The sequence below is a fragment of the Strongylocentrotus purpuratus genome, unplaced genomic scaffold (genome assembly GCF_000002235.5).
Source record: "Strongylocentrotus purpuratus isolate Spur 01 unplaced genomic scaffold, Spur_5.0 spur5_scaffold_14, whole genome shotgun sequence".
NCBI classification, from domain to species: domain Eukaryota; kingdom Metazoa; phylum Echinodermata; class Echinoidea; order Camarodonta; family Strongylocentrotidae; genus Strongylocentrotus; species Strongylocentrotus purpuratus.
Window position 1 is genome coordinate 36391214 of NW_022145599.1, and position 58551 is coordinate 36449764.

A 58551-nucleotide genomic window follows, 5' to 3' on the forward strand; every position below is an offset into this window, starting at 1 on the left:
CTGCAACAACCAGTTAATAATTATGTACCAAACGTTATTCAAAGAAGTTTTGGTGTGCTCGTGCTCGCCAAAACGGAATTAACATCACCTTAGACATGATTGTGTAAGCCCTGCCCTGCAACAAAAAAATCTGAAATTTATGAACCAATTATCATTACAAAAATTTTGCTCGCTCGCTACGCTCGCTCACCAAAATAGAAATAACACTGCTTTTAATAATCACGTCCCTGACATGGAACAATGAACCCAAGTTTATATATACCATATTTTCCCTATAAAAGAGAAGTGATTTTTTTTGCTCGCTCGCTACGCTCGCTCGCCAAAATAGAAATAACACCGCTTTTAATAATCACGTCCCTGACATGGAACAATGAACCCAAGTTTATATATACCATATTTTCCCTATAAAAGAGAAGTGATTTTTTTTGCTCGCTCGCTACGCTCGCTCGCCAAAATAGAAATAACACCGCTTTTAATAATCACGTCCCTGACATGGAACAATGAACCCAAGTTTTATGTACCATATTTTCCCTATAAAAGAGAAGTGATTTTTTTTTTCGCTCGGTACGCTCGCTAGCTCGTGGAATTATGTGCCCACCACTAACCTGCTACAATATCATTAAAAAGAGAAATGTAGGGGGTTGCCTGCCCGCCAAAATGGGATTGACATTGCCTTAAACACGATTGTGCCCGCCCCCTACCTGCAACAATGAAACAAATTTTATATAGCAATTCATTGAGAGAAAGATGTATTTTCGCTCGCTAGCTAAAATGGGTATAAAATCACCCTAAACACAATATTGTTCCCGCGCCCTGCATGGGACAATTGAACCAAGTTTAAGTGGCAATTCTTAAAAAAGAAGTGATTTTTTTTTCTTGCTCGCTACACTCGTTTGCAAAAAAATTAAATTAACGTCGCTAACAAGTGAATGTTCCCACCCCAACTTGCAACAATACCAGTTTATATACCAAACGTTACTGTGCGCTTAGAAACATCAGTATTAAGCGCCTAATAAATGTTATGTATTATTATTATTACTTAAAGATTTTGTTTTGCTCGCTCGCTCGCCAGAAGTGAAAATTAGCATCGCCTTTTTTGTTTGTTTCGGTCGCTTGCCCCCCCCCCCCCTGACGGAGTATCCCAGGTACGCCACTGCTAAGTCCCCTACATTGTACTTTTATGTCAGTCTCAAATTGGCAGATTAGCAGAAATGGTTCTAAAGGGCAGGCACGTAGCCAGAGTTTGATGTTTGGGGGGACACATACATGTAATCAATCGAGGTCAAAAAAAGAGGTCTAAAAAAAGTTCAACCGATCCTGGAATTTTTTTTTGGCCCCTCGCCGTGAGCTAATTTTTTTTCCCAAACAGGTTTGCCAATGCTAATATTTCCGGTCATCTGATTGGCTGATATGTTACGTCATTAGCAATGACGTAACCGTTAGGGCGAGTGATAGGGTTATATTAGAAATCATGCAGAATCACTTTTCATCAATCCATCGTTGGCTTAATCGGTAAGGTCAGCGTAATACAATCATAAAGTTGTGGGTTCAAGTTTTTAATTTATTCCGTTTTTTGCCTTTATTAATAGTGAGGCAAAGCAATAAAAAATCAAAGTCTAATTGTTTGTGACCTCTTTCCAAGCTGCTAATGACGTAGAAAATATCAGCCATTGAGGAAAACGGAATTATAAGAAATTGCAAACCTGTTTGGGAATAAAAATTTCGCCCCCCCCCCCCCCGTGAGCTTGGGGGACTAAAGCATCCCGGAAAACATCCCAGAGCTCCCCCCCTCAAAAAAAAATAATAATCAGAACAAAAATCGAGAAGCACCCCTCCCCCTCCCCCCCAACCTCCACACACTCAAAACCGTCCATGACTGCAGATAAGATCATTCGACTGTAAAAGAAAGTCTCAGATTTTCGTATTTCAATTAATGTCTCTTTTTTCCCTTCTATAGACTGCCGATCGAGTCCCGACACAAAATAGGTGTCAAGATAATTATATAGGCCTATATTAATTATATTGGTAATCGGCCTAGAACCTGTAAAAAATTGCGGCTTTTTAAAAGGAGCCAATAATAAAGGCTCATGTAGAAACATATTTTTCTACCTGTTTGACTATAGATGATGAGCTTGTCTGGTAAGATACGTGACTTCCCTGCTGTATACATATGCCTACCTATATTATTATAGCTGGTTTAGATTTGTTGTGCTTTGATCGTCAAATGTTTAATATTGTATAATCCTACGTACATTATTTTATTGGAAGGGTTAAAGATGTTGGCAACTTTGGGAGAAGTAGTTTAGCACTGATGAGAGCTACAGGTTCATCTTTCCAACCCTGAAACAAAATTCAGATTTGAAACTCCCAAATGACTGAGTGAAGGGGTGAGCATAATAAAGAATGAGAATATACTCCTCCCACCGCTCTGAGGAAATTTTTAAATTCCCCAAGGTGTGTTTTATGATGAAAATTAACCTCAAGTTGATACAATATGGTATATTTTTAATAAATATCCAAGGTTGGATTGTGATATTCAAAACTTAACTATAATCATAAACCCAAGAGCCGATGATGATGAAAGCCCTCTTCTCATCGTGATTTTATTTTATTATTTTCCTTTAGATTTGAAATTCCACATTCCATGTTTTGATTAGGCTATTTAAAACAGGAAGCCTTGAAATTAAAGGGAAATTTCAATTAAACACGTACTATATGATAATTTGAGGAAAAAAAGACCTACAATTTTGCACAATTCCTATCTTATCTGATTGCAACTTTTTTACGGAAGTCAAGTGATTAATAATTGAAGCCTTACAACACCATCGAAGTCACCATCTCTTTGCCTACTCCTATTTAAGGCCTATTTAGTATCCCCCCTCTCCGTTGATGAGAGACATCAAATCATGAATTATTCTGATATCGAGGTGATTCCATCGTAATCTATTTCATATAGTAAACAACAAAAAGTTCTGGAACTCTTTAAAAATGTCACCTCATGCATCATATTTATGCAATGGCGTTATAATGAGAAAAGTTATCGGGCAGCTAAAATTCTAGTGCAACTTTAATTTTCTAAATCCCAGAATCATTTGTTAATGCCAATTAGGCCTACTTATGCAAGGTGAGCAGAAATGACAAGTATTCTGAATACAATATATATTCAGATTTTTTAAATGATGAAAATGTAATTAAATATATATACTCGGAGTGATAGCTTAACATATTATTCAAGATGTGCCACAAAGCTTTTCCAATTAAATCTTACGTCCTTCAACAATGTGTAAATCAATCTGTTGATTTATTAATGGTCTTTTATTCTCCATTTAGGGCCTACACACACATGTTGGGTTGTATACAATGTAGGCCTATATAATTCAACTACATTTTTACCCAAATTAACTTTCAAATGGCAATTGGCATCGCTATGAAATTTTAGCCAATGTTCTTTTGCAATCCTTTCCTTCAGACATTTCCGGGAAAAAAAGAAATATTTCCGTTATCAATTCAATTATGATAAACTCTTTTGGCTCTCATGAAACTTTTTTTGAGATTCATTCCCCCCCCCCCCCCCCCCCCCCCCCCCACTTTCATCTTTACGGTCAGAGCCATCTATTCACAGAGTTTGGCCAACTTGCTTTCACTTGGTCACAACATGGCGTATATTCTTTTGTTTTGTGCTTGCCCGACAAATGACCAACTCGAACCGGGTTGGCCAAACTCTCTGTCCTAATCAATGGCACTGTTTTACGGTCTTCGCGCCACGCCCTCATCGACCATTCAACGTATATATTTTGAGCTGGCTGTGCTGGTCTGGGAATTTCTCGTCTGATATTCCTTAAAAAATCAAGCCAAAATGGGGAGGCGATCGATTAACACCACGAAGAGTGGGAAGTATATGAATCCTACTGATCAAGCAAGTAAGTAAATGCTATATAATTACTTTTGAGAAAGCATGGAGGTATGGATGAGAGCGTGTCATGAAAGACATGATTAATTTTGCATGATTATGGTCCCATACGATATTAAATGTGTAATGTAAATCAGTTTTTTTCTATCCACCTCGTCCTCGGCCGTCTCGCATCTCGACAGTACACTCCAGCAAAGCATAGTTGTCAATGCTAATGCGTATTGACCTCTAATGTGTGAATCAAACAATCATTCTTTTGAACTTTTATACCGGGAGTGACCTGTCTTAACTACCGATCACAATGATAAACACATTTATCTTAAAATGAAGGAAGACCTCAACGCAATGCCTGATTACCATGATTACATCGCATTTGGTTATTGTTGTGATCGGTTGTTAACACAGTTCACTGGACAGTGACACAGGTCAGCAGCAGACTATCTGCGCATGCGAGATAGCCACCCACCCGTCAGATATTGCGCAACTGCTTTAAATGATGTCACTGACACTGGTAGAGTGTCTGCAAAGCTCAAACCAAGCACACCTTTTGATTTTATCGATATCGTGAGCTAGGAGGAGGCACTCTAGCAAAGCATTAATCAATGCTAATGTGTATTGACCTCTAGCACTGTACAAAACAAATGGAAGAAAATAACAATTATTTTTGAAAAACTAAATTTTGAATGCTGCTCCAAATTGCCAATATCTTACTATAAATTAACGTAAATTACGGTAATAATTCAGTTCTGTAATTTCCAGCTGATTCGACGAAGTGATACTGAAGAATGTCATCTTAGGACATGTTGGAGTAATATTGACAAAGAAGAGGTATATTACTAGGTTATATGTTACCATGTGACTTAATACCCAATTTACCACTTTCATAAAAACATACAAAGGCAAAGAATACAATACTTTTTTTCAAACATAGAAAAACCACTAAAATGTAAAATACACTAAAGGAAATTACGAAGTGGTTGGATCATCAAAAAAGTTACAAAAACTTATAAGTAGATGATCCTAAAAAATTGTATGTGGGATTACAACTGTACTTGATCTCGAACAAAGTTTACAGACCTACAGTATATATTATGTTCAATGTTTCATTTGTCATGTATCTGATTTATATCATTCAAATCATTTGAGAACGATCAAGAATGTAGTTGAAAATTGTCCTTTTTACTTTTTACAGGAAAGGAAGCAAGAAAAAGAGAATTAAAAAAGGTAACTATTTAAAACACTAGTACTTCTGGGGGGTGTTTCACAAAGATCCTAAGTTGAACTTATCTCTAGGTTGGACTTAAAATTTATGGGAAGCCATTAGCATCCTTGAAAACATTTTTTTTTTTTTTTTTAGAAGGCATAAAATGTTGATTCAAATCATTCATATTTTCTATTATCATGGGAGATTTCATGTTCTTGATGTGGAATTGATGAAAAGTCTAAAATACTCCAATTTTTTGCTTTTGAATATATTTCATTTTAAGGCTCCAATGGCTGTCCATACTTTTTAAGTCCAACTTAGTGTTAAGTTCTACTTAGGATCTTTGTGAAACACTCCCCAGGTCTTCAGCAAAATTAGCAAATGTAACTTTTTTCTTCCATAATGTCAATGAATTCATGAATGATAGAATACTGTAAAACTAAAAAACATTAGTGGTTTACATTTGTGAGCATTTCATGCTGCAAAATATTGAAGTGAGATTGAATCACAACTTGAAACATTTACATTTAGAGTTTTTTTATTTTTTGTTGACTGCACCGTCACCTGCTGTCACAACACATCACATCCCAGTTTATTTAGGAAAAGCTGCTTCAGACTTTCACAGATTATCTTGTTAAGATTCAAGGTGCAAAGAGGAAAGGGCTGAGTTTTTTTAGTACAAGAGAATGTGAATAAGAGCAGGAAAAACAAACTACATCTAGAAGAAGACGAGAGCTTTAAAGCTTGTATTTTCATTTGTTATTCCTTTTGGAAAACGTAGGATAGCTCACTAGTCATTGTGTCAATAAGAAATCACATGAATGTAAAATCTCCCACTGTTGATAGTAATTGTATAACTAATACAAGAAATATATGAGTTATACAGTCAAACCTGCTTTAGTGAACACCTGTATAGAAATACAACCTGTCTATATATATTGTTAGTCTACCTTGATAATGGTTTCTCATTAAAACTTGTACTAAATGAACCTGTACATATGGACATCCTGCCTATAAATTCAGCTTTTCTTGTCTCCCTTGAGTGGTCCTTATATTCAAGTTCACTTTTTAAAAATTATCTTTATCCATATACCAAGAACAATATGCTGTGATTTATTTTCTTGTTATTATTTTCTTAGAACAAGAAGCAGCGTATGGCAGTGAGAGCTGCTGTACTAAAGAACAAAGATCCCTTGGGTTTACTGCAGGACTTAGAAGCCTTGGATGAACTAGGTAAGATAGATGAATGCCTTGGTGCCCAATTTCTGCTCTACTGAGTAAATTGTAGCAAGTTATTGGATGAAACAAGAGGAATTAGATAAATGATACAGTGACAGTTTGAAACATTCTGATAAATAATTAAAAAAAGTTATCAATGTTCGAAGTGATCCTACTCAGTTTTATGATTTTGGAAGTGATATATTTCAGTTGCGGCTTATATTTACTTATTTCAACTTTCAAAATCTCTAATAATTACATAAGTTCTATGTGTTACATGTTTTTTCTCAAGCTGTAATTGGTATTTGTCTGTTTCTCTCCTCAGTTATCTTCTTGTCTTTTAATAAATATAATTATGCTGATACATGTAGACAGTTACTTGAAGATGCCTACCTATTTAAACCAATGGCTTTGCAAATTTGATTCAAAAGTTCTGGTACTAGTCGAATGACTATTATACAATTAAAAGAGCATCTTTCTATTGAAATGTGCCAGTGAATCATTCTACCATGTGGAAACGTAGTTGAAGAACATCGGAACAATGATAATTAAGCCTTTTTATAACTAAACCACTTTTTAAAAGGCTTTTGTCCATTTTGCCCACCCTCCCTTCCAGAGTTGAATCCTGAGGTGACAACAGATCTGAATGAGAAGGTTATCAGAGATAAGAGAAAGAAGATCAAGGAAACACTTGACAGAGTTCTAAAGCTTTATGTGAGTAATTATTACTTTATATTTACAAAGAATGCTTATTGCATAATTTTAGAACTTATGGTGAAAAAAGTACTAATTTCTATTCTTTCTTATAGTTCACCTTTTCAATATTTGGTCATCCATTTTTGATTTACTTCAAAAGGACTGAAAGATTGTTATTGTTTTATGCTCCATCATCTGCTCATAACCAAAATGGAGTTAACTGCTGACATTTATAGAGCTTTCATGATCATCTGATGGTCATGCAACTATTGATTCCTGAATATTATCACCTTGGATGGGTACCATCTGCTCAGAGCATCTCATTCTCTCATTGAAACCAGCTCCAAGAAGATTATTAGAATATATGTACCTACTTAAATTAAGTATTTACATGTAAATATATGGTCACTTGTCAATATTCTAGGTAAAATAATTGATAAAATTCATTTTTGTAAGATGCATAATGCATGGCTATGAATGAACCATGTCTCTTTGTGTTTCTTGATCATCTGATGTTTTCATTCTGTTATCTACAGAGTCGTGAAGAACCAGAACGTTATGGTGACTTCAAGAAGGCAGAGAAGAAATATGAAAAACAGAGAACCTCAAAGGTCAAAGATTATGGTAAGAAAAATATTAGCAAAGTCATTTCTTTACTATCCGAACGGACCTTTTAAAAACTTGTCATGATGGTACCCCATTTTTATAATTAATTCTGTATGTGCCACATGCTTTCAAATTTCTTATTTGAGATTCCAGTTACTTTGTTTGTGTTTGTGCAAAGTTCTGCAGAACTGTATTACTCCTAGATTCATTATGCTACATTTGAGTACAACAGTGCCATGATTTTTATTGTATTAGCTTTAGAGTAGGACTATGTGAATAATTGCATTAAATTAGAAGGTATCATAGGCGTGTTGGTGTTGTCAGCTTAAGGATAAGATATATTACATTTTTGTGTGACAGAACTTCATAAATGTTTCTCTAATTACAGAGGCTATTAGAGATGCAAGACAGGTCACTGTGGAATCTATCCCACTACCAGATGCACCAAACGGTAAGAGTTAGATGAATCTATAGGTCAACACAGGTATTGTATTGTCTGTACCTGCTATCCCCTCCCTCCTTCCTGTGTCTCTCGCCCCTCCCTTCCTCTCTCTCTCTCTCTCTCTCTCTTTCATTCAGTCTATCTCTGTGCTTTTCTCTGTTCATCTCTCTTTCTTTATCACTCTCTCAGTCTTGCTCTTCCCTTTATTATTTCTTCTTGTCACTTCTATATTTTCCCTACTTTTCTTTTGTCCCCTTGTTTGTCAATTTTCCTACTTGTATCATTAATATATTTTCAGATACTACTTGCAAATCTAAAGCAATAATATCTAATTATATCATAGGATATTTGATTGTCTAATAATGATGATAATGCATCTGCTTTGTTGAAATAATTTTGCTGATATATTATATTTGTATAAAGTTAACTCACTGTCTACCGGAACTGGATGGTTTCTGTATTAAACCTATAGCAAAAAATGTTAATTCAGTAGTTTATGATTATGGACAAGATTGTGATTAATGGTTATAGTATACATTACCATTTATTTCTTTCTCCACCACCTGCAGCCATCTCTGCCATACCCCTCCCTCAGGACATACCCCTCCCAGGGGCACAGCCACTCTCCATCTTGAAGAAGAGCTCCTCATATGGGTAAGAACTTTGTTTCATAATTGATCGTTTATTCAATCTTAATTCTGAGGAGGCACATGTACTACATCAAGATTTAAGTTATATCTTAATGACTATATGATTAGAGGGCAAGTCCTTTCCAAAAATAACGTACTTTTTAAAGCCCCACTGCACTATTTATAGATACTTGCGACCTCTATATAGCAAACAATGCCTAATCTGTGACCATTGGTCCCCCATGGTCCCCTATTTCTTATGTTAATTGAGAGCTGATTTGATGAGATAACCCCCCCCCCCCCCCCTGTCAGTAACCATGCGGGAACGTTTAATCCCTCCTGGCCAAACTAGTGGAGAGGGGCTTTAATGACTATATGATTAAGAATGGATGCCTCACCAAAGCTGCTAAGTAATACTTTACTGTAAACTTTAGATGGTGACTAGATTTTCTGATTTTGGAATGAAAATGTTTCTATGTCTCTCAGTCTCTATTGAATGTATTTAAAATGCTGATTCTATTAGAATAACCAAATTTGTTGATGAGTTAGCACCTATGCCTATGATCTGCTAGGGCACAATTAGGGCTCTGACTTGGTCTTAAACTTAAGTTTATCTTTCTTATCTATTACTCTGTCCACTTTTACTGACAACACCTAGTAAAATCACATGTATAATTCTGTTTCTAGTGCTTTGGTGTGTTTGTTTATGACCACAGTTAAAAGTGTCTGCTATCAGTCATAATTCACACAATATACATAAAACAAAACAAAAATTACTCATAATACAAATTGAAATAACAAGAATAAAAAATGTGTAGATAACTCTTAATACCAATCGCACTTGGTATCTTTAACATCAGAGATTATGAAGGGAGGAAAATGAAAATGAAAATTAGGGAGTCCAATTTTTTTGTAGTTGAGAATCTAACACCATCATTGAATGTTTCCTACAGACCACCGATGATCCCGCCCCCCTTCATGGCAAACCTTCCCCCTTCTCTTCCCACTCTGACCTGGCCGTACTGCCTCCCTAACGGGAAGAAACCCCCAGGACCACCTCCTGGCTTACCTCCAGGGGTGTCTATGCCCCCTCCTGGACCCCCTTCTGGACTACCACCTCATCTCGCTGCTGCTCATCAAATGGAACAGTTACTCAGAGCCGAGAGAGGTCAGTGATAGACTCCTTCTTCTCCTTCTCTTCTTCCTCTTCCTCCTCCTCCTCCTCCTCCTCCTCCTCCTCCTCCTCCTTCTTCTTCTTCTTCTTCTTCTTCTTCTTCTTCTGCCCTTTATCTGGCATCTGTGTTGCAAGTATTCTGATTTTCAGTTGTATTTTCAAGAGATTTCCTTAGTAGGTTTGTTCATGGTGAGAGTATCACCCTGCTTCCAACACATGACCTTATACAAAGTTTTCATTTGTGAAAGTGATTCAATCTTTGTCAATATTCAGGTCATGTTGTATTACATCTTATTGTTTCACACGATGTGTTCTTTTTGATAGTTAGGTATGTATGTACTCACATCATAACACCCTTGTCTCTGAGGATGTAATCATATGTTCTTCTTCTTCTTAAGTATGTCGAGAACAAAAAACCACTGTGAAGCAGCCACTCCCTAGTGGTCTCATCCACTTCCATTGGCCCAGGGATGTCATCTGGTGGTTTAAATAGGGGGCAGGTTGTGATGATGTGTAAGATGTAATGTTGAGTTCTAGCAAGGGTAATGAATTTTTTTTTTAAAATGTTGTTATAATGGGTGTGTAAATCATTGAAACCGTTATTCTAGGGACTTGGATTTGAATTCTGATTGCTATAAATATGGAGGAGGGTTTGTGGCCTTGTTAGATGATATGAACGTTTTCTTAACCCTTAGATGAAGAGCTATCTTCTGATGAAGATGAAGATCAAGACATGGAAGAGGAGGCTAGAGAGCAAGAGAATGAATCCGACGAGATGGAGACAGACGATAGTGACAGCGAGGACGAGAGAGAGCGGGAGAGGAGGAGACCAGAGAGGAGTGATGACAGCGATACAGAGGACAGCATGGCTGATGAACGAGAGAGGGAGGAACGAGAAAGGGAAGAGAAGAGAGAGGAGATGGGTAGAAGGTTACGGCGGGATAGTGGTGATGATGAGGATGATGATGATGATTATCACAGAAGAAGACGGAGGAGGAGAAGGTCTAGCAGCGACGAGGAAGATTCATATCGAGAAAAGGGTAAGTTCATATTTTACATTTTCCTGATATAAAGGGACTAAAGTTAGTTCCCAAATCTTTGCCTTTTGAGTGAGTCTGTTGAAGCCTATCTGCACTACTTGTAGTTACTTGGGCCCTCTATGGAGCCAACAATGCCTAGGCGGTGACCATGGATCTCCCATGGTCCCTTTGTCTTATGTTAATTGAGAGCTGATTTGATGAGATAACCACCTGCCAGTGACCAGCAGGAAGGTCTAATCGCTTGTGGCCAAACTAGTGCAGACATGCTTTAAAAGAAAAATTAGGTCCAATTAATAAGTTTGCTACACATTGCAAGCAAATGATCTGATGTTCACTAATATACTCAATATCAATATTGATTTATACCTTTTGCAAGTTGATTTGAGGCGAGGGGTGGTGGGGGGGGGGGGGGGGGGTTCAGGAAAGGAGCCTGTCCTAGGCAAAGTAGATGAAATGCAGGGGAAGAAGTGCTAGATAGTAAATTGCAAGCAGAGAAGTGGTTGTATGTTATTACATTGTATCAACAAATTACATCATGTTCTGTCGACCAATTTGAAATGTTTGTAAATATTGACCATTATTATATTCTTGTTGAACATTGCAGAGAAGAGGTCTGTCCGCTTTGCCGATGATGGTGAGAATGAAGAGAGTTCTGAGGCTACCTTGACCCGTAAACTACCCCCTGGAATGACACCCCTACAGGCCAGGATGTTGGCCATGGCTGGACAACAAATACCCCGTTCTGCAGAGAAGGCAGATGAGGAGGAGGAGGAGGAAGAACAAGAAGAAAGGAGAGGCCATGATAGAGAAGAAGACGAAGCAGATGATGAAGACGAAGGTGAGAGGAGAGAAGAAGAACCACCGGTGGATGAGCAGTTGGAGGCTCTAAGAAAAGTGGTTGCATCGGTGAAAGCTGCAAGTTCAGCAAGCAGTATGAGTCAGGGTGCAGGACCGGTGGCTCCTCCGACACGCCTTCCTCCCGGTCCACCTCCCACAGCTCCTCCAGGCTTCCCACCAGGGATGCCTCCCAACTTCAACCGCCCCCCTCCTCTTCGCCCACCTCCCCCTCCCCTCAGGATGATTCCTCCAGGCCCACCCGCTGGCCGACCCCCTGCACCACCTCCAGGACCACCACCAGGTGTACCTCCACTCCTCAGAGGTGGACCACCTCCACGCTTAACCCTTCCTCCCGGCATGCTGCCCCCACCACGCCTTCCAATGCCCCTCATGCGACCCGGCATGCCACGCCTGGAGAACCCCAATGTATTCTCAGCCGCGCCCATGATCAGACGTCTCCCGGCCAAGATGGAAGAAGCGGCTGACGTCAAGTCCTCCGCTATCATCGAAGCTAAACCTCAGATCAGGAATCTCACTGCTGATGTGACCCGCTTCATGCCGACGTCGCTCCGTGTCAAGAGAGATGCTAAGGGTAAAACAAAGGGACTGAAAGCAGGCGGGGCGGAAGAGATCGCCATGGCGCCGGCGGCCATGAAGAAACCCAAACCTGCTGTCAAATCAGCCACCAAGGATGATGCGTATGATCAATTCATGAAAGAAATGGGTGAATACATGTAAAGGACTTAATCGTGTTGGATCAAGTGGACATCCAACTGAATGAAGTTCATTGAACATTTTCGAAGCCAAAAACTGGTACTCGCCGCCAGTCGCGTCTGTACATAAACTGACATGTAGATGCATAATAAACATTTCAAAAGTTGAGCATTATACAGTATGGCACAGAAGAACTTCACTATGGATTTTTCTTTAGACCAGGAACATTTGTTAAACATTTATTTTCCAGAGTAGATAATTGCTGTCTATTAAGTATAAATTCTGGAATGGAAATCTAGATTTTGTGTTTGAAGTACATCATGTTAATTATAACTGTTAAGGCTACATTTGTTGCATGTACTGTATAACCGGTAATTTTGCAAGCATGAAACTTTCTTGAACTTAGGATGTTGTCAAGTTATATGCGAAAATTCATGTCGTTAAAGCTAATCTTGAGCTCTGGTATAGGGATCGTATGTCATATGGATTGTTTATCCTGCAGTAGATTGATTGTTTGACTTAGTAAAATGAAAACAACCTCACAAAAACTTGCTGGAAATCATCTTCAATTAAAACCACATCTCTCAATTGCACATAGTGACCTGTCTTAAGCACATGGTGTCGGGCCTACTTACCTTGATTTCCTTATCTTTCTATGCTCATTATGCAGCAGTCGGCCCCTATACATTTTCTACCAAAATCGTTTGGCACATGTCATTTATTCGTAATCTTGAACATTCAGTGCAAGTTTTGTTGGAGTCTGTGAGAATTTATCTTGTATCATTACCAGAACTCAAGCTTATCTTTATTAAAGTGATTGACTCACACATTGAATCCTTTCATTAATAATGATTCAAAGTTCTTTGTTTACATTATATGATGGTTCATTTGCATCTGGTCTGCAGTGATCAGAGCCCTTCTGGACTGTGAATATGTGCTTGCTTGAAGTCATGTACAATTTTGCTACAGCCTCTTCATTTGTAGCTTGTTTTCTTGTAATTCTTTTTTCTATGAGATTTATTTGGAAATGTGTAGCTGAGAACAAAACCCATTATATCCTGCACGGTTATTTTTGTCTCAATTGTTTCATCAAAAAAATTAGTCAGATTTTTGTGAAAAAAAACTTAACATATGTGAGTATTCATTAAAGGAACCTGTAATCAGCATCATGTTTCATTAATAACTTTGAAAATTCTACAGAAAAATGATATGCTCCTGGCATGAATATGTTTTAACAAATTATACACAAGACCTTGTTTGATTTCATATGATAGTGCATAGCAAATTCAGCGTTGCTGTAGATTATTCATATGTAACATAAAAATACATAAACATGACTAAAGTCAAGACTTAATACAAGAACTTGCAGTGGAAACGGCAAAGTTTTGAAAAGGTGAAGGTCTAAATGATGTTAAATTAGGAATGAGATAATTTCTTATTGCCATATCAAAATGTCCAATATGATTTTTAAATGATCTATTTGAAAAAATATTAATGCAAATGGGTGTTATGGATTGCGTTGAACAAAACATAAAGGTAGATGCATTGTTAAACTAGTCTGAAGATGTGAAGTAAATACTTCCCATTCGTGTTGGTATTACTTCTTACAAGTGGAACAACATCAAATAACAAAAATATGTACACCTGCTAAAGGGGGTTCATCAAGGAATGGGTTTTGTCAATCAGAATTAGCCAGACATACGGTTTATTCACAAATGTGTAGGATAATAATTTCTAGCTCATTACTTTTTGTCGCATTGTGATTAACAATATTTTCTTGTACTAGTACAGTCAAACCTGCTTTATTGACCACCTGTCTACAAAGGCCACATTTGTTGTTTCTCTTCAAAATGGTTTCTCATTGAATCATGTGCTACAGGAATCTGTCTACAAAGATCACCTGTCTACAAAGACCACCTTTTGTGTTTCCCTTGGGTGGTCGCTATAGACAGGTTTGACTGTAATCCATTTGTGAATGATTGAGTGCAACTAAAACCCTTTTTTTTTGAGGGGGGGGGGGGGGGGGGGGGATGATGGTCACTTTTACATACCTGTACCGGGGTATAAATAGTTAAAAGAGAGTCTGTGTTGTACATGTACTACGATATCTTCAAATGTAAAATATCAGATTTGTTTGTAAATGAAAATTTAAATGTAAAAACTACGACACTTTGCTTGTGAATTATTTATTAGCATTAGTTACAAATACATGTAGATATGAGAGAGAAAGAGAAAGAGGAGAGGAGAGGAGAAGGAAGAGGAAGAGGAAGAGGAAGAGGAAGAGGAAGAAAAAGAAGAAGGAGAAAAAAAAGGAGAAGGAGAGAGGGAAAGAAAGAGAGAGAAGAAGAAGAGAGAGATGGCTCAAAGAGAGAGTGCAAGGAGAGTGAGTGCAATCTTGTACTTTTTTCTTTTCACATATGTGTTTATAGGTTTTCTGCTATGTGCTATTATTTCATGCATGTAAAAACTAGTGATTCAAAAGCGTTATGTTATGTACTAATACTAGGGACATAAAAAAGTGGAAGAGGGAAACGAGTAGCTCCAGATTAAAGTTTTTATTGTCCATATATAATAACAGAAATTCAATTCCTGTTGGTGTTACATACATACAATTTGAACAAAGGCAACATATGATATATACATTAAACAACTAAAGTATTCATACCCTTACCAAGTTTCGTAAATTTTTAAGTATGTGAAAATTTGATTTGTCCCGTTTTATGTTTCTTTAGAATGTGTCGTATCAAATCTCACTTCTAAAAGTATTAAACCAGTCCACCTTTCATTCTTTACAAAAAAACACAAAAGACATCAAATCTATAGCGGGGTATGTATAATTTAGTTGTTAACTCACTTAACTGTATGCTGAGAGCCAGAAGGGTGTCAAATTAACGCTGAAAAAAGGATGAGTAAACATCTTTCCAGGTCTTGACAGATGGTACATAATAATAATAATTTTGTTCTGAATCACATCATGAGCGCATATTAATAGTAAACTGAAATGGCTAACAATGAAATGTACAGCCCTTGTCAAGCAATCCTTCATTGTAACGTTTGAATTTTAAATTACAAAGTTCTTATCTTTATTTTCTAAAATGACAAACACTCCTAACCAAGGTTCTATGTTACTAGATAGTTTTACAAGAAATTGGTTTCACATCACATTCATAAGACAGGGATTTAAATGTGCATTATCTTTCAATAAACCCTATTTTTTATAGAACAGATAGAACTAGATGGAATTCGACTGCGCGCAGTCGAAAATGATGCCTCCGTTATAGAGCAATTTTACAAACCAAAACAGAAAAAAAAAAATTGAATTCACGTTCAATGGTAATCCATTGACAGGTTCTCAGAATATTGTGATTACAAGCAATTTCTCATATACATATGTGACCCTTTGATCTTTGACCTCATGACCATAAAATCTACTCAGTTCATTGGCTCTGCAAGATGTTCTGAGTTAAATAGTAATCCATCTGTCAGTTCTAATGAGAATGCGTTCACAAGCTATTTTTGCATACATAATGGGCCCATGACCTTTGACCTTTGACCTTATGAACCAAGAATCTACTCAGTTCATTGGCTCTGCAAGTAACAAACATGACCTAATTTTGGCATGAATCTGTAGCGACAAATGTTACAGTGCATTCATTTATAATTCACTGGTATACATATTGTGTTTTTAATCCAAAATGGCCGCTTTAGAAGTCATTGAGAGTTCGAGGATTTGGTATTACGCCATGTCCTCAGAACTGGTTTTAACTCGATTTATTATATAACGATGTTTATTCATTAGTATTTTGATCACATGACCAATTAACATAGAGGTACGCGTATTTATTCATAAGTATTTAGATCACGTGCCTTATTAACATACATGTGCGCTTGTTTTGAACCAATCGCGCTGTAGTTGATTGGCGCTCTTCTGATTTTCCTGTGCGGGAATCAGTGAGCTGTTTTAATATTGGTATACACACATGCTGTTATTGTGTTGATATTTGTACCTAGCAAATTGTATCCAACGAGGATTGATCTGCTACGTCCCCGGACCATTCCCGGTGGACGTGCTCACCTATTTACATCTTGTACGTTTTGCAAGATATATTTTGACTCTCTCGATGTTCAGCATTGACGACACTTTAATTCACCAGCAGTGAGAATAGAACATTTAATATGATCTAACGTTTTTATCACCTGCATTATTGTTTGACAACCTTTTATCATCGACTTCATATGATATATATTGTCTCGACATTTGATTCTTCGACCTGCATCGCAAGTCACTGAAGTTGATCTATTGACATTGACTGCATCATCATTGTATTCATCTGTTTATACTGATTCATCATCGTCTTCATCACCGTTGTCTTCATCATCGTCGACTTTATCATCGCTGTCTTCACCAGCGTCGTCTTCATCGTCGACTTCATCATCGCTGTCTTCACCAGCGTCGTCTTCATCATTGTTGTCATCACCGTTGTCTTCAACATCGTCTTCATCATCGTGGTATTCACCTAGCGTCGATCATCGTCTGCATATCCTACGCGATCGACAACCAGCTCGTCGACCACTGTTTTCGACTAGCTAGTTTCTACATCTACCTAGAACTTGAAGAAGATCTACTTTGAATTCAACTCCAATGACTCACGTAACGTTAATTATATTGTGATTGATGCTTTGCATTGTTTATCATTGTGATGCCTTATTTTGACTGACTGAGTGCCTGTTGTTGAGTGCGTACGCTTACTAACACATATTTTACATGTTTATAATTGCACTAGTTCTAGGCCTATACCTGGTCTACTGATCTAGATCTGCTATAGTCTAGATCCACCGATATATTGTTGTATTCTCGTGTTGTGCATTCCGTACACATACACATGTAGAGATTTGTTTAGTGGTTTCTTGACCCACAATATGTCGTGCCTATGTAAGTAAATCTAAACGCTGTCTAGCTTAGATTTGAGTAGTATTTTCTTGACTGTTATTATTCATGCAGTGTGAATGATATTTAACTGACTTGTTTTAGTACTGTCTTAAGTTGTACTGAACAGGACTCCTGATATTTCGAGACTTGTATTAAGCGGTAATCATTAATACCATAGTGACTAAGTTGAGTCTTTACATTAATGTGCTGTTGGAAGTTATCTATGTTTGATTATTAATAGTAACTACCAAGGGCCTAGTGATAGTTTAATTGTCTGTCACTGTTGAGATAGACAGAAGAGGTTTCTGATAATTCTGTAATCATTGTTTCTTATGTGAAATTATAGAATATAGAACCAGTTTTTAACCATAAGCAATTTGTCTGGATGTGATCATTTATTAAGTGTTTTCTTGTCTGGAGGGATACTGCTTTTTAGTAGTTTAATTAAAAAAGGGAATTATGTGGGATTACTAGTTAACACGCAACATAGTCCATACCCCATGTAGTTTTCTAAAAATCCATCAATCGGTTCTTGAGATAACGCGATCACAAGCTGTTTTTGCATTCATAATGTGCGCTGTGGCCTTTGACCTTTGACCTACGTGCTCCAAAATCTAATCAGATTGTCTTCCTATGGTGATACACACTATCATTAAGTTTGAAGTTTAAATCTCCAGTGGTTCTTGAGATATTATGATAACAATCTCAATGTATGGAATTTCATAAGTTGACCTCTGTGACCCTTGACCTTTGACCTACGTGCTCCAAAATCTAATCAGATCGTCTTCCTATGGTGATACATACTATCCTTAAGTTTGAAGTTTTTACATCTCCAGTGGTTCTTGAGATATCATGATAACAATCTCAATGTATGGAATTTCATAAGTTGACCTCTATGACCCTTTACCTTTGACCTATGTGCTCCAAAATGTAATCAGATTGTTTTCCTATAGTGATTTTTTTTTTTTTTTTCTCTTTAACCTCAATCAGAGGAACTTTATTATTCAAATTGACATTCCTTTTTGTTTCTTTTCCTTCAAATAAACAAATTCAACTCATATACAATCATAAACAAATAAAATATTGCAACGTCCCATTAGTTTGTTCATGAGTACATCTGTTTTCGTTGTCTACAGCATCTCAATTAATTTCTGTACCATATTGTTATTTTCTCTTTTAATACTTTTACAGTTCAAATAAAATGTCAACTCATATTTAAGACTACGATATAGAGTTCTCGCATGTGTTCTATTAAATGATTGTAAATTCTTTATGTGGTTTCTATATATTACATACTCAGCAAAATTTATTATTAAATTTACTAAATGACAAATTGAGTTTTCAACTTCATAACCAAGTATTAAAATCTGTTCAGTCATCTGAATATTTAGACCACATAAATTGAAGATTACACCTGAAACAATTCTCCAAAACAATCTTACGTTTTCACACTCCAACATCATATGCTTAGTGGTTTCTAGCGTATTACATATCTCACATGTATTATAATCTAAGATCTTCCATTTGCATAAATTGTATCGTGATGGTAAAATCATATGCAAAAGTTTAAAGTTAAATTCTCTGATTTTATTATTCCGTACAACATGAAATTTAAACTGTAGAACAGATGACCAATTAAAATCCGCATGTAAGTGTAGTCGTTGTTGCCATGCGTTTAAAATATATGGTTTTTTCTTATTTTTTTGCACAATCAGTGAATATATTATTTTCGTATTAAGTTTTGACAAAACTATCATATCCCCTGTCGAAATCTCAATGGTCTGTAAATCAATTACTTCATCACGTTCTACATCTTGTGATTTACGCAACCATACCAAGGGGAAAGCCTTTTTCAACATAGCAAACTTAAAAGCAAATAACATTTTGGGTAACCCATATCTTTGGGCAGTTTCGTCAGAGTTTTTCCATCGACCGTCATTAAGAACATGGTGTACTCTTTTTATTCCTCCTCTCTCCCACACCTTAAAATGAAGCATTCGGTTCCTTATTTTAATATTACTATTATTCCATAGTATCGTTCTCATTATGTTATTCGTCCCCTCAATATTTACATATTTTAGTTCAGACCATGTACAAAGCAAATCAAAGTAAAAATATGGCAAATTTGCTGTTTTACATAATTTTTCCATGTCTTTCTTGTGACAGTTAAATTCTAAACTTAAGGGTATTCCCCCAACCTTGTCAATCCAATAGGAAAACAATGTTTTCCATGAGGTATTTTGACAGTTCAAATATTTCATTATCCATGAAAGACGCAATGCACTAACTCTAGCTTCCAGAGCAATCATTCCCAACCCCCCACTTGTAACATCATTAATACAAATATTTCTTCTTATTTTTTCTGTTTTTGAGCGCCACAAAAAGGAGTATAATAACTTATTAATTCTTTTGATGGCATCTTTGGGTGCTGGAACAGCAGTAGCCACATATACTATTTGTGATGCAGCTAGCATCTTTATAACTGTGATTTTCCCGTAGTACGTCAGATGACGCATTTTCCACAAATCCAAAATTCTTTTAATCTTGTCAATTTTTCCTTCCCAATTTAGTGTTTCTACTTCTTTTATATTCATCCCTACATAAATCCCAAGAAATTTAAATGGATCGTTTGAAAAAGCCAATCCTTCAATTTCATTTGCATCACATCTTTGTGAAAGCTGCATTATTTTCGATTTATCCCAATTCACCAAAATACCAGCATATCTGCCAATTTTTTTTATTTCGTCCATTGCATGTCTCACTGACGCAAGTGAACTGAGTGTCATTACCGTGTCGTCTGCATATTGTGCAATTTTAATTTCTGTTTCAAGTCCTTCATGATTTTTATCTAGAACTTGTATACCTTTAATATTTTTATTTTTATTCACCTTTAACGCTAAGATTTCTGCAGTAATAATAAATAACAATGCTGATAGTGGGCATCCTTGCCTTACACCTTTCTCAATTGTGAAATTTTCTGAGAGCCATCCATAATTCATAACACTACCACATGCATTGTGATATAGTGTGCGAATCCATTTTATATATGTATCTTTGAACCCAAATATTTCCAACGTTTTAAAAAGAAAAGAATGATTAACATTGTCAAAAGCTTGTTTGAAATCGATAAACATAATAATACCCGGAACATGTTCTGACTCACAATAGTCTATTATATCTTGTATAAGACGTACGTTTTCAGTAGCTGACCTTCCTTTCATAAAACCCGACTGATCGACCGATACTATAGTATTTATTACACGCTTCAGTCTATGTGACAAGGCACGAGCAGCGATTTTGTAATCGACATTGAGTAAATGATATTGGCCGCCAGTTGCCAAGGCGCGTCTTAGGACCTTTTTTATACATAAGAGTAAGAACAGATTGTTTTTGTGACCATGACAACTCCCCATTACAAAATCCCGTATTCAGACTTTCCAACACCAGGTCTTTTATCTCTGACCAGAAACATTTATAGAATTCCACTGTTAGGCCATCACTGCCTGGCGATTTATTATTATTCATGCCTTTTAATGAGTTCCAACATTCTGCTTCAGTAAGTAAACCTTCGCAGCTGTCTGCTTCTTCTTCGCACAATGAATGAATATCTATGTTTGTAAACACGTCGTGAGAGCTATATTGATGATCATCGATTGAATACAAATTCGTATAATAACTATGTATGTGCTTTAAAATATTATCTTTCTGAATTTTCCCATTAACTTCTAAAGAGTCTATTTCTTTTTTCTGGCCCCTTCTCTTTTCGAGTTGCAAGAAATATCTATTTGATTTTTCACCCTTTTCTAACCATTTCTCCCTTGAACGTACAAAAGCACCTCTACATTGATATGTATACCATTTGTCAATATTATTTTTTAGTTTCTTCATTCTATCGTTATCCTCTACAGATAGGTTACATTCATTTTCACATAGATCTCTTAATTCTTTTTCTAAATTAACAATGTAACATTTTTTCTTTTTATTCACATCTATTGCATATTTCATACTAAATTCCTTTATCTTTATTTTACAAAGTTCCCATTTTTGTTGCAAATCTAAGTGTCTATATTCAAGTTTTAGTTTTCGAATAACATCTGTGACATTTGTTCTATATGTCTCGTCCTCAAGCAGAGAGCAGTTTAGTTTCCAAATACCTTTCCCACGCTTCTGTTCATGAACCTTAATCGTAAGTGAAACAGCATTGTGGTCACACTTTAATGCAGGTCTGATATCGGTTGAGTAAACCCTGTGCATAAAATCAGCTGGAACAAGCCAATAGTCTAATCTTGAAAACATCTTTAAAGAAACCTGTCTCCATGTAAACTGTCTTTTATCTGGATTTTGCTTTCTCCATACATCAATCAAATTGAACAAATGTTGAAAACATGAAAGATTACGCTTACGTATATTTATTTGTGAAATACCCCTAGTATCTAATTTTCGGTTTTGGACACAATTAAAATCACCACCTACAAGAAGCACATCATTATGGTTCTTGTACTTATTTGACCATATTTTTAAAGTTTTAAAAAACTTTTCTTTCAGCGTACTCTTTGTTGGTGCATATATATTAATACAAAAGTATGATTTACCATACAAGCAAAACTGTAATGCAAGAATTCTTCCGTCTCCTCGTGTGAAAGCTTTTACTGATATCAGTGAACTAAATAATCGGTTGTGTATTAGAATCACGACTCCTTTTGAATGATTTGTTCCATTATTGAAGTAACATGCTCCGTTCCACTCTGATTTTATTATTGATTCCAGATCTTTTGTTACAAATGATTCTTGTAAAAATGCGATATGACATTTTTGATCATTAATCCAGCGAAATATTTTGCCTCTTTTAGTCTTGTCTCTTATTCCTCTTACATTGAGGGACACAAAAAGTATTCTTGATACTTCATTCATCGTTTCTTGTTTGTTTTTTCAACAGTATTTCGTCATCTTTGTATTATGTAGCTTTGCTATTTTTTCTTACTTGAATTTCTTGGCTTTACGGGTGCTGGTTTCTTCTTCAATTTGCGCTGATTCTTGGGATGTGGTATCGGCTCATCATCGCACTCGCTTGAAGATTCCTCATCGCCACCCGAATCGATTTTCCCTGATGCATTGCTGTCGCATTCTTCGCTGCTGTTGATATGTGACGTACTAGCTACGCTAACTTTTGCCGATGTCACATTTGATGCGTCGCGTACTTTGCTGGCCGATCTCGTACCGGTTGCAACGCTACTCGTGCTGGCATCTGCTTCAGGAGCCTTGTCCTTTCTTTGGACTCCGTAGCGGACGTTGGCGATAAAGTCCTCGAGACTTGTCTGTCGCGTCGCTTCACGTTCCTTGCTCATCTTAGCTTGATCGTGCGGTGCGGATTTCCCCTCGGCGTCAACTTGTGGCGTTGCCACGTCATGATCGCGATGGTCGTTATGATCGTTAGCAGACGACGCGTCATTCGTTGCCATGGCATTACGCAACATGTTGGAGCCTTCGGGACATGCGCTTTGGATGTGACCGGATTCCTTGCATTGTCGGCACCGTACGTCATTGGTGCACGTCGAAACATGGTGACCTGCTTGTAGGCATTTCGAACATGTCGCACTTAAAGGCTGACCTAGATGATAAATGCGAGCAACAAAAGAGCTTACAAAAACCAGCTTGCGTGGTAGTGGCTGTGATGGTGGTCGAATATAGAGTACTCGATCGCCATTCAAGCAGCTGGTTAGCTGACCGTTGACTCTCAACTTCTGACGTATGATAGAACCAACAACCTCGGACTTCCTAGCTTGTAATTCTGATCGGATAACATCATCGTCTACCGAGAGAGGAATGTCCTTTATTGTGACCCTTGTTAAATTGTCCTCCTTTTCTCTGGTGAAAGGGTTCAAATCATATACAGGGGCAATGGCGCCTCGCACTCCCAACCCATTTGAAATTAATCGAATGCGCTCTTTGGGGCAGGTCAGGTATATTCGCCATAGACTACGTATCCGCTGAATTCCGGCAATCTTGTCCCTTTTCCCGCCTTTGGCAAGGGCAATGTACAGTTCCTCACCAGTAAGCGCTTTCTTATCGGTATCTTGCACATCATTCTCACGGAGAAAAACAGGTTTAGGCCCCGTTGGTAGGAACGCGTCGGGGCGTGGCGCCGTTTTCTCTGCATACATAGTTCAATGTAGAATTTTTTTTTACTCACATAAATTGCAGGAATTTCCAGGACGGTTGTCCTTTTAATCCAAAGGGTATATCTCACAATATCTCACAATATAGGTGAAAAACTTCTGTCAATTTCTGTTTAGCAATCACAGCTGATGTTCGAGATATTTCACGATTTTAGACCAAATTTTAAGAGAAGTCAAATACAAGCGTCGTAACACTTGAAGCGCCCTCTCATGTATGGAATTTCATAAGTTGACCTCTGTGACCCTTGACCTTTGACATACGTGCTCCAAAATCTAATCAGATCGTCTTCCTATGGTGATACATACTATCCTTAAGTTTGAAGTTTAAATCTCAAATGGTTCTTGAGATATCGCGCTAACAAACTCAATACAAGGAATTTCATAAGTTGACCTCTGTGACCTGTGACCTTTGACCTACGTACTCCAAAATCTTATCAGATCGTCTTCCTATGGTGATAAATACTATTCCCGAGTCTTAAGTTTAAATCTTAAATGGTTCTTGAGATATTGTGATAACGGTCAAACGGGACGGACGGACGGACGGACGTACGGACGGACAACCCGAAAACATGATGCCTCCGGCACCACCTTCGGTGGCGGAGGCATAAAAATGTTTTCATAGCTCATTTTTGAACTCCACTACAGTGGAAATTGTCTGTACACTTTCTTTCTATCACTCATTCTAAGTTATCAAGTCAGCAACAAATGGCATAACAAAAGTCTAAAACAAAATAATATCAGATGTGTATTATTTATTTTATGGAAAAGTGATGAGGATCTTCTTATTTGATAGAGACTATAGTTGAATGCTGGAGTTGTAAATGCTAATGACCAGTCAATAGCACTATATAATGACTGTTTACACATTCAGAAAAACTAAGCCAAGCATTTCATTGGGACCTGTTTCATCACTTATCATTAAGGCTATTTAATTAATGATACGCGGAGATCAAAATTCTTTGTCTTACAAAAGCTAAAATTAAAACTCAATGCAAAGACCAAGGCTCTGGTACAAATAACAATCTGTTGATCAATTGTTTACTTGATTTAACCCTATTTTAACTGGGCTATTTCAGACCAGGTTTCTACTGGGGGGGGGGGGGTCAATTTGACCCCCCCCCCTAAGATCTCGGCCGTTTCACCGCCGATCGCCGCGAAAATTTGCATGCATGTCAACTGTCAAGTGAAGTGTATAGAATAATATGGTAATTTCAAATTTTTGAAAAATTCACTCATTTGCATATTTATGGTAATTTATGCAAATAAGGTCATACAATTCACATTTCTGCCCATAAATCATAGATTATTCATATTAAAGTATTCTTTTTCACTACATATATTTATTAGACCATTTGGAATAATAATACAACACAAAAAATTGGAAGAGCCAGGTTATTCCTTATGTTATCTCTTGTTTTTATAATTTCTTATGTATTTCATTGTTTTTTTAACTTATGTATTTTATTGTTTTTGTTGTTTTATTTCATTTATAACTACAATTCAACTATTTTGACCCCAAAACAAACATCTAAACTTTAAACAAGACTGAATAACCAATGTTTAATCTATTTTTAGGAAAAATGACTTTTACATACGTTTTGTACACAAATCACGAAAATGAGCGATTTTCGGGCTGACATGCAAAGACAAAAGGTCACGTGACCTTGTTAACTTAGGTCCGATTTTCGAAAAAATTGTTTTAAAAGATGCGTAAGACTCAAAAGAAAAAGTCATGAAAGGAAAATTTTATATCTGCCGCGGTTTTGGAGTAGTCGCCAAATTTCTACAGGGGGGGGGGGTCAAATTGACCCCCCCCCCCCCCAGTTAACATAGGGTTAAACTGAGGTTCTTCGATATGGTTACAAGACTGCACAAGAATTTTCATAAGATACTCTACACTGTATTTACACATCTCTCACAAGAAGTTTGGAGCAACTTTGGCAACTAAATCAGCAGATGTCATCCATGTCCCATACAAAAAGAATCAGCTTTGGTTTGTGACAAAGTTAAGGTGAAGAACTTTTCTCTGCTGTTCCTTACGCAACGATCTAGGCAGTAGTCTGTCAAATGTTGTTGACTGCTAGACATAATACAGGGTATTCAGATGCATCCGTCATAACAATTCTGGTGAATTCAAGCTACAGTGTATAGTCACACACTCTGCATAAAAGAGTTTGAAGTCAATAATGAGTCAACTATCATAAGGCGGCATTCTTCTTCTTAGGCACGTAATCTTTGTCAAATAATGCAAAGTCCTCCTCTGTGAATCCGCCTTCTTGCTCTGTTTGCTCCTCTTCCTCTTCTTGGTCCTTGGCTAACTTCCCTCGCGAGTGCTTCAGAATCTAGAAATAAAAGCAAAACAGAAATTTGTTGCATTCATTACACCATAGAGGTTTGCAGTATGACTGCTTTCACACATCTCATGTTATGCCCTATGGTATAAAACAAAAGCAAATTGTCAAGTAAATCTTAAATCCATAGAATGAGTGTATTTTGATCACTTACACAATACATACATACTCAAACATACATAAATAACATGAAAGAGTTGTGGATTTAAAACATGGTAAAAGAAACAATACCATTCACTATCATTTAAACATATACAGATTAAGGGCTTCATAGTTTTGGTTTTGATTTGATTGAGATATTACAGAATGGGCACACAATAGTCATAAGATGGACTACCCCTTTAAATGTTGGTAATGACCATGTATTCCTGAGTCTAACATACCTGTGTGTAGAACCCTGATGTCTCTGGATTGCTTCTACTTAAACCTAAGAGCAGCTGCACATTCTCCTCTGTGCAATCAGATGGCTGGCACTTCTTATACGCATCTAGGAAGGAAACAAGAACATGCAAACAACAAAGATTATTTCAGTTCAGGTAGTTGAGCCATTGTTTACCGAGTTTATATTAATCTCATAGGGTTGTATTCTCTTAAGTTAAGCCGGGACTAAGTCCAGACTAAACAAGAATTTTAGTTCACGCTTCTATGGAATGCTAGGTTTCATCTTCCTCCTTCAATATTCACGACAAAGATAATCTACCAAAGACTTTGTTTAAATTCAGTTCATACTCATATCATATTTTTCTTCCCATTTCATTGCAAAATTAATTTTTAGGACACTTTTCATTGAAGGATTAAAATAATCTGTACAGGGTAAATGAGTTGGCAACAGGCACTCCATAAAAGTGTGGACTAACTTAGTATGCGCTAACTTAGTATGCGCTACCGTAATACCACCCATAGGCTTTAAATGACTTGGGCAGCATTTCACCAAATTGTCACAAGTACGGTTTCATGGACATCCTATCAAAATGCGGTTAAATTACAATACATGTGTTTGAATGGGATGTTGGTGATCTTGTACTTGTAACGGTTTCGTGAAATGCTGCCCTACTGGGCAATGTGTTAACATGAAATAGGAAAGAAATTTTATGAATATGGTCTTGTATTGCTCCATCTGCAATAAAATATTTGGATGTTGCATCTTTGATTTCCAATGAACTCAAATGTAAAATTCTGAAAGGAATTCCAAATGAAGGCTAGAGCAACAATATCTGCATCTAGTTCATCCGACTGCAAGCCCAAAGGGGTTCCACCTCAAAACGCTTCTAAGTCAAATCAGCTGAGAATTCATCTTGATATTTGTCAACTAAATCAATGTAATCTGATGACAAGTCACAGTTCCCAGCATTTCATATTTATAAACAAACTTCTCATATTTTTCCCTGATGGATTTCCGAAACTTGATTCGGATCACAATTTTATCTGAAATATGTTCAATTAAGGGTTGTTGTAGGAACCAACTCATTGAAGTCATAAGCATGTCAATCATCCAATGGATTATATGCTGTTTGGACACAAGACAAAGAACATATGAGACTGACTTTCTTTATGGGCCAACAAGATTTCCTGTTTTCCCTAATTTGAGTGATTTTTATCAAATTTTACCAACTTTTACCAGACTGGAAAGCAGAGAACTCACTTTGATGGTTTTTCCTGATTTCTATGATAGCTGGTAACTATTTTTTTTTGACCTTACCAATGGTACAAATGGGCTTTAGTTCAATGTAATGTATTCAAATCTTACCAATTGATGATTTGATTTTGCCTTCCTTTGCTGTTGGTTTCTTGATCTCTCTATGTCTGATCTTGTTGAGTTGTTTCTTGACTCCTTTCTTGTTTGTGTTGATCTTCTCCATCATGTCTTCTCTCTTCACTGATGATGGTCCTTTCTTCTTTCTATGAGATACAGCACCCCCAAGCTCTGCCACTAAAAAGATAATAAAAAAACATATTTAAAACTTCACAATGCTTCAAGTTCAAGTTCATTTTATTCAAAACCACACAAAACATGATTATAATCTTTTACGTAAAAAAGAGACTGGTATTACATTAACCAACATATTAACTTGATTACATCATAAAATGAATGGTTTTAGGACCCCTGTAGAAGATAACATTATTATGAACTTGTAGCTTGCGCAGTTTTTCCTTCATAATCATTTTGCCTTCAGCGGGATGATATTTAGATGATGTCATGCGCAGCAAGAGTTTAAAATACTAGCTTGCAAGATTTTCAACATGGATGTCGATTTTGACCCATAATTTCCTGAAAATGGACCATCAAACGGATTTATTCAGTCAAATTGGTAAGTGGAACCGACGTATAATAGCCTAGGCTTAATTTTACAAATAGAATAAATCGGATATGCATCAGGTAAAATGACATTCTGGGGGCATAGAAATATGGCCATAAATGGCCATGGTGCTTGAAGGAGAATGCCCTATGGTTGACTTCCGTCTCTAAAGAGAGGAGCCGACCCTACACAAAATCAGAGGCCAACGAACAAAAGAGACAGAAATTTCGGTCTAGGACTGGGCTAGACTAGACTAGTCTATAGGGTCTAGTCTATGATTTAAAAAAAAAAAAAATTGTTGGTCATAATAGTCAAAATTGACATATTGATTGCCATAAGACAAGTGATAAACCAACAACAACAATTCAGCGCTAGCGCTCTGAGGTGAGATTTGAGTCGAGCCCAGACTGGCCAGAGATAGCGTCTCCTGCCTGCCGCCACTTTGCCGGTGCTACTTGACCAGTGTCCGATGGACGGATGGAGAATCTAGCGACAGTCAGAGCTGAGTTGTTGGACGCAAATCATCACACATGTCACACAGTGAGAAGTGACAGTACACAGAGAAAATTCGAAATAATATCATTCAAATTTCAGAAAAAAAAACAATTACCAGATTCATCTGCGAACAGTTCCAGGCCTTTCCGCACCAAGGAAGTTGACATCTTCTTCTTTTTTTCTCGTCAAGGAAACATGTGTTGCATGTAGTTAATGCGCACGTGAAATGATGGTCTTGGCCATTTGCGTATAGAGATTTGAAATATAATAAAAATTACAGAAATTTCAGAAATTTAACCAAAAATGATATATTAAACATTAAAATGACCTTTCAAAATATTCTTGTAGTATTTAAACAAAACTAACACTCATTTAATGCCAAAGCGAACCCAGTGTTTCACTTTTAAGGTACATATAATACTCCAAATGTTCGAATGAGTCTGTTTTAGTATAGACTATTACCACGGTTTGCTGCCACGAAGCAGTCTTTGCTGAACATATCGACCAAATTGATATGGGTGGTGGTGCATGGTGGATATGCTGACCAGTGATGGTGGAGAAGATGGAGATTATAAATTATGTTGGTGGTAGTGGTGGTAGTAGTGGTGGTGGTCCAGTTCATGGTGTAGTTCAAGTTGGGGGTGTTAGTGGTGTTGTTGGTGGTGGCTGACATGGCTGATGGTGGTGGCGCCGCGAGAAAATGACTGTAGAGATGTTGGTGCATGTAGCCGGTTGATGGTATTAATTAATTAAGAAATTAGTGGCTGAGGTGATGATCGTAAGTTGTGGCCAGGCGCGTACGCAGGATTTTTTCGGGGGGGGGGGGGCAGGGGGGAGGGGGGGTGAGAGGGCATATTGTTTTGTTTTTTTGGTCCCACAAATTTTGCAACAACTCAGCCGGCCGCTGAATAAGCGGGGGGGGGGGGGGTGAGAGGGCATATTGTTTTGTTTTTTTGGTCCCACAAATTTTGCAACAACTCAGCCGGCCGCTGAATAAGCGGGGGGGGGGGGGGGGGGGGGGTGAGAGGGCATATTGTTTGTTTTTTAGGGTCCGAAAAAATTTCACAACGACTCAGCCGGCCGCTGAAGAGCTAGCGGGGGAGATGGGGGGGGGGGGGGTAAGAGGGTATACATATTTTTTTTCTTCTCAAAATTTGGCCGATCGATATTTCGTTTCGTTGGGGGGGGGGGGGAGGAGAGTAAGGTCAGTTTTTGGGGTCACCCATTACCACATTAAAAAAAAAAATATTAGAAAAACAAACCCAAAGGGAGTGGTTTTCCTCCAAAACACACAAACAAAGTTAAGGGGGGTCACCCCCCCCCCCTGTGTATGCGCCTGGGGACACTTTTTTTTTGGTCCCCAAAAAATCGCAACGACTCAGCCGACCGCTGGATAAGCGGGGGGGGGGGGGGGGGGGGGGGGTAAGAGGACACTTTTTTTTTTGTCTCGAAATTTGAAAATTTGACATTTTGCTTCGTTGGGGGGGGGGGTAAGGTCAGCTATTTTAGGTCAGCCATGGGGATATAAAAACAATCCAAAGGGGGAGGGGAGTTTTAGGGGGGTTGTGGGGGGGGGGTTTACACAAAAAAAATACCAAAGGGGGGGGTTAACCCCCCCCCCCCCCTGTGTACGCGCCTGCCTGGGACCCACACTTTCGAAAAATGAAAAGTTAATATTTTTCATCAAGTATTCCATTTGTCATGCCTGTATCGATAAGTCGCTTCATCATTTTCGTTTCTGTCTCTGAACATGACATGCGAAATTGAACCATTTTATATACCTTATCCACAATCAATCTATTTTAAGTATAATAATCGTCTCTTTCTTCAGTCTATTTACCTTCGCAATATGTGCCAGCGTGGAAATCTACATACAGCGTATACACGTACACAGTACAAATACAGCGAATATAATAGCGTTGGCTACGTATAGGCTGCTAGTGCGAGTACGCTAAAGCTGTTTTTTAGTTCTATGCACTGATTTCGGTGAAAATCGTCTAACTATGGCTGCCTCTGTGACTATTGGAGAAGGAGCCACTGTTCCTGCTACAGGGAATGTTACCGTAAAGGGGAAAAATGTTGGAAAATCAGGAGGAAAGCGTAATGATCGAGCCCAAAAGGTGAGCAGTTCAGACCGGTAGGCGGTACCGGAGCTTATTTAGAATTTTAGTGAGTGAGTGAGCGTGAATGAATGAACTGAGCTGAGCTGAGCTCAGACCAAAAGCTTCAGTCTCTCTATATCGTCGGTTGTTCCGCTGAGACTACGTCTGGTTCCACTAGACCTCTGATATGGGGAATGTCAACAAATCACAAATGTCAGTTTTATTAAAGAAATGACCCATATCAGACCGTTATTTCTGACTAAGCTGAGCTGAGCTGTGTAAGTAAGGTCTGACTTGATAGATAAGTTATCAGTGACTAAGTCTGTGATTGAAAATTGCTTTTGACTTAACTTTAGAATACCCACCAATAGTGATAAACGTTGAAAACCTAGACCTGGCTCTACTCTCTAGCCTCTAGGACTAGGTTTAGAATTATGGGTTAGGATTATTAAATAAAGGGCCAGGGAGATGAGGGACAGGTGACACTCACACAGTCACATGGCGTTGGAGTTGGGTTCTTCTTCCATTTTGAGTACAGTTTCATAATATTATCGTATTATACTGGGGTGTGTGCAGGTGGACCCCTACACCAGGTTTTCCCCCTACTCTTATACGAATAGTGCAGTGGGTTCTTAACGTGCAAAGGTATCGTGACGTGACTCTTCTCTACACGGGGCCTCCATTTAACGTCCTATACGAGGGACAGAGTGTTTTTCCACATAGCCTGTTTTCCACATAGCCTGCATCTATGAACAAGGGGGCACATTAAAACTCACAACGCAGGCTTCAGTCATCCACCTGGGTGGGATTCAAACTCGGGTCGGGATCTTTGGTTCGACAGGCAGACCCTTTACAGACTGAGCCAACTCGCCTCCTAATAGGAGGATTAGGTTTAGTAAATTAGTGTTGCTTTAGTTAGTTAGACTATTGCAATAGTGAGTAGTGGGGTATTCTAAAGTTGCTCTGATGACTCTTTAAAGAGTAGAGTAAACTTTAGTTAATTAGTCAGCATTAACTCGAGAATGAGATGGTCAGTGATGGAGACAATGAATTGATTTATCATCAATCAGAAAAAAACATGAGTGTGAAAGCTTTATTGCAGATAAATTTGTGTGTGTAATGTTTAACTTTGTTGGACCTGTGGCATTGTGAATGTTGCATTCACTGTCAGCGATGAGTGAGGTTTTATATGATCTCTAGATCTAGATTGATAGTCTACCCTGTATCATCGTACCCATTTGATTTTCAAGATTGGTAGTTAAGAGGAGGGCTTATATAATGTTTGTGTGTGTGTCTGATACGACATTGTAAGTCCTCTATAAAATTAATCTCCCAGATTATCCCAAACCGACTCTTATCAGACCCACATGTACATTTAGGTTCAGAACTGAGTAATGTCTTTTGACTGGTGACGTTAAAGGTTAGTCCCAGTCAGATGTAAGTAATTATTAATTCACATCTGTAAAATCCTTCAGAAGATTAAAAAAAAACACACAGTATGCACACATGATTATCGCATCCCAGATGCCAAAATCAGTGAGGTTCTCTGCTTGATGTTTAAAGGGACCGTTTAACAATGTTAAATCTGAGATACACAGTCCTACATGTTATCAGTGTCTGTGATATGGTGTAACGTTGAAGCCCTAAAAAAATCGCGCTTCAAAATGATCAAAAAGTGCCTCAAAAAAGTAAAAATCTTTGAGTGACCGGTTATACCATACTCGTTTTCCCCAATAGACTGTAGTGTTATGAAAACCGTCAGGCGAACGGTTTTCAAAATTTGTAATTCCAATCATAAATATCTTGATAATCGGACAGGCGATCGGCTTGTAAAAGTCATGGGGTTCCTGACTGACCTAAAGATTTATAAATATCATTGCATCATGAGCTAAATCCAGAATTTTATTTCAGAATCTGAGACAAAGTTACCGGATCCCTTTAAGTGATTGTCAACGTAACAATAAAATACTTGAATCTATTGTGTTGTCTTCCTGCTACCCTACCTGCAAGATTTCACAATCTTCTAAAAAAGAAAGGTACATGAAGGATTTACTGTCCACTACCTGCAAGTTACAGTGAGCTTCTTCAAAACCCCCATTTTTTCAAAGAAACAGATTGTGCTTCTTGAAACACCTTACTTCAGACTGTTCAGAGTACATGTGCGAGTTAGTTTGAATTTGTCTACCTGCTACTTGTGTATTTCATTTGGAAAGTTGTTGTTTTGTGATCTACTCGGTGAATATTTGAAATTGTTACTTTTATTTAAAGATTGATTCAGAAACATATAGCCCTTGGCTTTAACAGTTCACCTTTAATCTTGATGTTGGTGGTTGATAATGCTCTTGTAAGAATAAAAGTGATATTATGTAACGTGTAGTTGTCACTCATTTGTTAGGTAGTCCAGATTTCATAATTTTTTAATGAGCTGTAAATTGGGTCTTACTTTGTCTGTATATATATATATATATTTAGAGCTTCCAACTGTCAAGCTTCCAATGGTTTGCATGGAATTGAATTCAATTGTAAAGCAAGATTATTGATTTATTGAACTTGAATGATTTGCCTTTTCTTTGCAGCTGATGATTGAACCAAGCTTAAGAGAGATGTCAGAAGGATTGAAAGAGGTCATGGACCAGATGGATTCCTACAGCAAGTAAGTCTTTAACATGGAGTTTTCTTTATAATCTCTGACATTCATAATATGGATTTACATGGGCTTTTCTTCAGGCAAGATGGTGCTATCTATATCTACAATATCAAGTTGTATACATTTCAAATGACTCTCAGTCAATCATAAGGTATACAAGGGCCTGTCTTCCATACAAAGTGATGCCATCTGTATCTACAATATGTACAGTATGATAAACTTTAAAAAAATATATATTTTGAATATAACAGATGATATATCGAGCATGTAAGTTTTAGTTTAGTCACTAGTAAGCTTCCAAAAGTTTGTCCTTTATAAATATAGTATGAAGGGGCAGTTCACATTATTTCCACAATATCATCAGGCAAATTTGAGTGAAGTCTCATATTTTTGCTCTCTTTAGAAGAGTGCATGGCCTATGTATGTACATGTATACTCTGATAAATCTATAAGTATTACATTTAGAAGTGAGAATTTTTACCCTTTAGATACTTGGCAGGCTATCCCACTGGCAAAATGAAAATATACAGATTATTAAAGTAATAACCACCTTGAGCCCCCCCCCCCTCCTTGTGTGAACAGAGCTTTGTGCTATTAAAGTCTAGAAGGCTCTAAAGTGCTCTTGTAATGCACACAAGCTTAAGAAGAAAGTGGGAAATCTAAAATCTCCCCTTAAAAACCTTGATCCATCTTTTAAAACAGAAATTTCAAAGAAATAGATAGTGTATTGTGGTTTAGTTGTTTGGGAGGAGGGATGGGCTGTTGGCCAACTAAGTCTATGAAGCCATCTTTAAATTGTGCAGTGTTTTGCATGATGAATTTTTACAAAGTACAACAAACAAAAACAAACAAAAACAAAACAAAGCAAGATAAAATAATATGATGAAGAGCTATAATAAAGAGGTCTATTAGAATATGATTTACGATGTTGTGAATGACTATATCCTTTTGTTAAAATAACACATTGATATACACTACTTTATGTGATTAATGACAAAACAGGATGAGAGATGGATTTTTTAAGTATGGCATTTCCTTGTACACATGTGCATGTAGTAATGTTCATGTTATTTAAAAAAAATATTTTCATGTGCTTAAATGTCTGTCATTGCAGAGTCCAAGATTGTTTTTGTCAAGCAAGTAGAATCAAGCAAAGCAAATTATTTCATAAAGGAGAGATTTTTAGCTTTTAAACTGGGTAATCTCTGGGTTCTGATGTTAAGTTGACATACTTTGCCACAAATGACAACATGTTAGAATAGAATTGGATACGGTAGTAGGAAAGATAACACTGTGGGTAACACTATCTATGATACAACAGGCAGCTAGACAAGGAGAGGGAGGAGAGGTTTCAAACATTTGTGAATAAATCGAGAAGAAAGCTCCCTGGACCAATATCAAACAGGTACCTACACGTACATAGCATGCTCCACCCATACCACCCCATACCACTCCACACTAAAACCACACCCATGGGCATTCAGGTCTGAATGAGTAGACTAGTATGCATGATCCTGTTCCATATCCCATCTGATTTCAATTTACAAATTAATTTCATTTTCAAATTACTTACATGTTTGTGGTAGTCATATGATTATATCTTTGTAATAGAATGTATTGTTTTGTCCTTGTATTGGAATGAAAGTGAATACTGTGTACCGGTACATGTTTGTGTGACACCAGAGTTATGAACAGTTAACAGCTGAATTATTCATACCCTTTCCAAGTTTTGTCATTTTTTAAGTACTGTATGTATAAGATTGATTTATCCTGATTTATGTTTCTTGAGAATGTGACATATCAAAACTTACATCTAAAAGTATTCAACCAGTCCACCGTTGATTCTTGAGTTGAGAAAAGCACAACAAATATCAAATTATAAGGGGTATGGATAATTTAGTTGTTAACTGTAGATGAACAAAAAGATGAGCGTATAGTTCAGTGATGATGCAGGTTCTTCTGAAGATGTACAATGGAGAATCCTTAGATCATGTGAATTTGATGAGTCGTTCTAGATCTTCTGCTAACAGGGCTAAACCGGCTTTGTTTATTCTCTCATCTTTTTCTTGTTTCTTGTTTCTTTCCCTATTTGTTTATTCTTCTATGGAACTAAATAGTGGTCAGAAGCTGGATGCGATCATTGAACAGCTTCAGAACATCATCATTACATCTGATCAGGATGGACCAGGAGTACCAAGGTAACTAAAGAGATGTGTATCTATTAAAGCAGGACTGCACTTCTTATAGCTACTTGTGCCCTCTATATAGCAAACAATGCCTAAGCGGTATGATCCCCTTTTTCTTATGTGAATTGAGAGCTGTTTTGAACACAGTTTCCAGTAATTTGTAAAGCAAAGTTTCTGTTTAAAGATATTTAAAAATTCTTCTTCTCCTTCTTGAATTTCATTTCATTTTTGTTTCTGTTTTTTTTTCTTCTTCATCTATAGGATCACATCACCAAGTATGCTAGATAAGGCAGCACACATTGCTATGCTTGGACAGAGCATGATGGCATACATATCGACCTTTGAACTCGACCATCTACGTAGAATGGCAACAAGGATAGTCTCAGATACCACACTCTGGCTATCTAGGATATTCAGGTTGGTTTTAATTAATGATAATATATATTTTTTCTAAATTTCTTTGGATTCTTTCTAGAACCCTTGTGTGAAAGCAGTTTAAAGATGATGTGTATGAGGTACACAGAAGTTGGACATTTTAATGGTTGGTCAGTCACTTACAAATTACATCCACAGTCATGAGGCATTCCAATGTACATGTAAATGAATATTGAAGTGAATATGTGCATGGAAACTTCTTTAGGGGTTTGAAATAATAACTGATTGAAATCCTTTGTGTTTCAACATGCCTGTGCTGCTGTCTGAAGTTTGTGGCATGAATCAATTCCACAGAACTTTAGGGATGCAAGTACTTTAACCAAGTTTTTATAGTGAACTGTAGATGTGCATGACATACCTTTTTTGATGGGAGGAGGGGGTGTGGAGTTAAAAGTAGCTGCCATGTAACCAACTTCTCTTTAATTATACTCTTCTGAGGATGAGGGTATTGATCGCTTAAGTGATGTTGTTGTGAGTTTTTGAACTACTTGAACAATTTTCTAGCGAATTATGCGCTGTGGAGAATATAGACACTAAATTATTTTAAATGTCAGAAAAATCAGAAGTCAATTGTCTTGTAATAATGTTATTTATTTTATTTATGCTAGATTTGATGAATCATCAGCATACTACCATGTGGATGATCGGGAGGGACTAGCGAGGGTTTGCAGACTGGTCCTCAATAACAAATATGAGAAGTTTGGTACCGAGGGTTTCAACTGTCTCTACACCAAGCCACCCATCATCTACATCAGCGCTGCATCAAGACCTGGACTAGGACAATACATCTGTGCTCAGGTATTACATCACAATTAATATCATGGACTTGTCATTTTATTAAAGCTGGACTGTACTACTTGTAGCTACTAGCGCCCTCTATATAGCAAACAATGCCTAAGTGGTACCCTTTGATCCCCCATGATCCCTTTTTTCTTATGTTAATTGAGAGCTTATTTAATGAGATAACCACCTGTCAGTGACCACGCAGGGAGGTCTAATCCCTCCTGGCCAAACTAGTGCAGACAGGCTATTAAAAAAAAAAAAATCATGTTTTTTGAGGGATGATTTCCATTTCTTTCTTCACCCATTCACCCCTTCAAAACTTAGATGGGGAAAATTTGCCATGAGTTATTTGAATTCCATTTGTCCCCCAAAATTTCATGTTATTCTAATCATAATGCTGTTTTGTATTCATCAGAAATAATATGTTTGACTGTTTATCCAAGAAAAAACTGCATAAAGTTGATAAACTTTCCAATAATTTTTCTCCATAAAAAAAGAGATTATATAAAGGACTATTGTAAATTCCAATTATTGGGAGCTCCTTTTGAGCATATCAGAGCTAAGTAACTGTTGCAATCTGTTGCTTCTGTACAATTGCATGTATAATGAACAATGAATAATATACAACGAATAATAAACAATGTATAATAAGCAATCTATAATAAACAACCTATAATATACAATCTATAATAAACAATCTATAATAAACAATCTATAATAAACAATGAAAAAAGTCTAATGGTTTGAAAAAAAATCTCATTGGATGTTTTCCGTTTTGCCTTTCAGCTTGGTCTTCCACAATCCAGTTTATGTACAGTACCATGTAACACAGTCTTTGGATCCCAACACACGATGGTAAGTCTTTCTAAACAGGTTTCAGTGAGACAGAATAGATGGAAATGAATAATGTGGTCTTTCTATACAGGTGGTCACCCCTTTCACTGGATTGCTCTGATATACAGTAGGACATTGTTTCATTAAAGAGACTGATCGAGGATGATGAATTATAATCTAAAACAGGGTGTTATAAGGGAGCTTTTTCCACATTAAACAACAAAATATTATTATCATGTTTAACAATAGTTGATTATTATTATCTTGATACAGGACAATGCTACATTTAGAGATATTGATCAAGGATGAATTCTGAAATATCATGTAAGATATAATAATACTAGAGCACCAGTGACATTACAGCACATCTTTACAACAAGGCAATATGGTTATAAATCAGTTGTGACAAAGTATTCATTGATTACCTTGCTTACAGGACATTGCTACGTTAGAGAGACCAATTAAGGATGATGCATTGTAACCAATTTCAACCAACTGTGTCATGATCATTAAAAAATGAAATGAAGAGAGTTTTGGTTCATGAAGTCAGGTGCTAAAGGTCACAGGATAACTGATCAATGAGCATACACGTAGACAGAGGCATTTAAGAGATGCAGTTGCATTAATCTTACTTAAAGATAAACTTGAGTTCTGGTAAAAAAAAGAAAATGAATTCTCACAGGATCAAACAAAATTTACACTGAATGTTCAAGATTACAAATAAATGTCATTTGCCAAACAATTGTGGTAGAAAATGTATACTGGCTGAGTAATGAGCATACAAAGATAAGGAAATAAAGGAAGTAGGACCGACACCATTTGTGTAGTCCCATATACATCTTTCTGTGTACAGTTCTTGTTACTTTACCAAGACTGATCCAAATTTATTATGATTTGATGACTCCAGAAACTTGCAGTACACCAATACTTACATGCTACATGATCAACCTTTTCTGATCCATTCCACACCTTTTCTTTCACAATGCAATTGCATGACCAGCACTCAATTTATCTTTAACGATTGTTGTAATGATTACATTGCTTACAGGACATTGCTACGTTAGAGAGACTGATCAAAGATGATGAATCGTCTTCCAAGACTCCACTGTTGGTTGTAGCTAATGCAGGCTCACCTATGGCTGGCCATACTGATAATCTCAACAGACTACGGACCATCTGTGATGAGCATAATCTATGGCTACATGTGGAAGGGTAAGGGTATAGTCAGGAGCTCTAAGAGGGTGTTTCACCAAGACTAAGATCGAATTTAAATTGGACTTTACTATGGCAGGCCATTCATGCCACTAGTTCCTCTAACCATTCCTGGCATTGGTTTCTCAAGGGACGTATAAAACGTGGTCATAAATCCACAGAAATAACCTTTTTTTGATAGTCCATTATTGAAGGAAAAAGTATTATCTAAAATTCATAATTGAGAGACGGTGATAGCAACCAGTGGCATGAACGGCCCATCATAGTTAAGTCCAACTTAAAGTCGATCTTAGTCTTTGTGAAACACTCCCCTGTACTTGGTATAGATGATTAGTTGATTGGTTCTCTGTTGATCTCTTTACTGCAGATTGTGGTGAGAATTTAAGGCCATGCAGATACTGTAATAGGAATTATATATATCATGAAAGTATTATGTACACAGTTACAAGAAAAAGTGATATCCATCTGTGATTTTAGGGAAAGCATTGTTTCATAAAATTTGCCTCTTTTCACTCAGTGGATGGGTGGATGAGAGCCATGTAGTTTACTGATTTCTTATCTTACAGAGGGACGGTATGCAGACTTGTTGTCTATTGATATTGGGTATGGGTAGATTGACACTGTTATAATTGCAGTTCACATCTGAGTTCATCTATATTAGCTTTCAAACTTCAATTGGCATCAAGTCTATTATCATATCATTAATCAGGACACTTTTATTGTACCCGTTTCTATTCAGTCACAACCTGGCCACCCTTGCTCTAAGTACCGTGCCTTCATCAATACTGGTAAGTCATCTGGACCTTCTTATCTATTGTACTAGCATTGTTATTTGTAAGAGGGCAACATACAAAACATTTTAAAAGAAATTGATGTTACTAGTCAGGCAATGATAGTCCAGAGGCAGTCGATTGCAATTTGTTTTTCCAGTGAAAGTTACAAATTGATCAACTAGTATCTCTTCTGATTGAATGAAGATGACATATAACTATTGCTGTTAGTGTTGATATATATTATCCTTATCATATTTGGTATTATCAGTGTCATTTTTATCTTCAAATATATCATGAGAACCATAAATTTAATCATATATGTTTCTTCTATATATTTGTTATCACTGTTCTTTTCCCCTATTTTGTAAGTATTTATATCACTGGTTTTATTTCTATTTTCATCAAACTAATTATCATCACCATTATTATCATCATTATCATTATTATCTTGTGATTACAGGCAGCTAAGAGAGTGAACAGCATGACAATCCAGCCAGGCGTATGGCTTGGTCTTCCTGGTACACCCGCTGTTGTATCCTTTCAAAACATCTGTAAATATACCCTGTGGGTGATACCAAGGTTGCCAGTTTGTGGCATGTTGGTGTGCCCATGACATGCAACATCTTGAATAATTTATTGGAAAGACTCAAATGTCTTATGTCTAATGTCAAAAAAGTATTGTGAAATGCACTTGCAATTTCTTGTACCTTCCATCCATGTTGCAGTTTTTAGTATAGCTAGAGAAAATAGTACCATATTTGTTTCATGATGCACATGCATTGATTCAAAATTGGAAATTAAAAAATCTTATGTGACGTATGTTCGTAAGAGGGAGAAAATTTTTTGCACTAAGTCCATTAACTTGACTTGCGTCTGGCTTCAAGTTAACGATGCAGTATTTTTTTTTTACCGTGACACATTGTGACATTTTTCTTAACATAATTTTTTGTTCAAAGACATTGTACAAAACTGCTGATCCTGCTTTGGTAAGGCATATTTTAATCTACAAATGTTTGTCGTCAAACCTATACTGAAAGTCAAGAATTTGGCATAGTAACACAAATCAGAGGCATAGATATATTTAGTCCAGACAACAGAAAGATAACATATTGAAAGGGGGAAGTATGAAATCTGTTTTTATGTTTCTTTGACGTGTCAAATGTCACTCAGAGTTAAATTGCTTTCATAAATGTACTATTTTACTTAAATGTATCTTGGAATGTACTGCAAAATCAGCCTTATGTTTCATGAATGGTAGGAGAACAAAGTAACAGTTGTTTTAAAAATAATTTGAAGTAAGTTTTTTCTTAACATTTCTAGTTGAGAATAGTTATAATCTGTCATACTTTATGCTATTGAATTAGTGAATTTGTACAGTTATTAATCAGTGTTCATGTACCTGCTATCTCACTAGGGGATATTAATGAGTAAATTTTGTTTGTCTTAACAGAGCCTTGCAGCAGGACTGTGTTCGTCTCAACCCTTAGAGAGGTTAGGTGCTCTACCACTCTGGCTGTCTCTTCAATGTATGGGTCATGATGGTATCGTATCCAAGCTACACCATGCTGCAGAACTGGTAAGACTCTCATTCTTGAGGATTGGTAGATAGATAGATGTGTTGGGAGGGGAAGGGGTTGTACTTCCTTTTAGAGAGATTAGGTGTCCTTCCTTTCTGGCTATCTCTTCAATGTATGGAATTAAAGCTACACCATGCTGCAGAACTGGTTAGTCTCTCATCCATGTAGATTGGTTGATAGATGGATTGGAAGGTTAGGGATTGGAGGGAAAAGGGGGAGGGGGAGTCCCTTTCCCAAGAGAAGAGAGATTCAGAGCACTCCCTCTCTGTCTTGCCCTTCAGTGTACCGGTCATGATGGCATCATATCTATGATACACCACACTGCAGTCTATCATCCTTTTGGATTGTTTACATGAATAGATTTACTAGATAAGGGTATTGTTTGGGGGTGGGGTAGATGTCGAGATTTCTCAGCCTCAGGCGAATTGGTGCACTACCTCTTTGGCTTGCTCTTCAATGTATGGGTCATGATATACATGTGCTGAAGACATCCTCTATTAAGTGTGCCTAATCAAGCAAAAGTGGATAACAGAAGATTTCCTTCGCCTCTGGGTATAAGTTTAAAGTGAAAGATTTATTAGAACAGTATTATGGCACTTCACTATTTTGATTACTTTACATAACAAAGCTATATAGATTCAGTGTAAAACTTTGAATATGACCTAAAAGCTTGATGTTGACCTCTTTTTCTTTCTTTTTTCCACAGAGTCAACAGATGTCTCAACGATTGAACTCCCTTGGTGCCATTAACTTAGCAGTAAGTAGACACTTTGAGATAGTTTAGTAGGAATCTTTTTCGTGCTATGAACACTTTACCAAGTACACACCTGAAGATATTCTTATAAGATTCAAATTAGTTATGTGTCAATGCAATGACTACAAAATAAGGTTTTATTGTTTTTAAAAGTTTAAAGTCTATTCATTCATTTGATGATGAATGAAGACTACAGTACAAAGTTTTATAATGCATAACCTAGATTTTTGTTTTTGATGAAAAATGACTAGATATAATAATAATATTAGCTATTTTCACGTAGCTCACATATCCATCCCAGGGGATGCTCAAGTTATGTACAAAGTACCCTGACTTTTAACCCAGCTGCCTAAGGCGCTGAAATCATTCAAGGAGTAATATCCTATGAGGAACTCATTTTACTACACCTGGGTGGAGAGTGCCAAATGTAGATTAATGTCTTTCCAAAGGACATTAGTGATGCAGTACGACTGGAACCGGGAACCATACGTTTTTACACATTCAAATTCAGATTCAGGTTTTATTGTCCACATTAAAAACACAGAAATTTGGCCTCCACTGGCAGGAGATAACAATTTATGACATAAAAATACATAAATGTGCACAAAACAAATACATCAATTGGATTAACAAACAGTTGAATACATTCTGACAAAATTAAGAGGAGATAGCAGAGTAAGATGAGAAAAGTAATAAAGGAAGCTGAGCAAGAAAAGACAGGAATGTAGGTGAGGGGAAGAGAGAGTAGAGAGAATAGACATACATGTTTGATTTCATGAAACAATCATTCATTTATGTTTTGTGTAGGACAAGAAACAAGCTCGAGTGGACAAGGAGATCACATTAGAGGGCTCACTCTCTGAAATCATCAGCAGAACAATACAAGTCTTCGTAAGTATACCTCCCCATCAGACCAGGGGGGGGGGGGTGTTTCACAAAGATTCTAAGTCGAACTTATCTCTACGTTGGACTTATATATTATGGAGAGCCATTTGTAGCCTTATAATGAAAAATATTCAAAAGCAAAAATTCAAGTATTTTAGACTTCATGAATTCCACATAAGGAACATGATATCTCCCATGATAATAGAAAATATGAAAGATTTGAATCAACATTTTATGCCTTTTAAAATAACTTTTTAAAAATATTTTCAAGGGTGCCAACGGCTTTCCATAATTGTAAGTCCAACTTAGAGACAAGTTCAACTTAGGATCTTTGTGAAACACCCCCCAGGCCCATTTATTATAAAGCCTCCTGATTGATCATAAGGTTAATATCGAGCGTAAGTCTATGGCTCATTGTGTACTGATCAAACTTAAGATCAATCATAACTCTTTATAATGCGCTGCCCTTGTCTTTCAAATTCTCTACTAATAGGTATTTAGATTCTTTCCTCAGTCATTGTAGGGGTCATTTGCTATGGGTATTCATTCATTTAATTTCCAGTCTAGAGGTTGAGAGTTCAAATCCATGCTAGGTAGTTACACCTCTAGAAAAGTATTAAAATACAGTTAGCTAATCCAGATGAAGTAAATAGGTCATTTGAATCAACGTAATGATGACAAAATATTCTCTAAGAATCAAACAAAAATTACATGTTAAAAACTACCAATTTATAAAAATTGTTTGTTTTAAATGATTAATGAGCAATGAAAAGCAAGAAAAGCAAGAAAATCATCCTGACACACATGCATAGCAAGGGAATTCTCATGTGCAATTGAATGTTATCTCCAGGATGTTTTCATTATCTTTTTTAATCCGATAGTATAAAATCTCCACCTATGGCTTGATAAACAATTCTAAATCACTTTGAGCTAGTTTTTCTCAAATTTGAATTTCTATACCTGATCCCAAGATTAGCTTTAGGATACGTATTATTTTCATTAACACTTCATGTAATGGCCAATAATGAATATTCTCTATCATGCATTAATATACGAATAATGAATGTTTATGAGTTCAATAGTGTGAAAATCAATGCTCAATGGTGTAGTCATTCAATAGATTATTTAATGAATATCATGTGACCAACAATCCTCCAATCAAATGGCAAGGATCTACTTAAATTTATAATTTTTAATTATCTATAACTTGTTTTCCCTGTAGTCCCAAGTGGATGTGGTATCACCTGTCGTAGTCTTCAAATACGATGACGGTATGGAAGCTCCCGGTCGAGCTTTTGCTCAATACGCTTCATCACAGGATGAATCTGATGAAGGGAAGCAGCAAAATACATTACCCAAGCCTACTCTTGATGCAGTCAATACATGGGTAAGCTTATATTCATGGTGGAATCATGTCTCATAATAGTCTGGTCTCATTCTTAAAGGGATCGGGTAACTTTGTCTCAGATTCTGAAACAAAATCCTGGGTTTAGCTCATGCTGCAATGATAATTATAAACCTTTAGGTCAGTCAGGAATCCCATGACTTTTTCAAGCCGACCGCCTGTCTGATTATCAAGATATTTATGATTGGAAATCAAAATCAAATTTTGCTTTTTCCTAACAGTTTTCATAACACTACAGTCTATTGGAGAAAACGAGTATGTTATAACCAGTCACTCAAAGATTTTTTACTTTTTTGAGGCACTTCATGATTATTTTGAAGCGCATGTTTTTTAGGGCTTCAATATTACACCATATCACAGACACTGATAACACGTAGGGCCATGCATCTCAGATTTAAATGCATACCCTAAGGAGCACCTTAGATATGGTTTGGTGATAGTGTCACAATCAAATAAATGAATAACATGAATTGGCGAATTTTAATGGAATGTTGAGGTGTTTCGTCCCTCTGATATGGGATATAAATATAACAGTTATTAATTTGACTTTCAAGAGTGGCATTCCAATTGGAACAATACGTTGGCGTTCTTATTCTGCTATTTTCTAATTAGCTTATAGATGTTTTGATCTTTTTTAGTACACAAGTACAAGTACACAATCTACACATATATTTTATATATTCATGTATGTAAAATCATTCCTTTCATTCTTTGTATCAGTTATAAATAAAGTTGAATGAAATAAAGACTGTACCAAGTCAGATAAATTCCTAGTTAAGACTTTTTTTCTATTCATATGTATAACTTCATACTACTGTAGGCAAAGATAATGCTTGCAAATATACATTTATGTATAATTTGTATACCTCTACCCCTGTTTATATGTTCAATTCAACCTTTCGACTTGGACATGTAACTGATTGGAATTATCTTGTTTGTTTCAGTTGGGAGCTGAGCTTGGTTCCTTGGAGCCAAAGATTGGTCTAGACATTGTAGAAGGAGACCAGGAGGGTGTTTGTATTAGGTTCAGTCCCATGACGAGTGCTCCATGTAAGTATAATCTAGCAGTTACATGTACAAGATGAGTGAGAAGTTAACCCTCTATTGTAAGATTGGTCTAGGGCACTACAGAGGGAAATATTAAGTTAATGCTTGCATTGACATTATTGTATATATCTTCAGTGTCAGACTAATGCTCTTGCTTCTTCATAAGAAATAATTTGATGTATGTGGAGTATATTATAAGTTCCATCCTCTTTATCTCCTTTCTTTTTCTCTTCTTTTCATCTCCTTATTAGTATTAAGTGATGGTATTTCATGGTGTCTAAAGATGTGCATAACACAAAATATAACCCAATTTAAACAATGCATTATATCTCGTGTTGGGACATGCCATATCAACTCATTTTTTTGTTTTTTTTTGTTTGTTTTCGTTCTGACTTGCAGATAGAGGAACATCATCAGAACATATAGACTCGTTTGTTGAAACCCTGAAAACCCTCATAGTAAGTAAACAGTTGAAGCAACTCATATATAAAACATGTTGTAATATATAAAGAAAACATTGGAAAGTTGGTTTTGTTTTTAATATATCTTTTTATACATGTATTTTGAAATCAAAAGACCCTTATATGAAAAGTTTATGTTACTTCCATTATAATACTCATAAGATGTTTTGTACACATTTTGTTGTGAGGAACACTTATTTCTGTTCAAAACTTTGATTTATTTATTTTCTGTGATGTGTAATCTTGCTGTGCCATTTTTTTGTTGTATCAAATGTTAAGGGTACTATGCATTAGGGAATGAGTGGCATGCATTCCGGTTAAAACTTAGTTTTATGTAGTTATAGTTGATTGAACAATTGGAAGGTAATTGGATCAATGTCTTTTAATCAATCAATGTCTGTTGTAAGGTAGAATGTGAATGTTATGATAAAATGATAAGGACGTTAAAACTTATCTATTGATTATTTTGTGCAGTCAAAGCTGAATGTGACGATAGAGCAGAGAGGACCATTCCAAGAATTAGCATCAGCTAAAGAAAACTTGACAGTGATTGATAGTGAGAACCATGCAGGACTTGGCATTGTGCAGTAAGTTATCAGATCTATTATTCTCTCCTTTTCACTATTCACTTTGTCACTCCCCCTCTCCCTTCACCCTTCCCCTCTCTCTCTCTCTCTCTCTCTTGCTCTATCTTCTCTTTATCTGTCCCTCAATCCACCCCTCCCCCCCCCCCCATCTCTGGCTGTTAAAAAAATTCAACAGGCAAGCAATATGGCAATACCTTTGTATATTACAACTTTTCATGCAAATTGGAGAACAATTGGTGCTATATCTCACATACCAAGTATCTTGCAATACAATTGGTCAAAATGAGGCCACATGACATTTGTGATTCTGTGTTTCTGCTTATGATAAAATAAAATTTGTGAACAGGTAGGGATAAAGGAACAACATTTTATCACTATGAAAATGGAAAAATGCACCAGGATTGAGTATTTTCTTAACAAAGCGTTGTTTTTTCAAGTTTTGTTGTTGTCAATACATGTTTGGAAACCATTATGGTTTAATTAGTTACATTATCAACTGAAGTATTAGTGGTAATACAAATGTTACAATATACAAGCATAACTGGAAGCATTCCTGTAACATGATTTATTTTCTCTCTCTCTCTCTCTCTTTCTCTCGTAATAGATTCATTCCAGATTATCTAGCAAACCAGGACCCCGAGTCTGAGCAGACCAAGCGAGAGGTCAACAAACTCAACACAGAACTCGTTCAGAGGCTCCAGGCTGGAGAAGAGGCCAGCCATAGAGGGCGCTATCAGATAACACAGACAGCTGACGAGACGGTTGCCATGGCAATCAATGTGGTGGACGGTGATGCCAATTTGGAGGAGGTTCTTGACATGATCTGCGAGATTGGCCAGGAGCTTGAAGATTCATCTCAGGTACAATTTGTAGAATTTTATTGACTCTTTGACCCCCTCTCGGGGTATGAGAGTACAAACAAACATAAAAGTATAAATAGCAATGCATGACTTTTGAATACAATTCTCATACATTATACATAGATAATGACACAAGGATACAAACGATAATAGGTATATAGTGTATGAAAGTACAAACATGAATAATGAACCAACTAGTAAACACAAAGTATATATACATGTACAATGTAGATAGTGACAATAATAAAATGTATAAATATAATGCAGTCTATTTACAAGCTAAATAGTAAACAAAGTAGGCTGTTTCACTAGGTAGGGGTACTCCAAAGTTTGTAATAGACCCTGAACTTTGTCTTCTGATGAATAGAGAAACCCACAAGTTTTACTATGGGATTGAGTCCGTGTAATCAGTTGTATGCAGTGACAGAGTCAGGGAGGCGGCACATTGACCAGTGCCCACCTGTTGAAGCTTGTGTGGCAATCTTTAAGCGTGATGTACCCATCCAAATTGACTTCTTGTGTCCGTTTAAATTTTTGAACTAATTTTTCCAAATTGTGCCCCCATCTCCATTTTACCAAATTCTAAATTAGCCCTGATTAGTATGTATTTCTGTATAATTACATGCTTTGAACTTGTCCGTTAAGTACTTTGTTATTTGTTGGGCTCTGTTTTACCCCTCGCAATGTTGATAAGTTTGTTAATCCTGGCTGTATTGTGTCTCCCTCTTTCTGTTACAGTTCTTAGAGACGATGTCAGAGTTGATACTCAAAGGTATCCTAGAAGCTGAGAAACAACTGGAGATAGAGAATGAAAACAAGCTCATTGAGGAGGTCAGTGCGCCCATTGGATTCTTTGTCATTTAGTTATTTTGTATCATTTAGTTATTTTGTAATATTTTGTAATTTATTGTAATAACTAATCTGACAAGCGTATCAATCAAGTCATGATTCATACCACAAAACGATATTACAAAGTTGGCTATGGATTACTTCATGAAGATTGAATATTAAAAAATACACATATAAATAGAGGGTTATCAGAAATTATATTCCTCATACTAAGAATCTTGCTCTACGTTTGGTCAAAAGTAAATCAGGTGATTAAAGATAGTTTGCCCATTATTGATGGGAGAAGCAATAAGTTTGTTACACTGTGTAGATAGCATACATGCCAACTGTTCAGATTAAAGAGGAACATTCCTCTTTTTGGGAGAAGATAATTATCATTTTAATGCAGGTGTTCCTCTTCCTGTACAAATTTGTCTGTAGTATTGAATAGGAGTTAGGATTGTTCCTCTTTTTTTTGAAAATAGCATAATTTGTACAGATTTCTGATTTTCAAATGTTGGCATGTATGAGATAGTACTACTATCTACACAGTGCAACGCACTTTCACTGAAGATAGAGGTACTATCTACACAGGGCAACGCACTTTCACTGAAGATTATCCAAAAGCGCACTAAAACAGGCGTAATTAAGCGTGCATTACCAATGAGCGCAATTAAAGCAAACACATGCGCGCACTGTACCCTCTAGGGGTTGGGTTAAACTTTTAACTTTTTTGGTGTGAATTTGGGCCTGGTGTCTTTCATATAGATGCATACACGTCCTTTTCTTTTTGTAGTTAAATTGTTTAAGATGTGGATTACTAGCAAATAATCACCTTTTGGTTTTGGTCTCGTCGATCAGAATGTATACGCTATCTTTCCTCAGCTTTGCTTCGTAAAGAAAGCTACATCCAGATCGCCTTGGAAGTGATAGTTTGTCCCATCACCTTCACCAACGGTAGTTATTTGCTTACTATCACATCTTGATAGCTACCTAACCATAGTTTTCTTTGATGTGATCACCGGACTTCAGCTGTCATTCTCCTGCTATGTAATTGTTCTTTTCATCATTGTCTTACTCTTCTTATCACCTGCTCATCGTGCACATGTTATCACCACAATACTCATAGTACAGTTAAACCTGTCTATAAAGACCACTTAAGGGATGACAAAATAGCCGTCTTTGCAGGCAGGGTGACTTTATGTACAGGTGCCTATAGCACATGTTTCAATGAGAAACCATTTTCAAGGGAAACATCAAATGTGGTCTCTGTAGACAGGTGGTCACTAAAGCAGGTTTGACTGTATTCTCCTCATAGTCGGTCCTCATCTGTAATGTTTGTTTATTGTTTATCTTTCAGGGTGTATTACGGCAGGTGCATCTAGTAGGTTCGCTTCTCAACTTGTATTCTCATATTCAGCCCTCATCTGTAATGTTTGTATATTGTTTATCTTTCAGGGTGTATTATGGCAGGTGCATCTTGTAGGTTCGCTTCTCAACTTGTTTTCTCATATTCAGCCCTCATCTGTAATGTTTGTATATTGTTGTATCTTTCAGGGTGTACTACGGCAGGTGCCTCTGGTAGGTTCCCTTTACAACTGGTTTTCACCTCCTCCAGAAGCTGTCATCAAGGGTAGAACACTCAACCTATCATCAGGTAGGTAACATGTCGATTGACCACTGTGAGTCCTCTATCTATCGTAGAAGTGTCATAGTCGAGTGGTTTAAGCACTTGCTTAAAATTTAAGGGTCGTGGTTGGATCCCTGATACGACACTATTGTCATTTGGCAAGGCATGACTCTTCATTTGCCACACTCGACCCAGGTGAGGTTAATGGGTACCTGGCAGGAATTAATTCCTTGAAATGCTAGAACGCTAATGGCAGCTAGGCTAAAGCCGGGGTGATAATTGGTGTGCCTCGGAACAGAATTTCTAGATAGACGGCGCTATAGAAATGCCTATTATTATTATTATCTGTTATGAAATCTCATCAGATCATAAAAATTAAAAAGAGAAAAATTGATAACAGCAAGAGTGTATAGGGTGATACACATAAGTCTGCATAGGTTCATGCTGTTCTTGCAAAATTGTTACAAATTGTTTTGGAAATACTATATTTACACCACCAAATTAGTAAGAATAAGCCAGTTCACGGTTGCAGTCTGAGCATGAGCAGATAAAGGTCATTGCAGAACAAATTGTGAAATACACGTAGACAAAATACTGGATACGTGCTCATGAAAGCTATGTAATCATTATTCATTCATGCACTCCATGATACACAGGTGGAAGTATTCTTTGAAAAGGGGGGAAAAAGGGCTATTTATGTAGCACCTCCATCGCTGTAGGAGTGATTATTTCAAAATCTACAAAGTGGGACTCTTCATGTTTGAAGATCTGTGGATATTCGGGGTCATTGCAGTAATGTGCTAACCGTGAACTGGTCTATTGTATAATGATACATTTTTGTGATATTAAACTGTTTGAAAATTAGGTTGTTTTCCTTGACCCTTGTTCCATTGATTAAAGTGTGTCATTTGTAAAGCCAGTTGAAAGACTTTTTAATTTATTAACTTTTTGTTAGTGAGAACTAACTGATAGGCCCTGTATAGATCCAGAAGGGCATTCACACTGTTAGACAATCTTCTGGATCTAAACACAGGATGATACTTTTTTCCCAAAGAAGTTCACTGTAAGTCTTTAAAATAACTCAGTAATATTGCCTCAGATTCTAAAACAAAAATCCTGGATTTAGCTCATGCTGCAAACATAATCATAAACCTTTAGGTCAGCCAGGAATCACATGATTACAAGCCGATTGCCTATCTGATTATCAAGATATTTATGATTGGAAATTTCATTTTTAGTTTTCCTAGCATTTTTTATAAGACTACAGTCTATTGGGAAAAAAATGAGTATGGTAAAACCGGTCGCTCAAAGATTTTTATTTTTTGAGGAACTTCATGATTATTTTGAAGCGCAATTTTTTTTAGGGCTTCAATATTACACCATATCACAGACACTGATAACACGTAGGGCCATGTATCATAGATTTAACATTGTTAAACGATGCCTTTAATGTGATGATGTGAGAGATTGAAATCCTATTTCTGGTTGCATTCATTGTCAGGTTCCCTTGAGAGTACAGAGAAGACATACAAGCTCCACATGCAGGTCCAGGAGGAGTCCGCCTCTCCTATCAAACAACGACCAGCCAGGACTCCTACGAAGCCAGCAGAAGAGAAACCTGCCGTTCAGAAACGAGACTTAGAGGAAGCTGTTGATCCTGCCGTGACGCCATCAGAGACGGAGAGTCCAGCCACTAACAGTCTGAGTGAGGGTAGTAACGCAACAAGGTAGGCATGCAGGGGTTGCGGTTTAATAAAAATGTGGATTTTTTATGTACATGCATTATTATTCTGAAACAATACCTATACAACATTTCTTATCTTCTTTCTACTTTCAAAAGTATGAACCTTGAAATTATCCTTCATCATTGGCTTATGAGTTTTGTGAATTTGAACCTTGCTACAACACCATTGACATGTATCCTCAATGCGCTACTAGATTTGATGCCAAATAATTTTGAGATGGGATGCAATTGACTATAAAATATGTTTTTCATTAAAACTATGATTTCTGTAAATTATGTTTTACATGCTTAAAATGTGTCAACCAGAATGCTAGACCTCTAAAGCTGAAGTAAGCTACCCTACCACAGGTGTGCATATCAATTACAGATGAGATGGGACTGTATACATGTATTATATTTGAGTTTTATCAACTCTACTCTCTTTCTGCATTCTACATCGCATGCTGTCAATGTTGCAACCAGAATGCTTAACGGCTTGAAGCTGAAGAAAGCTTCACCACCCAAAGAGACCTTTGCCAAAGCAGATCTCTCAAACTCTATCCTCTCCTCCATGGCTGCAGGATCTCAAGGTCTGGATTATGAAAGTGATGATAGTGTCTTCATCAAATAACTTCATAAAAAATCTTTCTCTCATCTGAAATAGTGTCCAAAGGTAATCGCTTGGTATGAGACTATAAGCACTCTGTGGTATGCCATTCCTAGACACATCATCTTGTACCAGCTATCTTTGTAGCTCCCTGGCACTACATCTTACCCCTGTCTCAGTTTTGTTTGTCTTTGGCTGACGCTCTCACTTGTTTCACACATGAACCTCTCAGCTTAAAATGGATGGCGCTCCTTTTGCCCTTGCAAACCATTTTGTTTTAGCTGCACTTGAATTATTGAATGAAAGAGCTTGTTTATTCACTTTCTTGATACCTGTGTAGATTTTGCAAGATTTTGTTTCCAGCCTTTACACTTATTTTTTTCTCATTCATGAAATAATCGTGCACAAGGAAATTAAAAAATTTAGCTCTGACACTTTGTTTCATTTGACACAAATTAATTTTGACATCAAATACAGCTTGAAATTGGGGAATGAGGAGAGCGATTGGAGGATTCAAATCGGCTATCCTTGGGATTATGGGGTTATTTTTGGACAGAGTTTATGAAGCACATACTTTGATAGGCAATTGATACATGTGAATTAACATCTACAAGTAGTGGCTGATAGAGACGGACAGAAGATACCTTGTATATCAATGATTACTATGGACTATGGATCCTCCAAGTTTTCAAAATATTCTTGCCACCAGCAGGGCCCCCCAGCACCCACTTTATACAACTTGCCCCATTCTAAAAGCATGTAGGGAGTACACCTTTGTATCACTTTTGCACTGACTATTAAAACAACATAGGTTTCAATCAAATGTGCTTTAAACCATAGGGCCTACATTGCAGGTCTTACTGTTCATTTTTTCCATCTCATTAGATTGGTTGTTTCAGATTTGATGCTTCTTTGTGCAGTAAAGACAAAAACTGTTGCACTCATCTAGCTTAAATTGGGAATTTGACTAGTGATTGAGAGAATTTGAGATTCCCACACGAATTGTATCATGAACAGGAATTTATTTTGCAATGTGTTTAAGTTTCTGGTGATAAAAATAGTCATCATTAATTATTATTTAAAGATACTGGCTGCATAAGTTCTAGTTTTCTATTACCCCCTTCTTCTGTCTTCAGTATGTTGTTGAATTGAAATACTTCTTTTGTCCCTGTTCACACTCCTCTCATGTTTCCTGCAGATGTATGTTAGTTTGTCTGTGTTCACACTATACTGTATGTATACGCTGAAGTTGTTGAGCTTATATCCCTTTAAATACTGGTAGCTTGAGTACTCAGACATAGGTTGTGGTCTATGTTATCACTGTATAATGTCTTACGGTTCCCTGTTTATACTATTCTCCTGGCTGTTTGTGTTTGCTCACTTGATTAAAGTAGTTCAGATTTCTTGCTGGATATCTCCCCTTTTAATGCTACACTATATCTATGCCTGTCTATGTTTAGCTCTAACTGTTTTGATTGATGTTACAGAGATCCAGGCAATGGTTCACAAAACTCTTATACATCCAATTGAAGCACACGTAGAAACAAACTAACATGCATTTCAATAGGAGGTTGGTTAACTTGTACTGGTACTTATGTCGGTTCCATGAAACAGTGCCTTTCGTTTGTGGAGTAATCTGTATTTCCTGTTAGCCCCATATGCCTATTCAGGTTTTTCTCAGTTTGCCCTTTAGAAGTCTATCTGGATGGATGTAGTATGTTAAATCCCCAGTCCTGAAAAGGACTCTTGGTAATCTTTCTTGAGGGTGTGTAGTCCTGAAAAGGACTGTTGGTGTAGTCTTGAAAAAGACTGTTGGTTATCTTTCTTAGCTTTAGTTCTAAGGAAAACTATAGCGCCGATTGGAGAGGATGGGTCGTCAGGACTACACACCCTCAAGAAAGATTACTGAGAGTCCTTTTTAGGACTCCTTTTTAGGACTCCTCAATCCTCCCTCTCTCTCACGTGGTGCATCCTCAAGCCTACTGTATATGTCTATAGATATTCTGTCTCATTGTTTTGATAGACATGTGTTGATTTTATTTGATTACTTGTCTGATGATTAGGCTACTAGTTAGACTATGTGATTACTTGTATGATAATATCTGCAGTCTGCCGACAAGCTTCACCTTTTTTGCCACCACCTGATTTTTGTTAATTGATGGTTATCCAAGACATTCACTCTTATCATTGCTTGCTGCACACCTTGGTAGACATATAATTTGAAGCTGTAGCTTTTAATTTGATAATGTTAGTTACAAGTGAGATATGATCATAATTCTAGCTAATGGATATGATGTATTTTAATGCAGAGTATGATATCAAATAGAAAAGTTTGAAATGAAATGTTATAATTAACCATACTTCTTCTGTCATTTTAGGCAGCAAAATCTTAACCATTGTTTTCAAGTAACACAAAAGTGACAAAACAATAAGCTATGAAGGTGGGATTACCCTTAATACTAAACTAAAAAGATATTGCTCTCAGAAGTCACACATTTTTGTGCTTTACAGAATGAAAGAAAATTGACCTGTTTGCCTCGTTTACCCCTCTTTTCTCTTTCACCCCCATTTTCTAGTGGTAGCAGCTTCCAGGAGGTGAGTGCAAGTGACATGAAGGACCTGACCACTGAGAGTGAAGGGTTGGATATGAAATGAGGGACAGACATCTTGTGGTAATCACAGGTACATGGCGTTATTCCACAGCAGCTCAGATAATCTAGAAGGTGTTTTCAACCAGCATAGGATTTTTTTTACACACCCTGTACATGTCTAGCTTGGATTAATATGCTGTAAGAACACGAAAGTATTTTATTCCTCTATTTCATTTTGTGTTTGATTTTAAAGTCTCATTTTTAGCCTTGTCTCATCTGGTTGCCTCTACATGAAGGTTCTTGTGATAGAATTCAGAAGAAAAAAACGTTTCCAACCAATAGAAAAAAACAATACCTGCATCCGTTTTAGTTGTTGCTTATTCAAGTACAAGTATTGAGAGTAATACTTATTTCATTCCATGTAATGCTTACTGATGAATTATTTCATATAAATGTATCGTTATAATTACTTTTAGCCTCGTCTCATCTGGTTCCTTTTAAATATTCTTGCGATAGAATTAAGAAAAAACAAGTCCAACCAGTAGAAAAGAACAATACCTGCATGGCTGCATCAGTTTTAGTTATCACTTATACAAGTATTGAGAGTAATACTTATTTCATTCCATGTAAGGCTTAATAATAAATTATTTCATATAAATGTATTGTTATAGTAAGTTATAAAATAATCATTCAACCCTTGAACCATCATTTGAGTATTTGTTAGAATTATATTTTTCATTTGCTGATGTTTTCTTATTTTGCCTTTTAAGTTTAAAAGGTTGATATGTATATTGGTCTGTGTATGCTTAAAAAGCAATGTCTACATTAAGCAGTCTTATTTATGTTGCTAACCATTGTGTATCTCAGTTATTACAGTTTTTAAAGGTTAAGAAAATCTGTTCTATATCATATCATATCACATCCTTGTATTTCAACTTTTTACGTGCTAGGTATTAGTTATAATGTTTTAAAGATATGTTTCATCAATAATATGGAGAACAAAAGATAATTGTGTGCAAATAGTCTGTATACTTCATCCTAGGGCCTGGATTATCACTGCATATTAATTAATGATTGATGATTGTTTTACCTGACTTCTAAGAAAGCATGTGTGTGCTTGTAAGTAAGCAACCAGGGGATCAACGGCTTTAAGTCCTCTCCAAGGGACTCTGTAATGAGTATTAATGCCTTACCAAAGGCATGTTCTTCATATTTGTGAAAGGACGCAGTCAACAGTCATTTTGAAAAGTAATAATTGGGTAGAGGAAGGAGGGAGGAACTTGTACACACTCTTAGTGAGTTATATTGATGGGATGTGCTTGTAGGAAAGATATTAATTGACAATGTAAGAAAATGTTATACTCAAAGAGGTGTTCTAAATTTTATGTTATCTGTAGAGTAAAATAACTTTATTCCGAACTAAACTTTTTATCCATCAAGAACATTTTCAATTTATGGTAAACTGGAAAACAATTTCCTCCGAAAATGTCCATGTTCTGCCATTTACATGTATATGGTTTATTAATTTACCCAAGAATTCATTTTTGGGGGGAATTATTAATTAATTACTATTTTGTAAAGATGAATTTTTATGTTTTTGTATACTTACATGTAAGTAAAATGGGATCAGAAATTTTACTATTTCAGTATGCTTGCAAGAATGGGCAGTGTACATGTATCATTATGTGTTAAAATAATATATTACCTTATCGGTACTTGATTGAAAGGGCATTTACTATACACAAACTATTTTTTCTCTGCTATCATACCGAGGGGTCTTCAAATTATCATAATATACCTAAATTGTAATAAATTATCTCTTAATGTGTGCGCTATTTTAGGTGACTGCTTAAGTGGGCAGTTCACAAATATTATCTCTTATATGTAACAAATGTAGATAAATAAAAACTACTTTACTTGTAACACAACCTTTTAATCATGATTTCAAAGCCAGAATAGCATTGAAATATGACTGATGAAAACGTAGCATTATCGTAATGTTTGCAATACAAGGGGATATCTGAGGGGGAAAAAAATGTACAGTGATTTGTAAAATAAAATCCTTGTATTCAGATATCTTTCCTCTCAATAGCTAATACTTATTTATATATTTTGTAAAAGAATTTCTTTGACAATTATTTGTAGAAAAAATATATGAGGGATCAATAAAAGCTCTTTTCACTTGTAGGAAATATGTTGAAATATTTGGTAATCATTTGATTTTTTTTCAAAGAGTGTGTGTGGGGGGGGGGGGGGTGTGGGGGTCTAAATGAAGCACTCTTTACATATAAAAGACCGCTATTCATTTAGTCACGAGTTATGGATAGCGGTCCTTATGAATAGCGAGGTAAATTGTCTATGGTTTGCTCGCTATTTATAAGAGCCGCTATTCATAAGGACCGCTACTCATTTTGTCAGGTGTTATGAATAGTGGTCCTTATGAATAGCGGTCCTTATGGAAAGAGAGCTTGTCCCATTGTGTGTGGGGGTAGTGTTTGTTTTTATGTGCTCCTTAGAATATATACAAAGTGATTTAAGAGTGGAATTTTTAATTTATTTTTATTATATTCTTCATAGACATTCATTCAAGAAAATAAGTTGACCAAAAGTCGGGACTCATTTGAAGTCTAATCAAGTCAAGACAAGTAATTTATGAGAAGGGAAAGGAGCTCTTTTTTTAAATTGGGGCACTTATCATAAGTAAAAAGGGACACTTATTAGAAAGAAAAAGGGGCACATTTGAAAATAAAAGGTGCGCTTATTTGAGTTAAAAAAAGGGTAGTTATTAAAAGGGGAAGGGGCACTTCATACAAAGGAAAGGGGGCCATTGTCCAAGAAAAAATGGCACCTCTCAGATTTTAATAGGTAATTATCAGAGGTGAAGGAGCACTTATCAAAAGTGAAAAGGGGCACTTCTCGTACCTGGATAGGACAACTTACTAGAGATTTAAAAGGGCAGTCATGAGAATGGAAAATGGACACTTATTGCAAAGGAAAATGGGAACTTGTCAAAAGGAAAATGGGAACTTGCCAAAAGGAAAAGGGGCATGTGTCAAAATAAAAAAGGGCAATCGTCAGAGGTGAAAAGAGGAAGGGGCACTTTTACAAAGTAATAGAGGCACATGTCCGAGTCAAAGTAAAAGGGGCGCTTTTCCTATGCACAAAAGGCACTTCTTACAAAGTTAAAGGGGCACTTTTCCTATGTAAAAAGGGGCCCTTTGGGGGTACTTCTTCTTCTTTTTTCTTTCTTCTTCTTCTTTTTCTTCTTCTAATTCTTCTTTGTATATATATTAGACATCCGTTTTCAAATACATCCCAAAACTAACCAACACACACAACATAAACAAAACAAAAAGAATCATATTTCAGTAAAGACAAAATAACAATATTGCTGAATTAATCGTGATTACACGGAGAGGAGGGGAAATTATGCTAACAAATCACTTTTTCTATTTTATGAAAGTGGAGAATCAATATATCATTATTTTTAGTCTTCGTTTAATTTTAATTGAATTACAATGACAAGGCCTTCTTTTCCAGCATATGTTTTGAGTTTTGAATAGCCAAGTAAGCAGGGAGACAATTTCTTTTTTGTCAAGAGTCAGACTGGGGACGACACGCGACTGAGAAGCATAATGAACGATCAAGAGAGGCGAGAGTTAGGCCCGAAGGGACTATACACCTCCCCATACGTTTCAAAGTTTCCTTGAACTTAGAGCAATATTCCAAACAATATTATAGTATTGGGGAACTTGTAGAAATCTTTCAAAGAATCTGGTCATCTTGGGAATTTACATAGCCTAGCGCTTGTTAAACACAGGAAAATCTTCTTTGTGTAATATTGCGGTTTAGAGATAAAGATATAATAAGAGATACTTTATATATATATATATATATACTTAGAT

The 58551-nt window shown here is 36.6% G+C and overlaps 3 protein-coding genes and 1 long non-coding RNA gene across 7 annotated transcripts; 2 read left to right on the plus strand and 2 right to left on the minus strand.

The window, feature by feature from the left end:
• Positions 1 to 3779: 3779 nt before the first annotated feature.
• LOC586618 (WW domain-binding protein 11) lies at positions 3780 to 13304 on the plus strand. The gene is made up of 10 exons (XM_030984863.1): positions 3780 to 3920; positions 5103 to 5134; positions 6254 to 6347; positions 6949 to 7046; positions 7565 to 7652; positions 8023 to 8085; positions 8646 to 8730; positions 9659 to 9873; positions 10575 to 10919; positions 11524 to 13304. The coding sequence occupies exons 1-10, from the start codon at positions 3857 to 3859 to the stop codon at positions 12492 to 12494; spliced, it is 2055 nt and encodes a 684-aa protein (XP_030840723.1). The 5' UTR covers positions 3780 to 3856; the 3' UTR covers positions 12495 to 13304.
• An 11009-nt stretch (positions 13305 to 24313) lies between these two features.
• LOC115923681 lies at positions 24314 to 25715 on the minus strand. Its single transcript, XR_004064052.1, has 2 exons — positions 25418 to 25715; positions 24314 to 24629 (listed from the first exon to the last, which is right to left on the minus strand). It is a non-coding gene; the product is annotated as an uncharacterized LOC115923681 (long non-coding RNA).
• A 13-nt stretch (positions 25716 to 25728) lies between these two features.
• Positions 25729 to 28917, minus strand: LOC105443515. The gene is made up of 4 exons (XM_011676760.2): positions 28835 to 28917; positions 27675 to 27857; positions 26311 to 26414; positions 25729 to 25918 (listed from the first exon to the last, which is right to left on the minus strand). Exons 1-4 carry the CDS (start codon positions 28884 to 28886, stop codon positions 25775 to 25777), a joined length of 483 nt encoding a protein of 160 aa, XP_011675062.1. The 5' UTR covers positions 28887 to 28917; the 3' UTR covers positions 25729 to 25774.
• A 1700-nt stretch (positions 28918 to 30617) lies between these two features.
• On the plus strand, positions 30618 to 56838 carry LOC592163 (putative pyridoxal-dependent decarboxylase domain-containing protein 2). Of its 4 annotated transcripts, none has more exons than XM_030984865.1 (23): positions 30618 to 30839; positions 33398 to 33474; positions 34790 to 34873; positions 35586 to 35666; positions 35916 to 36071; positions 36698 to 36887; positions 37659 to 37727; positions 38755 to 38918; positions 39658 to 39706; positions 40152 to 40223; positions 40648 to 40677; positions 41142 to 41267; positions 41975 to 42025; positions 42830 to 42913; positions 44130 to 44294; positions 45257 to 45362; positions 45759 to 45817; positions 46295 to 46407; positions 47012 to 47267; positions 48006 to 48098; positions 49653 to 49752; positions 51227 to 51452; positions 54632 to 56838. In XM_030984865.1, exons 1-23 carry the CDS (start codon positions 30723 to 30725, stop codon positions 54708 to 54710), a joined length of 2547 nt encoding a protein of 848 aa, XP_030840725.1. In that variant the 5' UTR covers positions 30618 to 30722; the 3' UTR covers positions 54711 to 56838. The 4 variants fall into 4 exon arrangements, with proteins under 4 accessions (XP_030840725.1, XP_030840726.1, XP_030840727.1 ...); XM_030984867.1 differs by lacking the exon at positions 30618 to 30839 and adding an exon at positions 32934 to 33056; XM_030984866.1 differs by lacking the exon at positions 34790 to 34873 and having other exon boundaries at positions 30619 to 30839.
• Positions 56839 to 58551: the final 1713 nt, after the last annotated feature.

Excerpts from the sequence above, each read along its gene's own strand:
- LOC586618 (XM_030984863.1), top strand. The coding sequence starts at position 3,857 with ATGGGGAGGCGATCGATTAACACCACGAAGAGTGGGAAGTATATGAAT. Across the intron at positions 7,653-8,022 it reads CTCAAAGGTCAAAGATTATG|AGGCTATTAGAGATGCAAGA; the intron begins GTAAGAAAAATA and ends CTCTAATTACAG. Across the intron at positions 10,920-11,523 it reads AGATTCATATCGAGAAAAGG|AGAAGAGGTCTGTCCGCTTT; the intron begins GTAAGTTCATAT and ends TGAACATTGCAG.
- LOC105443515 (XM_011676760.2), bottom strand. The coding sequence starts at position 28,886 with ATGTCAACTTCCTTGGTGCGGAAAGGCCTGGAACTGTTCGCAGATGAA. Across the intron at positions 27,858-28,834 it reads ACTGTTCGCAGATGAATCTG|TGGCAGAGCTTGGGGGTGCT; the intron begins GTAATTGTTTTT and ends TTATCTTTTTAG. Across the intron at positions 25,919-26,310 it reads CATCAGGGTTCTACACACAG|ATTCTGAAGCACTCGCGAGG; the intron begins GTATGTTAGACT and ends TTTTATTTCTAG.
- LOC592163 (XM_030984865.1), top strand. The coding sequence starts at position 30,723 with ATGGCTGCCTCTGTGACTATTGGAGAAGGAGCCACTGTTCCTGCTACA. Across the intron at positions 38,919-39,657 it reads CTATGGCTACATGTGGAAGG|TCACAACCTGGCCACCCTTG; the intron begins GTAAGGGTATAG and ends GTTTCTATTCAG. Across the intron at positions 44,295-45,256 it reads TTGATGCAGTCAATACATGG|TTGGGAGCTGAGCTTGGTTC; the intron begins GTAAGCTTATAT and ends TGTTTGTTTCAG.